The sequence below is a fragment of the Suricata suricatta genome, chromosome 4, assembly GCF_006229205.1.
Source record: "Suricata suricatta isolate VVHF042 chromosome 4, meerkat_22Aug2017_6uvM2_HiC, whole genome shotgun sequence".
In the NCBI taxonomy this organism is placed as follows: domain Eukaryota; kingdom Metazoa; phylum Chordata; class Mammalia; order Carnivora; family Herpestidae; genus Suricata; species Suricata suricatta.
In genome coordinates this window covers 125,301,144-125,372,646 of record NC_043703.1, presented here as the reverse complement: position 1 = coordinate 125,372,646, position 71,503 = coordinate 125,301,144, and the positions used below count along the sequence as shown (strand labels likewise).

General features: G+C 43.0%; 1 protein-coding gene and 1 long non-coding RNA gene across 2 annotated transcripts in view; both read left to right on the top strand.

Annotated features, from left to right (window-relative positions):
• Positions 1-1,483, top strand: part of LOC115289061 — a 17,644-nt gene extending 16,161 nt beyond the window's left edge. Inside the window, exon 3 of the long non-coding RNA XR_003907356.1 lies at positions 901-1,483. This is a non-coding gene — a long non-coding RNA (uncharacterized LOC115289061). The remainder of the gene's footprint in view (positions 1-900) is intronic.
• A 10,759-nt stretch (positions 1,484-12,242) lies between these two features.
• Positions 12,243-44,062, top strand: SUCLG1 (succinate-CoA ligase alpha subunit). The gene is made up of 9 exons (XM_029937697.1): positions 12,243-12,377; positions 19,861-19,964; positions 25,958-26,074; positions 29,131-29,343; positions 29,482-29,539; positions 35,075-35,158; positions 36,956-37,107; positions 42,118-42,306; positions 43,813-44,062. The coding sequence occupies exons 1-9, from the start codon at positions 12,281-12,283 to the stop codon at positions 43,837-43,839; spliced, it is 1,041 nt and encodes a 346-aa protein (XP_029793557.1). The 5' UTR covers positions 12,243-12,280; the 3' UTR covers positions 43,840-44,062.
• The last annotated feature ends 27,441 nt before the right edge of the window (positions 44,063-71,503 follow it).

Sequence of the window (71,503 nt, the reverse complement as noted above, 5' to 3'; positions counted from 1 at the left end):
ACACAGGCGGTCCTGAATAAATATTTGTTGGATGAGTGATCGATTGGTTCTAACCATTAAATTCCTTCTCAACCACTAAGTCCAGATTTTGTAGAACAGGTTTCCTCTGGTATTTGTTCTTTGTCTGTTCAATGTTTTGTTCTTATATTGCATTTGTAGTGAAAGAAAACTCCTCCTTCCTTGCATGGGAAAGGCAAACAGCCATGCAAACCTGGAAGATGGCCAAGTCTGCGTGGGCAATAAAGGAGGCAAGCCAGTTAGCTATTAACCAGCAGACAAGATAATTTAGCTACTTATCAAGCGCTAGGTACCTCCCTTTAGAAGCCCTTTCCATACTTTTTCCAGCTCAAAGTGGTAAGGCAGATAAAGGCCTTGGTCAATCACAGTGTGCACTTCCCCCCCCTCCCTCCTTCGGTGACAGCAGGTTAGAGTAAACAGCAGGAAACTTGAGGTGTGAGAAGTGACAGGCAGTCTGCAGGCTGAGGGCTGAGTATAGCTGGACAGGGGTAGCCTCAGGATTTGATGATGGCGGTTCCGGGGGAGACTACAATGGCTTCTTACATTTTCCTTAAATTTCAAATTTATCTTGGTTCCATTTAAGGCTTATTTCCCACTGATGACCTCTCAAGGCATCAGAGTCCTTACATTTTATAATTAAAGCAAAGGCACAATTCACAGAATTGTGAAAATATTAGGATATGTTTGAGAGGTTAAGTAGTGTAAAGATGTGTGTAGGATAAGCTAATGTCTGTGATGGGAAATGAGGCAGAAAAGCAAGTTTGGGGTGAAATCACAGACCTCAGGGATAAGTGCTAGCAGTTAAGATAAAATATTTTCTACTTTATCTTGCCAAGCTGATATTGTATAAAATCACAGATTTCACTTCTTTTTTTTTTTTAGCACATGGTATCTCACAAACATTTATCCTATGGTGATTGAAGACTTTTGAACACAGGGACATATCTGTCTATGACCAGGAAGTAACCTCTCATCAGACAGTGCATCTGTCAGACCCTTGATCTTGGGACTTCTCAGCCTCCAGAACCGTGAGAAATAAATTTCTCTTGTTTATAAGCTACCCACTCTATGGTATTCTTCTATAGTATTCTGAACAAAGACAGCACTCCACCCTAGCCAAACACCATGGAAGAAAACATGGCCCATCCCCACCCCTGTCAACAAAGGCCAAGTGGGTGACCTACACTTCCATCCTTTCTCAAGGTGGCTCCTCCCCCACAAGAAGACCTGGTGGCAGGCTGGCACTTCTATCCCTACTCAGTAATAATAAAGCTCCTCCTCCCCCAAAAGGGTATTGGTGAAAGCCCTGTGGGATGCTAGACTTCCATCCCCCCCAGCAGTAATGAGGCACACTCCCCCCTCTTCTGGGTGGTGTCAGAATTGGCCAAGTGGAAAGCCAGAACTTTCACCACCATTCAGTGGTAACAGTGCATCCTCCACCTCCTGAACTATCATTGCATTTCCTGTAAACCTAGAATTCTTTCAAAATAAAAGTTTTTTAAAAAACTAAAAAATTTGCTGCCCTCTTTCTCGTTCTCTTGTGATCATGCTAGATGACTGTATGTGGTTGGGGGGAGGGACAGCCGGGGCAGGGGCATAGGCAGCAAAGAGAGAGAGATTGACCAACCCAACATGACTGAGCCAATTTCTAATTGTTTCCCAATTGGTAAATACTTTGAAACACTGTCTCTCTTTGCAACATTCTGCTGTTCTCAGTACCTGCTGACACTGCTGACTTGAGTAAGCAACAGGCATAGAAGTATAGTCAAGGCTTCAGGTATGAACTCCTAAACACTACTGTCAAAAGCAGAGAGGTGCCAAATGCCAGAGGCTTCATGAGGATCATTGGGGGAGCTTTTTAAAAACACAAATTCCTGAGATGCCTCATTTATGAGGTTCTGATAGCTTAGACAGTCCTGAAGAAGCATCCCTGAGTGATGCCCCAGAAATTCCTATTGGCTCCAGCTGTTGCTTTGACCCAGAGGGGATGGAGCCAAGGTGAAGAGATGTGGGTGCTAATCCTTGATCTGTTCCATTCTAAGTACATGACCTAGGGCGTGTCTTTTCTCCTTACTCTTGTCCCTATATTGCTTTTGTGACAGAGAGGTTTTGCTTCCCCAGCTCGAACTTTCAGAATAAAATGGAATGCGAGAAGAGCCACCTGTTGCCCTCACTGCTTTTTTGCCACGTCCCTCTTGCCTGACACCTGCGTTTTTAACTGCTTCCTCCCACGGGCCCTGAATCCTGTTTGCAGGGGACAGTTAGAAAGGGAGGCATGGAAGGTCTCCCAGGCCCTGCACTGAAGCCGTTCACTTGGAGCACTGTGATCCCCTCTGACAATGAGATCAAATTGACTGCACAGCTCTGAGTGCCCATTCAGAGCCGCGTCTGCCAGAACCTGAGGAGAGGCATTCAAGTCTGCCCCAAGGAGCTGCCTCCAGACAGTAGTTGTTGGAAAAAACAGAGCTGTGAATATGGGGTTGCTGCCTATCATGAGTGAGGTCAACTGGGCTGGATGAATCCCCCAGGTGGGCTTAAGGTTTCCGGAAGACAACCTGCTGCCAGCTTCCTCAGGGAGCAACGGACTATTCTCTCCCTATCTTTTTATTTTATTACTTTTTAAAGATTTTATTTTTAATTAATCTCTACACCCAACGTGGGGCTTGAACTCACAACCCTGAGATCAGGCATCACATGCTCTACCGACTGAGCCATCCAGGTGCCCCTCTTTGTCTATCTTTTTAAAAATGAGTTTATTGTATTTAATACCTTAATACTTAAGGTGCCTGTCGATATGGTTTCATTTCACTTTCAGGAAGATCTATCTAAAACTTTTGGTCATCTGTTTTACTCACAGACATTACTTAAATGTCAGCCTTTTTTTTTTTTTTTTGGTCAATACCACCATAAAAGTAACTAATTGGATCTGAGGGAAGGTGAACTAACACTTACCAAGGGGCTTTTATGTGTCAGGAAGTGTGCAATGTACTTTTTGTATGTATTGTTTCTTCTATTCTTTATGATAACCCTGGGAAGTAGGTGTTGTGATCCATATCATATATATAAATATTATAAATGTATGGTTTGTGGAAGCCATACAAGGGGGGGTACTCTCCAGAGATTAAATTTGTGAAAGTATATGTAGGTGTATGTGGGGGGAGGGCGTTCTCTTTTTCACCAAGAGAAACTGCCACCTATGTTGTGGCAGAGGCAAGAAATCACCTGGGAAACTTTGAAAACAGCTCCTCTTAGATGGGTAGGGTGGACTGACCTGGGATCACAGGATGTGGCCTCTCTTAGAGGCAGGTGTAAAGGAGGGGCAACTGTTTGGGAAGTGTGGGTTGCAGGAAGCAGAGGATGGTGGATCTGCAAGGTGGTAGATACCTGGGCTAGACTGGAACCAGAAGTTCAGGGTCACTGTGGCGCTGCTCAGCAGGAGAAGGGGGGCTTAGCAGTCCGTGCTGCCTAAGAACATGGACTTCCACAGCCTGGACTGCTGTCAGAGTAACAGGGCCATCTGGATCATTTCCTGCTCCCGTAAGACTGTCAGAAACATTCAGAGGAACAGAATGGGAGGTAGACCTGAATGTCTGCTCTCCTTGCTGTTTCTTGCCTATGGGGAATAAAGCAGAGCATATATATATAAAGAGTTGCTCCTTGAGCTTCATTACATAAAAGTGAGGAACTGAGATCCAGAGAGAGTCGGTGATTTTTCCAAGGTGATACTGCTGGGGGTGCTGGGGTAGAGATCTGAGCTCTGGACTGTCTGATGGCGAAGCCCATGTATATTGTGTTCTATATGTTTGTGAGCTGTGTCCCCTTTACCGGACTGGGTGGGTGGATGTGTAGAGGATATTTTCACTTGTTTTTCAATTTAAATCTTGTTTCCTTCCTATTTACCATTTCATCTTGCCTGTATTTGGGCTAAGTTGATAGAGAATCATTTTAAAGGAAAGATACCATGTTAGCTATTAAGCACTCGAAAGTCTTAGCATAAAATTAAGGAGCAGAGGGGTGCCTGGGTGGCTCAGTCGGTTGAGTGTCCAACTTTGGCTCAGGTCAGTATCTCACAGTTTGTGGGTTCAAGCTTATAGCTCAGAGGCTTATAGCTCAGAGCCTGGAGCCTGCTTCAGATTCTGTGTGTGTGTGTGTGTGTGTCTCTCTCTCTGCCCCTCCCCATGCCACACTCTGTTTCTCTCTTTCTCAAAAATAAATAAACATTAAAAATTTTCATGGAGTAGAAATAAGCAGAGTTACTGGGGTTGTGTATGACTTTAGGGTCTTAATCCATGATAGCAGGACCTAGATTCCAGGGTATGGAGTCACTTGTGTGCCTTTGCCTCTGCCTGGAGCACCTGCTGCCTGCTGCCACCTGCCCCACTGTCACCTGTACTGGCGAGCGCCCATGAGTCTTTGCAAGCAATTAGTCCCAATGTGCTTGCTCGAGGAGCCAAGACAGAAGCATTCTCTTAGTGAAGGATTTGGGTGGAGTTGTGAGGATGTAAGACACAACAAACCTATGAGATAAGTACGATTATCCTTACTTACAGGAGAGGAGAGTGAGGCACAGCGATTTCCAAGTGGCATACAGAACTGGGAAATATCCAACAGGGCAATGAGACCATACACTTTGGGGTTGAGTTTCCTGCTGAATAGAAACTATTTACATCTCCACCAGACAAAAATCTACAAGTTAAGAGTTTGGGTCCTGATCACATCATTTCATTTATAAAAAAACAAAACTATTGATTATTTCTGTTTTTGGATATAAAAATAATGTGTTAACCTTGGAGAACATTTGGAAGATACAGAAAAGAATCAACCCAAGGTAGAAATTATCTGCAAAATTTATACTGAACAAGTATACTATTTTTTTTTATTAACTGTGAAACCAAGTTAAATAAAGGTTCATCTTTCTAGAGAATGACATAACAGTTTGGAAGGCATGTTAGACAACAGATTGAAAGGTGTCCATCCTTTTGAGTCCATGCAGATCTTTTCAACTTCTGTCAGGTGATATCAGACTTCAAAGCCCAACCCTCTCCACTTACTGCACAAATACATGAAGCTCCAGTGAAAAAGGTAGCTTTCAGGTCCTCAGGCAATGAAAATGCTGAACACAGACAAGTGATAGGAGGCGAAGCTAGAACCGCCATAACTTGGTAGCTGTTGGATTTGTCTTTTGGTGGAGTGCTTTGTCTTCCAGGACCATGGGTCCCTCTCTTCCACCTTGGAGTCCTTTCTCAGGGTACAACCAGCTTCCCAAGACCCCTCTCCTTTCTCTTCCATAGGCCCCAGGGCTTTTCTATTTAGTACTAATTCCTGGGACTCTTCTTGGCCCCTCTACTAGACTGTAGGGTGGGAAACAATGTCACATGTTTTCAGTTACATTCCAGAGTCTCAGGGGACCTTGTTCTCTCTGAGTATCTTAGATTTTCATCTGCTACAAAAAATTTAAAAATACACACAAAACTTCTAGAAGATGTATCTGATGAAGGAGGAAAAGAAGGGTCAGAGGTGGGTGGATAAACATCTTTCCTGACGATAATTCCAGAAATTCGCAGCATGAATCATGAATTTGTGTGAAGATATAGACAATCTCTGTTAAAATGTACAAGAAACATGTAATTTGAGAGGGACTATCAAACTAGGCTAAAGTCCTAGTGTATTTAATCCCTGAGAAACAGGGCAAAGTCTACAGAAGTTCTTAGAGGTGGTGAGAGAGTGGCCAGACCCAGCACTGGGCTGCATGAAAGCACTGGCTCTCCAGGGAAAAGGAACGGAGTCAGCATTCACAAGAAGGGGAAAAGAGAGACACCCAAACCAAGCTGTCTTCTTTATGGTTTTGCTGAGGACTGACTCTTGCTTTCTTATCAGACTTTCTCCCAGAAAGGGGCTTCCGGTGGGTACTGTGATGTACCACCCAGATGCCCCTTCAATGAAGAACATGCCTCCCTCCTACTGGGAGTGCTGTTGGTTGAGTCTTTAGCTATCTCTCAGCTCCCCCAACCCTTTCAGGAATTTCCTGAATGCAAACAGGTGCCCTAACCATGATCCTACTCATACTTTGGTGACGATCCATGTGGGGTTACAGAAGTCTGAGCATTTTGCCCGATTTGGGGCGATTCTGAAGGGCATTGGCCAAGACCGTCAGTCATTAGACTTGCACCACAGCTGGACCTCCCCTTCCTTCCAGCTTTGCTCTCTTCCCTTCCCTTCTGTAGGAATTTGTCCCCAGGATACTCTTGCACAGGGTATTTAGGGCACCAAATCTGCACAGGGACCAAATATGGGGAAAAGAAATTAGATTTGGAAACCACTTCCTCTACAGGGGAGGTCAAAGCTCTTGATGTTCTTGTGAGGATCCAATGCAGATGAAGACTCCCCCTCGCAGGTGCTGAGTGGATAGATAATTCAAAGAACTGTAATAAGCTTTCAGGAGGGTCCTGCAAGTGCATTTCAGAAAGTCCTTTGTCCTCAAGACAGCTAAGCTGGCAGTGCCCATCCCTCTAAGGAGAGAGGAAAAAAGCCTGCCTCTGCTCAAATCAGCCAGTGGTGTTAGCTGGCTCTTTCTTAGAATTGTGCTGTGATTCCACCTCTCTCTGAAGGTGCACTTGAGATGAAAATAATCCCGTCTTTCTGACTCATTTCTTGTAGCTTTCCAAAAGCTGAAGCTGTGTCTGAGGCCAAGTGTTTCTGATTTGTGTTGTGCCATCTTCCATTAAGTAAGGTGAAGGATAGAAGCCCCTATTCTCTACATTCGTTTACGAAGGAATGAGTCGTGCCTATAGTGGAGCCTGAGGGCTTAGGCTGGCTCATCAGTCCCAGAGGCCCCAGCCTTTCTTGGCTCCAATATGTTTCTCTTCAAGTGTGCTTGTATCACTGAAGAGGAAGCCGATTTTCTCCCTTTGGAAGGCAGCTGGCACTTTTGTTTTGTTTTTCCTCCCCCATAAAGAAGATGGCAGAACTAGGCTAAGACGCAATGGACTGAATGTTTGTGTTCCTCCCACGCCCAATTTCTATGTTGAGAGCTACTCCCCAATGTGACGGTATGAGGTGGTGGGGCCTTTGGGAGGTGATCCGGGCATGAGGGTGGAACCCCATGGGGTCAGTGTGCTTATATAAGGGAGCTCAGAGCACTGTTTTGCCCTCTTTCTGCCATGTGAGGCTATAAAAGGGCCAGCCCAGAGGAGGACCCTCATCAGAAACGACCATGCCAGCACCCTGATCTTGGATGTTCAACCTCCAGAGCTGTAAGAACTAAACCTCTGTTGTTTATAAGCTACCCTGTCTGTGGTATTTTGTTATAGCACCATGAGCTAAGGCACTCGAGAAGGTTCTTTTTGTTCCATTTCCACATGGCAGTCAGACTGCCTACGCGAATACACACAAAGCTTCGGGGCATCCCAATTGCAGCAGGAAGGTAATCTGTAATATTAACTGATGCTTTCCCTTCCAGTAGCTCCTTCTTTGACTCTCTTCTCCTTAATAGTTCTACCCCTTCCCCTTCCCAATTTCTTTCTGGCATTCTCAATCCATTGTCCCCAGGGAAGGAATGTGTACCTCAAAGCCCCTTAGATTTGGGCCAAAACTGTGAGTTAATATTTCCAAGACCAGAAAAGGATCCCAGGCTAGGAAGAGTATGGAGCCGGGAGAGTTTAGGCATTGATTCCCTCCAGCCCCCATGCTTGAAGGTGGAGGGAGGTGAGTAGTCAAAGGAATCACCAAAAAGGTTTAGGGGATACACGAAGCAGGGTGTATTAGTGTGTTCAGGTTGCCATAAAGAAATACTACAGACTGGGTGGTTTAATCAATAGAAATTTATCTCTCACAGTTCAGGGGACTGAAAGTCCAAGATCAAGGTACTGGCCAATTTGGCTCCTGGTGAGAATTCTCCTGCTAGCTTGCAGATGGCTGCTTTCTCACTGTGTCCTCATATGGTGGAAAGAGAGAGCTGTCTTGTATTTCTTTTTTAATGTTTTCTTTTAATGTTTATTTACTTTTGGGAGAGAGACAGAGACAATGCGAGTGGGGAAGAGCAGAGAGAGGGAAACACTTAAGCGGGCTCCAGGCTCTGAGGCTGACACGGAGATCAAACCCATGAACTGTGAGATTATGACCTGAGCCAAAGTCGGATGCTCCACTGACTGAGCCACCCAGGCATCCCTCTTGCATTTCTTTTTTAAAAACACTAATACTTTTTGTGCTTACCCTTAATTTACCGAATGTAACCCTAATTACTTCTTTCCTCCAAATACAGCTACAGTGGGGAGCAGGGGGAGTAGGACTTCAACATATGAACTTGGAGGGTGGGGAGATAACTCGGCCCATAGCCCAGGAACTTGTTGCTCTCAAGAAAGAGAGAGACAGAAAGACAGAGAGAGACAAAGACAGATGAGAGAGAAATCAAGCAGAATGGTTACAAGATCCTGCTAAACAGTGCATCTACGCAAGCAGGGATGGTCACTATGGTCCAACACAGCAGTGGTTCTCACGCGCCTGAGAACTGCCCAGAGGTGGCTGGTAGAGCCAGACCAAGAGGACCATTGCAAGCAGGAAGAAGGGCTGATACAGCACTAGCAGAGAATGAGATGGGAGGATGCGCACGAGGGGCCACCTACACGGACAGAGGACCAAATGCTTCTTCTACCTCATCCAACTCACCCCAACATTCTACCAGAAATTTAGACAAAACTCTGGTGAGAGAAGATGAATCCAAAAACCTGGCAGAATGGGGGCTCATATTAAAATCAAGGTAAAATACAAAACTAGAACTCCTCTTATATATATTCTTTTTTAAAAAAAACAACCATATTTCCTTTATCAGGTAGAGAATCCACCAGAGTCTTGGTCAGATTCTCTTTTCTGGTCTGATTGGATTATACAGATCAGTGACAGCAGCTGATTTATTTCCTTAAAAACAGTGCAAATGAGAGACTTTGTTCCAATAGTTTGAACCTCATTACTTAGCTCAGACCTGTCAAGATTCTTGGTTGCAAGATTCTTGGTTTTTCAGAATAAGTTAAGCAGAAAATGTGGCCCTGGGGCTGCCAGCATGGACTATTGACACCTTGATTGCTGGTCTCCGGACTCCCCCACCAGCCCTGTTCTGGCCCTTTTCTTCCCACATTAGTGGCATATAGAAGGGTGATGTTGGGGGTGGGAGAATGGATATACATGTCTGCTTGTATGTGTGCAAAGTAGATCTGGAAGGCTACACAGAAAGTGGATAATACTGATTTCACCTGGGGGAAGTGGGTGGTGGGGAAATAAAAAAATTTCTCACTTTATAACTTTTTTGTAACTTTTAGATTTTTATTCATCAGGAAAATAGCCTATTTAAAAATTTAATAATTCTAAGTCCCATTCAATCCAATTCAAATGTAATTTTTATATCTAACTCCAAGCTCCTTACCCCCTCCAGTGTCTGGTGTGATCTACGGCTCCACAACCTGCAGCTGGGAAGGAGTCAAGGTCTGTTTTCTCCTCCTTCTTTTACTCCTTCTCCTCTTCCCTTGCACTTGGTTCCTGCAGGGGTGGGGTGAGGTTTGATTAAATCTCTTAAATGGGGTGATCTGAGGTTCTGTCTGGTCTTTATGCTCTGGGTGTGTGGGTTTTTCAGTAGCTCTTTTCCTCCCACCCTGCCTGGGGAACAACATCTGCACAGTTTCCTGATGAGTTACAGGCTCTTTGGCTGACCTCCTGTAAACCCCTCCCCTACACTGTCTTCCTCCTGCCCCTGGGGTGGGGGGAATCTTCCATGGTCTCTTATGCTATGATTCCTTCCCCTAGCAGGAGTTCCTTAGGGGGAAGCTCAGCTTTCCTTCCTGGCATCAATTTCACCCATGGGATTATTACACATCTTGCCATACCAAACAATGCCCTGCGTCCAAATGAGGGTTGTTCCAGTCAGCCTCCTGCCTGGAGTTTACCAGACAGGAAGGAGATACTAGGCTGTATGTTTAGGTCTGACATCCAAAGTCAAGTTTTCCTGAATGCTCTTTGACCAGATCTACTTTGGCAGACTGAGATAGGCTCATGAATTTCTGCAGTTCTGCAAGGATTTAGCTAAGATTTAATGCCAGTCCATTTTTGTAAGGAGCGCTTTGCCATTCATTCATTCAATGAATACCAGTCTTTTGCTCATTTGAGCTGCTAGAGTGTGAATGGGAGGATCCCAAAAGAATTTTGAGCTTTTCTTATTACAGTCTGGAGGGAGGTATCTCCTAGGCTTTCCTCCTTAGAATGTGGAGTTACTTATGGCCTGTTGCCCTCATCTTTGGGGCGTTAGCCAAAGTTTGGAGGCAAACAGCAACGTCCTATTTCACATCTGATGGAACTTCAAAACATCATCCTGCCATGTGAAGAAGTTGTTCTGATCTTCAGTGATAATAACTACCATTTACTGAATGTTGACAAGGTACAAAGAACTTTACATATCCATGCATTAACTGCTTGCAACACTATTATGAGACAGGGATTTTCATACCCATCTCAGTGAGAAAAACCAGAGGTCACACAACCAACAACAGTATGGGAATTTGAATCCAGATCTGTCTGATTCCAAAATCAATCTGCATATAAAAATAGGTAGTTAGTGTCTACTGCAACTGTCTCCCATCAGTAAGCTATAGAATTGGGGCAGAGTTATAGTTATTTTGAGTGATTGAAATACACTCAAACTTTGTGTGTGGATTCAATAAATAAATGTATGTGCTATTTCTTATCTGTCAATTCGATTCAAGAACTAATGCTCAACAAATAATGAGTTCTCTTTTTGCGCTAGCCATTGTTCTCAGTGCTTGAGGATACATCAGTGTACAGAACAAGCTAACATTCCTATGTTGTGGAAATAAAAATTCATTACAGTCATACCAGAATCTTTTTTTTTTTTTTTGCCATCATGTATGTTACCAGTTAAATAAAACTAAAAACATAACTATTGTGATGTGAATGTTCAGGAAGAACTTTGCTCTTGAATATGAACCTTCATACTGGACGTATTTGGAAACCACTGTTTATTTTATCTCATTGGGTGGGAGGAGAGGGGTAGACGATGAGAGAGAATCTTAAGCAGGCTCTCCACTCAGTGCAGAGCCAGAATGGGGCTTGATTCCATGACTCTGGGATCATGACCTAAGCCAAAATCAAGAGTCCTTGGCTCAACCTAATGAGCCACCCAGGCACTCCACCACTAATACTATTTAAATACATGATTGAAAGAACACAATACATTAGATAAGGGAGGAATTTATGAGTACACATGTCCAACCCAGGACTGAAAATATCTGGATCATAGAGGAAATATGGGGAAATCTCTGTTGGGTAATCCTACTCATACATCACATAGCTCAGTGTAAATTATAATTACTGTTTCATTAAATTACGATCATAACTCTATTAATGAGAATGATGAGGAACCTCAGGAACATGGCTGAAAGCAGGGAGATGGATTACTTTGTTTACTCTTGACTCTGAGACTGAGTTTCCTTCTAAAGCACTTACAGGAGTGACCGGTTTGTTTAAAACGGAGCAGTCACATTTGATCTATAACATCAGTGTTCCAGGATCCCTAGGGAAGAGTCACTCATTCAACTTAGTGCTAGTCAAAGGCTGTATGATATTATTAGACCAAAAGATCCATATTCCAAGAAATTAAGTGTCAGTAAGGTAGTTTTTGGTCTTTCTCGTCACTTTCTTACCTTCACTGGATAATAGCATGAATTCACGTCGTTACCATCGATTGGAATTCTTCCAAGTCCTCACAAGGGTATGTGGTGAGGAATAATATTGGCCTCTCCATATGAAGCCGAGCTAAATGAAGGTGCAGATTGGTTTAATGACACGGAAAGCTCTGCACTGCCCTTCGCACCTCATTCCTCTAGCCACCCCATCTCCTAAGTGTGAGTACCCCTTTCCTGCTCGCTTCCTCTCCCACACGCCTCCACGTAGACCACAAACAAGTGGAGGCCACTGAACTACATTTCCCACAATGCTATGCGCCGACCGGCCTCCCGTGAGGTTTCTTCTAGGTTGCCGTTGTAATTAATGTTGAATTAAAGCCACATTTTCCAGGAACAGCCGAGTTATTGTCCTCTTTTCCGTTGAGAAACCTCTCTTCCCCTCCACCTACTGTATCCACTGTTTGGCGAAGAAGCCTTTGCGGCGAGAAATTAATTTAGGCGACTGCTATGGCCACCCATTTCCTCTTCGAGCCTCGGCCCCTGCCAGGTCCCCGGGGGCCTAGGAGTGTCATTGGTGGATGACCGCAGCTCTTGCCGCTGCCGCTGTCACTGCGACCATGGCCTCTGGCAGCAGCTGCCTGGCAGCCGCCCGCCTCCTGTCGCGCTCCTTCCTCCGTGAGTCCAGCCGAGACTGTCTCCTCCAGGCCTCCGAGAGTTCCTGGCCTCGCTGGGCCCACATCTCGGTCCAGGCCGTGGCTGGGCCCTCCGGGGCCGGACCTCAGCGGGGGCCTGGGAGCCGCGAGAGTACGGCCCCAAGTCAGGGACCTCCTGGGGCGGAAGGAACTTTGCTGGATTTGGGGGGGGTGGGGGAGGTGACTTGAGCTGCTGGCCTAAGTAGGGTGCCCGAGCGGGGATTCGGGTCTGGGAGCTCTACAGCCCTGTGGGCTTGCTCTAGCGCCCGCGATGATGAATGGCCGGATGGGGGCGGCATCTAGACTGCCCCTATTTAGGTGTTAGAGGTGAAGTGGTCCAGGATGAACTCAACTGGGAGAGTGAGTGTCTAGATTGAGAGGTAGGGGGAGGAATGTCTCCGTAGCAAATCGGGGAGAGGGAGTAAGGCTGTCCCTTGTTTTCTTTCTGTAGATTGTATAGACTTAACAGAAAGCTGGATTCTGCACCCCAGAGTCAGCAGAGCCCAGAAGACTCCTAGAAGTTTAGGTTTGGCTAATACCTTGACGAACTATTTGCAGTGACTTCACCAGGCGGAGTGGACTCCTCAGTTCCTGAATATTTAATATCCAAGGTTGCTAGTGTTTGAGTAATGCTGACTTGAAAATTCTTGCTGTGTTCAAAGTCTCTGTGTTAGATTGGCTGTATAGGAAGAGACTTTGGAATCAGCTGTATCACATTTGAAGTCTGGTTAGTCCCTTACAGTCTGTGTAATAACCCTGGGCACTTTTCGGAATCTGCTTCTCAATTTCTGTTTCCAATCCCATGAAAATAATGTTTTAATGAATCTGAGACATCATCACTTGTAAGGCGCAGCATTATTTTGTCTACTATTAACAGTAGAAAATGATTACTAATTAAAATTGTGTCATGCCATTAGTTGTCAGATTCATCCAGATTTAAGAGATGTTAAAAAGTAAAAAAAACAACAAAAAAACAAACGTGCAAACAAGAAGTGATGAAGTAAAGGATAATATGGATTCACTGTGCAGAATTATTGAACAGTTTATATAAGGTACCTGGGATGTAATACAGACTCAACTATAGTTAGTTTTCTTCCTTTCTTACACTTTATTCCTAATTCTACTCGTACTGAGTATTGGACAAGACTTAATTCATTTCTTGAGAAGATTACATTCCAAAAGTATAGGAGGATGACTATGCACTTAATAGCTACACTTCGTGGACCACATCTGGTTGGACAAACATCTGGCTAGATAACTTTGGCAAGTAGGAAAGAGTTGGGTTTATTTGGGAAAGTTTTCTGGAGATTCTTAGTGTATAATTTATTTTTTTTAAATTAAAAAAATTTTTTTATTTATTCTTGAGAGACAGAGAGAAAGAGAGCATGAATGGGGGAGGAGCAGAGAGAAAGAGAGACACAGAATCTGAAGCAGGCTCCAGGCTCTGAGCTGGCAGCACAGAGCCTGATGGGGGGCCCGAACCCACAGACTGTGAGATCATGACCTGAGCTGAAGTCAGACGCTTAACTGACTGAGCCACCCCGCTGCCCCTAGTGTATAATTTAAAGGACAGTTGAATGTATTGTAGGCAGAAGGGAAAAAGAGATTAATTATAGCCATGCCATTCTCACTTGGGGTCCTGCTCCTCTCTCAGTTCCTGAAAAATACTAGCCTCAGGTAGGTCTGCTGTCTTAGTACGAGAAGTCTTAAGGGAAGTGTCTAAAGAGTCAGGATCTTTAATCCACCCTTACCAATATTTAGTAACTCTTTTCTCACAGAACTGGGAGTTCTTCTTTCCTACACAAGTCCTTAAAAAATCATCTAGTATGGTTTTTTATTGCTCAGATGGTCATTAATCCTAGTCATGTGATTAATCTGTTATTAAGAATCTGAGAGTCTGAGATCCAAACCAAGTTATCACTCCTATATTAGAGGGGTTACAGAGTATATTGTTTAATGCAGAAAACCCCCTAAATCCTCCAGATCTTCTCATGCCACATTTTAAAACCCATTTCCACTTTCACCAGAAAAACGGCAGCTACAACAGTTCTACTTGCAAACTTTTTTTAGGGTGGTCACACATTATTTAGGCTCTGAGGTTAGTAATAGAACTAGAGATGCTAGAGAATTTTGTTTCCTCTGTCCTCTTAAGTTTGAGTAGCAGCTGAAGGGTACATTTGTCTTAAAGGTCACAAGTGTTGCAATATTGATTTGCCTTAGGGGGAAAAAAACCCTCAAACACTTGTAGGTGTCTTCCAGAGCCCTGTTGGAATGTTTAGAAATTTTTGAGTCAAAGGAGAAACAAAACAAAACAAAAAAAACCTAAATAACAAAATAAAAACAAACCAGTTTTATAGTTTATGAAAAAAGGGAAAGAATCCAGTTGAAGTGGGGAAAGAAAATAAAAAGAATAATAAGATTTCTTTGATGAGCAAATTTAGTGATTTTGTAAGCACATTTGAAATTGAGTTAGTACCCTCTTTCAAGAAATACAAAGCTCTGCAAGGTCATTATAAACATAAGCCAGGGATTCCTGTAGGTTGGGTCTTATAGAATAAATAGAAAACAGGAGGCAGTATTTTTAGCCCCTGACTTATGGCATTTTAATGCCAGAAAGTGAACCTTAAAATCCAACTGGTGTCATGCCTTTATTTGTCAAATGAAGACATAAACCCAGAAAGTTTCCTGGCCAATATCAGAATGGATATTAGAATTCGGGTCTTCTGATTCTGGTAGTATTCTTTTTACTAATACATGCTTTGTGAGTCCCTTTTTCTAAAGCTGTGGTCTTTATTCCTTTTTCTTTTTCTTTTTTCCTTTTTTTTTTTTTTTGAGAGAGAGAGAAAGAGAAAGAAAGAGAGCTCAAGCCAGAGAGGGTCAGAGAGAATTGTAAGCAGGCTCCATGCCCAGTGCCGGAGCGTGATGCAGGGCTCGATCCCATGACCCCTGGGATCATGACTTGAGCTGAAATCAAGTTTCAAATTCTCAACCAACTGAACCACCCAGACGCTCCTCTTTTTCTTTTTAATTTTCATTCTTTTTTCATTTTTGGCAGCCTTGTTGTTTTGTTGAGGTGACTACCCTGCTCAAAGATGCCACCTGCTGTTTTCATGTGTTTGCCAAGTTGTGTAGGCTGATTTTGGAATCAGGCAAACATTCAGAAATGTCGTTAGGGAAAAGGGGACCCTCAACAGAGATGTTTCTGCTACTAGTATCTGTTGCCATTGCATCAAAAACCAAATCTCTATTTGAGAAATAGAAAATGGTCTTGATCTAAATGTACCAGCATAGTCATGAGAAAGCAATGTGATTTTCTGAGCTCAGACTCATTTTTCCACAGAAACATAATTGCAGATGTTCAAAATAACTTATGTAAGTATAGGAGAACAGTCTCATTTTACCAAAGGACAGGTATGTTGTTACTATAGACCCCCCTTTTCGTTTACATTATAATATTTCTAAAATTGAGATGTGTCTTATAACTGAGCATATCTACAATAAATTGGCAGTAGTTTTTCTTATTAGTCTTTAATAGTACCTCAAGTGGTATTTTAGACTTGATAAAATATGGCACTTTTGGCCACCTAAGCTTCATTTCTAAGTAAATAGTAAATGAATATGTAATTCCGCATTTGAGTAGTGGATTGTTTGGAGTTTGGGAGTAAGTGGTGACTGAGTTTCTCTGCTCTGAGGTTCTATAAGTAGGGACCACGATAATATATATATATATATTACATATATGTAATATGCCATTAGAAAATATCTAGTTATTAAATTTATAAGTGCATGCATGAATAAATGAGTAACAAGGACACAGTTTGCAAGGTGAGTTGGAAGAGTAGTTCATGAACAGAGTCTCAGATTACTGGTTGGGAGCATGGGAGTGATCAAAAAAGGCTACGGTTTGAGTCCCATCTGGGCAGGCACTCTCTGGCCATAACTTCCTCATGCATCCCAGAGTCATTTCATAAATGATATGATTGCTCTCTTTGGAGAAGAGGACTCTGCATGTGGCTAACGGATACAAATTTATCAACCTGTATGAATGCACATCCCTCTCATTACTCAGCCCCTTTCCTCCATAGCCTTTGTTACAGCTGCAACTTATGTAGTTTTCTGTTTCTTTGTTTAATGTTTAGCTGTCTTACAGTGTAGGACTCTTCATGTGGGTAGGACCTGAGCCCGTCTTGTTGGCTTCTGAATCTCTAGTACCTGGCAGATAGCTTGGCATAAAGAACACCTCAGAGCAGTGTGGTTTTCTCATTCTGCATCAATTATCATTATTATATAGATCGCAAATAGTGAAATAGCACTTGCTCTACTGTATGCATCGTTCTACGTGCACTTTACATTATGAACTCATTTAATTCTCATATTGCCTATGAGACATATAACATTACTATCCCCATTTTTCCACAGTGAGGCTCCACCTTCAAAAATGTTTCACATGGTAAAAAGTTACAAGTATATGTATACATACTACATAGTATATGTAGACATGGATTAGCATATTTACAGATAAACATATAGGATATGCATGAGGACATATATGAAACTTTTCCCATTGGACTTATCTTAAAATATCAATTATATGTTTCTCCTTTTTGGGAAATGACTTACCTTTGTGTTCATGTAGGATGTCAACCCAATCTGGGAAGCATACCAGCCACTTTGCTACCCAGTTTACAGGCATCATCTCATAACGACACCACAGAATCCTTGTGGGCAGCTGTTATTCCATTTACAGATGGGAAGACTGAGGTTAAGGGAGAACAAAAGATCAGTGGCAAGTCAATGGCTGGTGAGCAGCAGAGCATAAACTCAAGTCCAGGCCTTTCTGATTGCTCAGAGCCCTTCTCAGACACACCTGAAGATTTGTGCTGTAAACCACTTTGCTTTCTTCAGAAGTAGAATAGACTATTTTTCATTAGTTTAGGTGTTTGATTGATGGTTTGGGTGCAGAGGAAATCAAATAGGGAAAGAATATGCCAAGAGCCGGTCTGACAGACATTTACTAGCTGTTTAGAACAGCTGGTAGTTTGCTCTCTGCCAGCCCAAATGAAAGAGAGCGGTAGGTTTGTGGGAGGGAAGGTGAAGAGGTGCAGGGGTGGGGATGAGGGGAGGCAGCTTTCTTGGGGAGCCTCCAATCTGTGATTCTGGGCCATGGATGTTATAAAGTAGGAAAGAATGAGGAAAAGAATGATAGAAGTAACTTGGTGAGTTTTGCTTGGAATATAAGCATATTTTGCATTATTTCCATCCCGAAGCTGTAGAGGAGGCAGAAATGAAGGTGAGGAGAATTATAAAGTATAGTCGGCATCTGTACTTAGGTCCTCCTCACAGCCACGGTATCTGGGGGAGTGTGCTGGGGTAAATGGCCAGGGATAGGGCAGGGTTGTCTGGCTTGCTGGGGTGCCTCAGGTTTTCCTCTGGGTTTCAGAAACCATTTTGATTGCTGGCACCTCTCATTCAGTTGACCTACATGTCCTAGAACAGTATTTCAGAAAGAGAGGCCTATAGTGCCCAGTGGTTCCTTGTCTAGAACCTCCTGTGACATGTTAATCTTTACTGTACAGGTGCAGGTGTCTGTTTGGATGATCCAGGGCCGAGGTCTTCATGGGCTAGGACTAGGGCAGACGTGAAGAGGGTTCTTAGTTGCTGAGAGATACAGCCATGGCCGGGAACCAAACAACCCTCTTTACTTTCTTTAGGGGGTTAGAGGTCAAGTAGCAGGGATGCTAGGCATGAACTGATGGTAGTCTAGGACTCATTTTGGAGGTAGCCCCAGTGAGGAATTCATCCCTTAACCCTATTCTCTGACTCCCCAACCCACAAACTCTCCCCCACCCCCCAATATACGCAGACTGCGTTGGGACAGGAGAGTTTACCTCAGATGTCCAAGGCCTATTCCTACCACAGTACTTTTCACACTGTACTTCTGGCCCGCTGTATGTCAGTTCAGGTGGTTTGTGAGTCCCTTGAGGGCTGAGACCCTTCTTCAACATGTTATCCTTGATACTTGGCATTGTGTCTTGGCATAGGTGCTCCCCAGTGTTGACTGAATAAATGAATGATGACAACTCCAGGAACTGGGATATGTGCTTGATTATTCTAGTATCCTCATTTCAGTACTGGTCACACCTTGTCCGGCCCCCTCCTGCCCCCTCATTCAGCATACTGTAGTTCAAGAATGCAGCTGTTACCCAGCTGATCCATGTGCACATAGAACACTCCTTTCCCAGCTGGGAAGGGTGGATCTTGGCCTGTCTCTTCCCTAGAGGTACAAGGGACTCCAAAATTCAAAGCTGTTAGAAACTGAGGTGTACACAGGAGTTAAGACAGCTCAAGAGATGCCCAAAGGGCGAAATGCAGATCAGTTACAGATCTTAAGGTCTGAGGATTTAGGAGGGCAAGAGGCAGTGATTCAAGACAGAAAACTTGGAGTAGACCCTGGACAAATATGTAATTAGATGTTCTTTTCTAGAGGTAGCTTCTGTGGGTTCATTCAGTGGTAGGGGGACAGCCTGACACTTTGAAAGGGCCAGGGATGGGCCATAGAGACAGCCAAGTTGGGGCTGTAATGAAGGTTTAAAAGTAGTCAGAGAGTAGTGCACAATTTTAATTCATCAGAGCTTTACTTTCTACTGACTTTTGAAATATGGGAGCTGGTGTTAGAAAAATGAAGAGATTTATCAGTTTTCATTATAGTAGATGGCTGAAAATAGTTTTTTGTATGTTCTTCTCCCATTGGCATATTTATTTCATTTTCCCTATTTCTACTGTATGTAAGGTCTGATGTCTTACATAAGAAGATACCAAATTAAGTAACATTGGATTATATATTAGACAAGTTTTATCTCTGACTTAAGATTTAACGTTAACATTTAATGTTATTTTGGGGAATGACTTGCAGAGTAGTTCTTATAAGCTCTCCTAACAATGTGTGCCTCTCCACTCACCTATTATTTACAGATGTTGGGCTTAAACGGATCGGGTAAGAGGCCTGCCTTAGTCAGAAGAGCATTTGACTCTTGATCTTGGGGTTATGAGTTCGAGCCTCACATTGGGTGTAGAGATTACTAAAACAATAGGTAAACTTAATAAAAAAGTTTGAATAAAATGGGCAAAGCATATGGCTCTTTAGGAAACATTATTAGTACAAGTGATACCTGGTGCCTGGATTTAATTTGAGCCGTTTGTCTTTGGAGAATGAAAATTCTAAACTTTTCTCTATACAGTTAGAAAAGGCTACAAGATTGTGGTTCTCAGTAAAGAGGGGATCCTGGAGAATAGAACAGTGTCCTTTTTTGCTTCTCTATTTCTATAGCCTTTGTGTGTCTCTTAAAGTTTTCATGATCACAAGGTAGCCCGTGTATTAGAGGATTTTTTTGTGTGGTCACTAAGTTCAGTTTATGGTCCAAAAGTTTGGAGAAATTACAATCTGTCATAATTTCTTTACTTTTCAGTGCAACAGAATGGAATTCGGCATTGTTCCTATATAGCTTCCCGGAAACACCTCTATGTTGATAAAAATACGAAGGTTATTTGCCAGGGTTTCACCGGTAAGCAGGTACGTGTCAAAAGATGTTTTATAAAGATGCACACTACAGGTACAAAAGCATTTTAAACTATTTTCTATGTTTTTAATATCACAAAAGTTATAATATATGATTGTTACAGAAAACTATATAGTACAGCAATGGAGTTATATCTTGGTGGTGATCAGAGGAGGGGGGATTGGGTGCTAGAGTCAGCCTATAAGATGACAACTGTTTAAACTTACCTTGACAGTCCCTCCCCAGGAGCACATGGTATTAGAAATCACATACTGTTAACACCACTGGTTTTCCCCCAGCACTGGAAGATTCCTGCTTCTTTAACTGAATACTAGGTAAAGTAGGCGGCTTTTGTTTAGGCCTTTCGCAAAAAAGGCGCACAGTTAAACACATCCCCCCCCTCCCCCCCAGTGTGGGGAAATGCCCCTGGGAACTGAGTAGGTGAAAGAATCAGCACACTGACTTTTCTCATCTTGGACCCTCTGGGCAAATGGTCTTCCCAGGGACTAGCAGGCCAAATTGCCTGACTTGTTCTAATTTGTTCTCATTCGTTTATATTCATTGTCTCTCCTTACCCTTGCTTACGTCCTGGAATTTGTAAAAGTTTTAAATATATGTGCCATGTGATTCCATAATAAGATGCTACGTAAGAATCTCCTTTCCTGCCTTCCTATCGTTCCAGGCTATAATATATATCCTACATTTACATGTCTATAAAGTAGCTTCACAAAAGAAAAATTGAGTGTCAAGGTTCTGTGTATTTAAAATTGTAACAGCTATTGCTAAATTACCCTTTAAAACATTTATACAAATTTATAGTTCCACCATAAGAAACGCAGATTTGTGTGAAATAAAGGAATACTACCAAATCAATTAGAAGATAGCTATGAGTTTTAACCCATAGTATCCCTTTTCATTATTAAAAGAAGATATGGCAAGATAAAAGCAGTTAATGACTGAGGCACCTGGGTGGCTCTGTCGGTTAAGTGTCCAACTTCGGCTCAGGCCATGACCTTACCACTTGTGGGTTCGAGCCCCACGTCGGGCTGTGTGCTGACAGCTCGGAGCCTGGAGTCTGTTTTGGATCCTGTGCCTCCCTCTCTCTCTGCCCCTTCCCCACCCCTGCTCTGTCTTTCTCTCTCAAAAATGAGTAAATGTTAAAAAAAATTTTTTTTAAAAAGCAGTTAGTGACTTTTTGTGTGTGATTTAAAAGTTAATGATTTTTCTGTAAAAAGAATTGTCATGTCCATTCTGTGGTATTTCAATAATCTAGGGCAGGAGTCTGCAAATTTATTCTGGAAAGCACCATATTGTAAACGTTAGACTTAGTGGGCCATGCAGTCTCTGTCACAACTACTCAATGACGTTGTAATGGTGAAAGCAGCTATAGATAATATGTCAGCGAATGGGCAATATATGCCCAGCAATATGCCAGTGAGACAGTTTGTAAAACCAGTGGCAGGCCGAACCTTCAGCCCATAGTTCTCCAACCCTTGATCTATAGGATAATACCTAAATATCCAAATTTCTGTAACTTTTGTTTTTAAAGTACTTACAAATTGCTTTAAAATTCCATAGGTTTTGGTGTTTTTAAAAAATGAATTGGTTAGAAGTTTGTTTCATATAAAATGTCCTTTTTGTTTTTACTTTTTTTCTGAAATTACTGGACACATGTTATTTTCCTGAAATAACTGGATCTTCTTCCTTTACTATCTTAAAAAAAGTCTACACCAAAAAACCCCCAAAAAACAGAAAACAAAAACAAAAAGGAACACCCAAAACCTTTAAATTTTTTACTAGATAAAATTGGTTTACTTATTCTGATAACCATATGTTTTATGAGTACCACTTCCATGTGTATGTATTTTTTCTTTTAAGTATTTATTTCTTTATTTATTATTATTATTTTTTAATGTTTTATTTATTTTTGATACAGAGAGAGACAGAGCATGAGAGGGGGAGGGGCAGAGAGAGAAGGAGACACAGAACTGGAAGCAGGCTCCAGGCTCTGAGCTAGCTGTCAGCACAGAGCCCGATGCAGGGCTCGAACCCACAACTGTGAGATCTGACCTGAGCCGAAGCCGGAGGCTTAACCGACTGAGCCACCCAGGCGCCCCAAGTATTTTTTAATGTATATTTACTTTTGAGAGAGAGAGAGACAGACTGTGAGTGAGAGAGGGAGATGCAGAATCTGAGGCAGGCTCCAGGCTCTGAGCTGTCAGCATAGAGCCTGACACAGGGCTTGAACCCATGGACTGAGAGATCATGACCTGAGCCGAAGTCGGACGTGTAACCGACTGAGCCACCCAGGTGCCCCATGTATATGTATTCTAAAAAAAGCTGATGCTCTTCTAAGATTTGAAGTACATTTTATGACTCCTCTGCCAATTAAAATCATTTTCAGTTCCTTTTTGTTTATATATGAATTATGTTAGCATATAATCAAATAATTTATTAATCCAAGTACCCTGTATTAATTTATTATATATGATATTTTTGTTTGCAAAACTTCATGTGATCCTATGAGATCTTATCCTATGACTTTTTGTTAAAAGAATCATTATCCATGGTATGAGCAATATTTGGAACTGTCTCTACTTCCTGAGTTAAGTGATGGTTTGCCTAAGTATTGAAAGCCAAGATGGTATCGATGTCTTTCAGTAATCTGCAATTACATTGTTTCTCATTTACTTTTTTTTTTTGAGTAATTGGCAACCTTACTTGTCTCAGATTTGTGAGTTAAGGTTCTATTATAGAGATGACAATGAGGTCTGAAAATTTGAGTTTATCTTCATAGGAAATGTGTCTCATTAGTTCCTTTATTCAGTGTACACATAGACCCACATATGAATGAGGAATATTTGTATTTCAGAGTGGATTTCAACAATGCAAATTTCCAGTAGGTGGAATTTCTGGTACTGGCTTTGAGCTCCTAAAACTATTTCTGTTCTTAACTGGATGGTGATAATGGGGAAACTAAGGAAAATAAGCCTATTAACACCTTTTAGCCCTACTTAGGACTAAAAAATTAGCGCATTTGAACTTGTTTAACAGAGGAGTGGTCTAGGGCAGTGCTTCTTAAGCTCTTTGGAGAGGGAGACCAATTTGGGTGTTTGTTTGCCTTTAGTTTTCAATCTAATGTAAACCAATAGTTTTATGCAAAAGAAAAGAAAAGTTGCAACAATATATCACTATAAAAGTTTGCAAACATTGTCACTTTTATTTTTGTTTTTTGACTAATTTTTTTCTTCTTGTTTTTTCATTTTTCTTCCCTTTGTTTTTTGTAATTTTTTATTTTTCTTTTTGTGTTTATCTCACTGCAGACCAGCAAGAGTCTACAAACTACACTTTGAATAGCACTGTTTAAAGAGAGAGCATTGGCTTGTGGTTCGTTTCAAAAGTCCATCACTGACTGTAGACAAGTTAGTCAACATGCTTGGTGCTAAGTTACCTATTTTGAAAAATGAAGAAGTTGAGTCAGGAAGTTTTGGAAGTCCCTTTTCACGTTCCAATTATTATGCTTGTAATAGAATTTGAGTAGTTGGGTCAGCATTTTTAGATCCCTATAGAATGACCACATAGACCCATTCAACTTCAACAACTGCTTCTTGAGTGCCTACTGTATGTCATGTGTTGTTTTAGGTGCCATCTCTCAGTAAACAAAGTACCCAGAAATCACTGAAATTTTAGTGGTGGGAGGGAGAGAGACATGTCAACAAACCAATGAGTAAATTATGTGGTACATTAGAAAGTATAAATGCTTTCTGGAAAAAATAAACCAGAGGTAGAAGTGTGTGTATGTGTGTGGGGTTGTGGTGGTGTTCAGCATGGGGAAGGGGGGATTTTATATCAGGTGGTCAGGGGAAGCCTGACCTGAGTCAATCTAAGGGCGATGTGAGAGCAAACCAAGTGGATAGGAAAGGAAGTGCCTTCAAGGCACAGGGGACAGCAAGGCCGTGAGGCAGGAATGTGCCAGAAGGCCAGTGTGGCTGGAGCCAAATGACCAGTGGGAGAAGAGTAAATGAGGCCAGGCAGTTGAGGAGTTCGGATGTGAAGAGGCAGGTTGAGTATTGACTTATGGGCCAATATAAGGAGTTTGTCTTTGACTGTGAATGACATGGAAAACCACTGGAGAGTTTTGATCAGAGGAGTGTTATGACCTTATGTTTTAATGGGATTATTCTGGCTGCTGTGTTGAGAATAGATGAAAGGGAGCCAGGAGCCATATTCTATCAAGAGTTGATGGTGACTTAGACCATGGTGGTAGCAGTAGAAGGGATGTGACACTGTCAGTTATATTTTGAAGTTAGGGCAGTAATGTATCTGATGTGAGATAGAAGAGAAAAGAATCAAGGATGACTTCAGTGTTTTTTATCTGGCATCTGTGAGGAGTGGAACTGTCATTCACCCAGATGGGGCGGAGTGGGAGGGGAGTGTGGCGGGGAGGGTCAGGAATTTGGTTTTGAGTGCATCCGATGCCTGCCAGTTCTCCAAGTGGAGATGTCAGATGGGCAGTTGACAGTTTGAGTTTGGAGCTCAAAGCAAAGATCTGGGTTGGGTATGGGTGTGTGTGTGTTTGTGTGTGTGTGTGTGTGTGTGTATCTGTGTGTGTTTGGGAGGGGTCGCCATTATAAGGGGTGAAATCATCAAGGGCCACATTTAGATGAAAAAGAGAAGTCTAAGGACAGAAGGAAAGAGAAGAGGACCACCAGGGGAGGTAGAGCCCTAGAAGCCTCGTGAAAAATAGTCTTTCAATCTGTGGAGACATTTTTAGTTATCACAACAGCTGAGTGGAATGGAGAGGAGGGTGTGGTACTAGAGTCTTCTGAGTAGAGGCCAAGGATGCTGCTAAACATTGTGCAAAGCACAGGACAACTTCCCATAACAACGAATCCACATGACCAAAATGTTTGTAGTGCCGAGGTTGAAGAGGGAGAGTGAATGCATAGGGAACTACGGGATGTTGGCTGGGCAGCATTAAGACCCTGCCTAAGGGGGCACCTGGGTGGCTTAGTCCGTTAAGTGTCCAACTTCAGCTCAGGTCATGATCTCACAACTTGTGAGTTTCAGCTCCGCGTCAGGCTATGTGCTGACAGCTCAGAACCTGGAGCCTGTTTCAGATTCCGTGTCCTCTCTCTCTGCCCCTTCCCAGCTCTCTCTGTCTCTGTCTCTGTCTGTCCCTGTCTCTGTTTCTCTCCAAAATAAATAAACATTAAAAAAAAAAAAACTCTCCTAAGGTTAGTGATCAGTATTTTAAAGGGAGACCAGTTAGCCTGGTTCTGTTTTTTCTCCAGCTACCGGTTGGCTGCACATGTGTGATCTTAGAGTAGGTAGGGAACTGGATTTAACCACGATTGTGGTTTTGTCAGATGTGTAACTTGAAGTAAGAGAGAGCCAAGGTTGCTGTCTGTTTATGATGATTGACCATGGATTTTAAACTGCATAAATGAGGGATGGGAGGGCGTCAAGAGTTGGGGAACGTGAAAAGGAGGTGTTAAGTAAACACTCAGGTGTTTCTGACCATCAGCCAAATTGGAAAATTGAATAAAGAAAGATCCTCTTAAAAAAAACAAAAAACTGGGTGCCTGGGTGGCTCAGTCAGTTAAGCATCTGACTTTGGCTCAGGTCATGATCTCACGGTTTGTGAGTTTGAGCCCCGCATCTGGCTCTGTGCTGACAGCTCAGAACCAGGAGCCTGCTTCCGATTCTGGGTCTCCCTCTTTCAGGCCCACCCCAACTTGCACTCTGTCTCTCAAAAATGGATAAACATTAAGAAAAAAATGAAGAAAAAAACAAAACCAAACACCTGATTTGGCTTTGCAGAGGCCTGGATTGTTTCGGGGTTCAAAGCTAGGTATAGCAAGTCGTTGAGAACGCTGCCTGTATGTTATTATCACATTCTGGGAAATCGTTAACCTATTTATTTTTCTTTTCCAAGTTGTTAAGATTGCCTTGCGGCTTCCCAGCCGGTCTTTTCTCATGCGTCTTGTGCTTCTTTTCCCCACAGGGCACCTTTCACAGCCAGCAGGCACTGGAATATGGCACCCAAATAGTTGGGGGAACCAGTCCAGGGAAAGGAGGCAAGACACATCTGGGCTTACCCGTCTTTAACACTGTGAAGGAGGTAATTAATGGTAGAGTTTGCTAGTAAAGAAAAACAGGAGAAGAGCAAGAACACTTTGGTTAGAGATCTTAATTGTGTGTTTCAGGAGAGTCACTTGCTGTTTTAAAATACAGTAACGTGGAAACCAGTAGGTTCACTTTAGTCACAGACTTGGAGTGTCTTCCCCACAACCAGTGTCATTTTCTTTATAGGCATTCGTTTGAGCTGCTAAGGGAACAGGTGCTGTAGGGCTGGCTTCTGTTTGCCTTATTATCCTCTCCTCACTCTTTCTTCTTCCAGGATGTCAGCAGTGCACATGTCAGCCTCCGCCCCAACACTTACTGAGACAGGGCTCCTTGCCAGGCACCATGCTCCGTGCTTTATGTACATTGCTTCATTCAAGCCTCAGCACCATCCTGGGAGGGGATGCACCTGCTGGTGCAGGTGCTGTCACCGTCCCCCTTCTGAAGACAAGGATACGTGCAGAGAGGTTAAGGGTCCTGCCCATAATTCATAGCTGAGAAGTGGCAGACTTAGCACGGCTCAGGTTAAGCAGTACGGTATTCCCATGTGAAAACACTGCGCTGTAAAGTCAGACTGACAAATCACCGAGCCCTAGTCTCTCCCCCAAATTCCTGCTTTCTTAATAATTTTTAAAGTATGTTGAGCTAAACTTTAATTCTGTGTTGCAAAATTAATATTTAATTATTGTCAAAATTAAGATGATATAAAAGTTATATGTAAGGTTAAATTTTATAGTGTTTTCTATGTCTCAGATTTTGCCTTTTTAGGAGAGCTCATTTCAGGTCCGTGTATATTCTTTCATTTTTCTTTCTACACTTGCATGAATATATAGAAAAGTAATAGTATTATCAAAGACACTATGGTATAAATTCTTACCTATTTAATATAAAAAATCTAGGAAATAAACTTAGTACTCGGCACTGATGTACTGATGATAAAAGATGTATCCTTCCCCATATTCTTCAAAATAGTTTTAAGGCATGTTTTCAGGTATCACATTTTTTAAAAGTACAAATTTATACTTAATCTCTTTAGAATAATGACTTCAAATTGAATTTGTATTCGTAATCATAAAATGTAGGGAAAAAACAGACAATTCAAATTTGAAATTTTTTATTTTACTTTAAACTTGAAAATAGGTTGTACAATATGTGTATATGTGTGCTTAAGTGTACTTTAAAGTATAAGAAACAAAGTTAATGTCATGTTCTATAGAAGAATTTTAAAGTCTTTTTGCTTTAAATTCTCTTATGGCTGACTTCATGACCTCTAAATAGAGAGAAGAGCTGTTTTCATAATTCCTCTAAGTAGATTTGACTTTTTTATGAGCCTTTTTATGCTTTCTTTTAAAGGAAGTTTTTGTTGCTAAGCAACTCATTTATTATTCATCGTGATACAAATAGATATGACATTTGTAATATTTTGTAAGTTCTTTGACAGATACTGTATTTTTCACCTGTTTGGCACTTACAAAAAGCTTTCTGAATGAGTAGGGTGGATACCTTTCATCCAGTATCGCTTATTAGCACAGACTCTGTTGTCACAGCCCAGCTTCTGGAGGTATTTGGGGCCTTTAGAGAGGTAGAAAACTATAGGGTATACTTTCCCAAAAATATGTACATGCCTGTGATCTGTCTTCTTTTTGTTCCAACCTAGTTTTTATTTTTTTGTACCCTCTTCTCTGTTATCACCTTGAACTGAATTTTTAAAAAAATTATGTTTAACTCCTGGCATCATTTGTTCATCATCTGTCAGCATCCTTTGACTTTGTTCTTCTGCCAGTGTCAAGGCACTTTTTATAAGGGCTGCTGTAGAGAAAGCGCCTCAGTGTCTGGGGATGTGGGGAGTCCTTCAGGGATGATTCTGAAAGACACTGCCTTTTACTTCTGGCCCTTCTCGCTATACCTCTGTGTTCTCTAGCTTAGTATTCCTATCCGTTGTAAATCCCATGACACAGCCTTCCCAAAGGTTTTGCTTTATATCTCGATTAAGTTACATTTTAACATTTTTAGGGAGGCAGCTGCTGTAACTGAAAAGAACAGACACTTTGGAATCGGAGTTACTTAGATCTGTATCTTGGCTCTGTCACTCACTTCCTAGTTATGTGACCTTGTGTAAGTTATTTACTGTCTCGTGGCCACAGCATCTTAATTTGTAGATGGGAATACTAAGCATGCAGGGTTGTGGTGAGGCCTTAACAAGACCTGTCTTGAGCCCCCTTGCAGGGCCTCTCACAGAAGAGGTGCTGCTGCTCTTGGAGAATCAAAGGTCACTGACAATCTCTGTCTTCAAGGAGCTTCCATTACAGTGGGAGAGATATGGCCATACCTAGAGTTGGGTAGAAGGAGACAGGTGTATTGGTATATGTGGAGAGCAGAGAGAACCATGGTCAAACTGATGGTCTTTAAGTAGTCTGCATTGTGAGGGGTGATGTAGAGGAGACCCGAATGTTTATTTGACCCACATTCTCATTTTATGGCCATTTATGCATATTTGTATTTTAGTTTATTTTAATTAACGTACATTTAGAGTAAAAATTGTGAGTGTAAAGAAAAAACACCACATCATTTTCAACGTCTTTCAGTAACATTTATTAAGTATGATATGTTTCCAACAGGTGTTTGAGAGCTGAGTTCTGAAGCTCCGCAGCTTTCTGGTCCTTTTGCTGCTGGGGACGTATAGGGTCTTTGGTACTGAATGGGTGATACAGTGTCTTGTAGAGTAACAAAAATAAACATGGCCACAGGAAGGAGGGGGCACAGACACAAATAAGGCGTGCCTTCAAGTTTACTGACATGCCATCACCTGAGAGAATGGGTCATCCCAGAACCTTTCAATTCAGAGTAGCATTCTAACAGGGCAGAGGGAGGCCCTGCTTAGTGCTGCTCTTTTCTGATAGCACAGTGATCTTGTTAGTGGGAAGAACGAAGACATCCAGTGTCTCCTGGTGGTATCCTTTCCCTATCTCAAGACATTAAAATCATGGTATTGAATTAATTTTACAATGTTTACAACTTACCCCATAATAAAGTGCTTCATGGTTCATGTTTCAGGCCAAAGAACAGACGGGAGCAACAGCTTCTGTCATTTATGTCCCTCCTCCTTTTGCTGCTGCTGCCATCAGTGAAGCTGTTGAAGCAGAAATGCCCTTGGTCGTGTGCATTACTGAAGGTATCCCACAGCAGGACATGGTGCGGGTCAAGCACAGACTGCTGCGCCAGGGAAAGACCAGGCTGATTGGGCCTAACTGTCCTGGAGTCATCAATGTAAGTGTAATGAAAATAAGCCTGGATTTAAGCTTTCACAAGGCCGACTGGCTTTGAGTCAGTCCAAGTGAGTTTGTGTGTATGACTCATTCGTTATAGGTTTTCACTTTTCTGAAACTGTGAATTCCTTTCCTTTAGCCTGGAGAATGCAAAATTGGCATCATGCCTGGCCATATTCACAAGAAAGGAAGAGTTGGTGAGTATGTTTCTTATAGATTTAAGAAAAAAAATTCTTTGCCCTAAGCTCAGAATTCACAAAGAGAATTTGTGCCTGTGTAAATCAAATTCATTTTAATGAATTTAACTGTCGTGGAATTTACCAGGGAATTTTTTAGTGAATCAGTTCTCCATCCTGAGTTGAATGAATTTAAGAGTCAATAATAATTCTGCAGAATCAATGAAGATAGTTTTTGGAGATTTTAGAGATTGTTTTCCTGCACAGCCCATTATGGATTCTTTCATGTGCTTATATTTATCACGAGTTCATTTCATTTTACTGCTAAGTAGTAGTAGTTTGTTGGTTGTCCTGTTGATGCGCATTTGGGCTGTTTCTAGGTTGAATCATGACAACTAAGGATAACGTGATATTTCTGTGTAGGTCTTTCTGTGGACACATTTTCATTTCTCCTGGGTAAAATACTTAAGAATGGAATCGCTAAGTCACAGGTTTGAAGTATGTTCCTCTTTTTAAGAAATTGTCAAACAGTTCTGCAAAGTGGCAGATTTTACATTTCCACCATCAATGTATGACAGATGGTTCCAGTTGCTCCCCATCGTCACCAACACTTAATATTATCAGTCATTAATTTAAGCCATTCTGCCAGGAGTGAAATGGTGTCTTGTGGTTTTAATTTGAGTTTCCCTGATAGCTAATGATGTAGTTATCTTCTCATGTGCTTATTAGCTATTTATATATCTTCTTATGTGAAGTATCTATTCAAGTTTTTGGCACATTTCCTATTGGGTTGTTTTTTTATTGATTATGGCGGTGGGTTCTGTAAATACTCTGGATTATAAGTCCTTTGTTGGTTATATGTGCTTTGAATATTTTTGTGTTAGTCTCTCTGTATCCTGTCCTCAAATTACTTTGCCTTCTAGGATATCACAAACTTTCTCAAGATGCTCTGTGAACATTCTACTGCTACTTGTTTAGTTCCTCAAGGACATAACCAAATTAACATTTCATTTTTTTTTTAACATTTATTTATTTTTGAGAGACAGAGAGACAGATCATGAGCAGGGGAGGGGCAGAGAGAGAGGGACACACAGAATCAGAAGCAGGCTCCAGGCTCTGAGCTGTCAGCATAGAGCCCGAAGAGGGGCTTGAACCCACGACCTGTGAGAACTGTGAGATCAAGACCTGAGCCAAAGTCAGACGTCCCCCAAATTAACATTTCAAAGTTAGCCCATTATACTTGCTTTTAGACTCTTCACACCTGGGGCACCTGGATGACTCAGTCTGTTAAGCTTCCAACTTTGGCTCAGGTCATGATCTCATAGTTCCAACCCCACATCGGGCTGTCTGCTGTCCGTACAGAGCTGGCTTTGGATCCTCTGTACCTGTCTGTCTCTCTGCCCCTCCCCTGCTCACACATTTTCTCACTCAAAAGTAAACAAACATTAAAAAACAGACTCTTCACACCTAATTCTCACTAAGCTTTCTTAGTGCACCATAATAGATGGTTGCAGTATCTTCTCTATCTATAAACCATGACTATTAATACTGAGTAAGAATAATCAGTATAGTAGGTGAATGTCAGTTAAGTAGTGTACAGGACTGGGTTAAAGGTCATGAGTTTTCTGTTACAAAATCCCTTGGAGCTGTTAGTCCTGCTGCCAGCAAAGTAGTTACCAAATTCTTGTATTAGGGAGGTTCTAGGGCTAGTGGGGGCCTGACGCTCTTGTAAATAGTTGAGCTCTCTGTGGGACGCCTGGGTGGTTCAGTCAGTTAACCATCCGACTTTGGCTCAGGACATGAACTCCTGGTTCGTGAGTTTAAGCCTCATGTCGGGCTCTGTGCTGACAGCTTGGAGCCTGGAGCCTGATTTGCATTCTGTGTCTCCCTCTCTCTCTACCCCTCCCCTGCTCATGTCTCTCTCTCTCCAAAACAAACATTAAAAAAATTGTTTTAAATGTAGCTGAGCACTCCATATACTCTTGAGTCTGCTGTGAACAGCTACTGCTGTAGACTTGAAGTGAGCACATAAGAAGGCCTGTCCTGTGCCAAATTGCCTTTCTCATCCCTACCCTACTTTCTAAGATACCAGTAAACCTAAAAAACAACCACATGTCACATAGTTGACCCCTCCATCCTTTAAAATTTTTTTATTTTATTCTGTTATTTTTTTGTAATGTTTATTTTATTTTTGACGCAGAGACAGAGCATGAATGGGGGAGGGGCAGAGAGAGGAACACACAGAATCTGAAGCAGGCTCCAGGCTCTGAGCTGTCAGCACAGAGCCCAACAGGGCTCAAACTCATGAACCATGAGACCACAACCCAAGGTCAAGTTCAATGCCCAACTGACTGAGCCACCCAGTTGCCCCCCAAAATTTTTAATTAAACTTTATACATTTATGTAATTGTAAATTCATGTGTAGTACCATAGGTTCCTGAGGATCTGTCCACTTTTTCCCCTGGTCTCTTTTTGTTCTGTCATTCAAATTGGGTAATTGTTTTTCATTTCACAGATTATTTCTTCTCTCCCCTCCTTCATGCCATTGAACTCATCTGCTGAGCTTTTGGCTTTGGTTGTTTTATTTTTCACTTCTAAAAATTACATTTGGGTTCTTTTTATATGTTCTGTTTTTTGTTTTTGCTAAGACTTCATTTTTTTTTTTTTGATAAGGCTTTCTATTTTCTCATTTGTTTCAAGCATGTTCATAATTGTTTGTGTAAAGCATTTTTAGCATGTCTTCTTTAAAATTCTTGTTAGATAATTCTTCATCTTGATGTTAACATCTGTTGATTGTCTCTTTTCATTCAGTTTGAGATCTCCCTGGTTCTTGGTATTCTGAATGATTTTTGATTGAAACGCAGATAATTTGTATAGTATGTTCTGAGACTCTGGGTCTTATTTGAACCTTCTGTTCTAGCTGATGTTATTTACACTGCTTTGGCAGGGATTGTCGGAGGAGGTGCCCTATTACTAGCAGGTGGATGTAGAAGTCCGAGTTCCCTACTTGCTTCCATTGATCCTGGAGTGGGTGGGCTCTTCCTTACTGGGGATGACAGTTCTGCTCCCCTACTTGGTCCCTACTGACATTCAGTGGGGGTGGCCTTGTTATTGCTAGGCGATGGTGAGAGCCCTGACTCTCGATGATGCCTTTTCTGATACCATCCCACCAAGGAGATGGAGCAGTGCCTCAGTACTGCTGGACGAGGACAGACTGCAGGCTCCCCACATGGTCCCCGCCGACGTGGTGGGGGTGGGGCTCATTATCCGCTGGCACACATGAAATTCCTGACTGCCTACTTGACCTTCTCTTTCACCAACCTGGCTGGTATGTTGGGGTGCCTCATTGCAGCCTCCTAAATGTGGAAGTCTAGCATCCTTTTTTTCGCCCTTTGCTCATATGAGTGAGGGTGGAGGTACGGTTTTTTTCTGTAGTGTTTGGTTGGTATGGAGTAGTTGTTGCCTCAAAGTTTTCTGTTTTGCTAGGCTGTCCTTGGTTCTTTTGCTAGGGAAAGTAGGCTTTGGGGGAAGATTTTTTTCCTATAACCTTATGTGTTTCTGGAATGCTGTCTGCTTCGGCTCCATTTTTAGGATACATGAGGCAAAGGAAATCCCAGGAAGCTCACCAATGTATCATTTCTTGAGTCTCGCAAAGTTCCTAGTCACCTTGCCTTTTTCATCCCTTAGAGATTTCTTGTATTTGTTTTCCATGTAATGCCTAGGGATTTTACTCAACAGGAAGAATAGAGGAAAGTACTTCCACTCAGAAGCAGAAGTATCCTTGTGATACTTCTTGTGTGACTTTCATTACCTTCTGCATATGCATTTTGCATTTATGTAATTTACATATCATTTCTATAATCAGTTGAAAGCCCCTTAGAAGAATGATAACATCCTGGTGTTACTATGAGTATATAGTGATGATAATGCAGAACTTTGCTTAAGAATGTAAATATGCTGGGGCACCTGGGTGGCTCAGGTCATGATCTCACAGTTCGTGGGTTTGAGCCCTGTGTCAAGCTCTCTGCTGTCAGCTCAGAGCCTGGAGCCTGCTTCCCTCTCTCTGCGCCTCCCTTACTCATGCTCTGTTTCTCTCTGTCTCAATAATAAATAAACATTTAAAAAATTAAAAAAAAGAATGTAAATATGCTGTACTACAGTTGAGGTAGCTTATGGAGTTGTTTTTATGTCAGTCTGACAAGAGTTCTGCTTGCCCTGATAGATCATATTGTTAGAAGAGTCTCTGAGTTCTTAAGAAGTGGTCCAAGGCAGAAGTTTAAAGAAAGCAGATCATGGACATACTGGAAGTATTCCCCACCCCACAGTCCGTTCTCTGATTTTAGCCCATACAAAGTTTTGAGTTTTATTTAAAAAAATTTTATATAATATATGCTGACAACTAAAGTTATTCAGTTATTCTCAACCTGTTATAGGTAGGGATTCACCTACTATATATAGATTGTGGCAGGAAAGAAATTACTTGCCCTGTAGCTCGGCCATTCGTGGTGAACTGTAGTAGAGGACATCGAGGTCCTCCCGCCCCCATCCCCACTCCTACACACCTTGTCCACCTGTGAACCGAGGTGCTTTCACCAGACGCCCCGTGTGTGAAGGGAATTAGGTAAGATGGGCTTGAACTCAGAGGGATCTTGGCCTTATTCCCCAGTTATCTTTGTATTGATTTTAGAGGTGCCTGGGTGGCTCAGTCAGTTAAGTGTCCAGCTTCAGCTCAGGTCACAATCTCACCATGAGTTCGAGCCCCATGTCAGGCTCTGTGCTGACAGTTCAGAGCCTGGAGCCTGCTTTGGATTCTGTGTCTCCCTCTCTCTCTGCCTCTCCCTTGCTCACACTCTGTCTCTCTCAAAAAGAAATAAATGTTAAAAAAATTTTATATTGGGGCCCCTGGGTGGTTCAGTCAGGTAAGCATCTGACTTCAGCTCAGGTCATGATCTTGCAGTTTGAGAGTTCGAGCCCTGTGTCGGGCTCTGCTGACAGCTCGGAACCTGGAGCCCATTTTAGATTCTGTGTCTCCCTCTCTCTCTGCCCCTCCCCTGCTCATGCTCTATCTCTCTCTTTCAAAAATAAATAAACATTTAAAAAAGTTTTAAAAATTATATTGATTTTAAAGTCTTTATATTACTTGAAAATTAGTAAAAAGGTAATTGTGGAAAGATATATAGCATTCCTAAATATGACTAATGCTGGTTTATAGGCTGAATGTTTTGGTGATTTAATAGTGTGGGTATCTATGAGTCTAACCTGTTCCTATTGATACGACCTCTTTTGTACAGATTCTTAGAGCAGATAATGTAGGGCTTTCCTGCACTGCTGTATAGACATGAAATAACTAACATAACAGTGTATTCTCTCTCCTTTGTCTGAGTTCTAAAACTTAACCTGCTTTAATTTAAACCTTTTCTTCTCATTTCATCATTTGAAGGTATTGTTAGTTTGGATGGCAAATTGCAGAATGGATTTTTTTATATACTTGTATTTGTAATATTGTAATCTGTCACATGAACCTAATCTAATGTTTTTAAATTCTCTTCTTCTAAGGTATTGTATCCAGATCTGGGACCCTGACTTACGAAGCAGTTCACCAAACAACACAAGTTGGACTGGGACAGTCTTTGTGCGTTGGTGAGAGATTTTTGATAAAATCATTTTATTGTAACGCAGTGTCTTCATTGACAGAGTGGAGTAATAATTATTGTTTTGATTTTTTGTAAGAGGTTTTGATAACTTTCGATAAAAAGATGTTATAATCTTTAATTTGCTCAAGTGTGACACGCCCGCATGCGTTTTCAAGATTCATGGTCCAAGGTGTGACTGTCCTGTTGAGGAACAAGCACTGTGGGGCGTGTAGCTCCCGAAGAGGCCTGGTGCCTGAAAACACCACTCACTTGGCTTGCCCTGAACAAATGTTCCTCATATTAGGACTTTTGTGACTGCAGTGATCATTTGGTACCACTGTAAGCTATTATTCATGCTTCACAGATAGGGAATTCTTTGCTCTTTGTTGTCTTATTCTTAAGGCAACCTTTTTAGACACCTCTGAGCTGAGAAGCTGCACTATTAGAGCTTTCTCGGTGAGAAGATCTATGTTGAGGATGACTGAGCTCCCAGAACCTCTTCTTGTCACATGGTACCGCCTACCACTTTTAAAGGTAACAAGGCTTTACATTTTAAAATAATTTCTTCAAATTTTTAGAATACCTTTTAAAAGCCTTTCAAGGGGTGCCCGGGTGGCTCAGGTGGTTAAGCGTTCGACTCTTGATTTCAGCTCAGGTTCGGATCATGAGACCAAGCCCTGCGTAGGGCTCTGTGCTGACGGTGCAGGAGCCTGCTTGGGATTCTCTCCCTCCTTCTCTGCCCCTCCTCCTCGTCCTCCCCAAATAAATCAAACTTAAAAAAATACCTTCTTATAATAAATTATAAAATATAGTCCTGGAGTATTTTTATTAGGATTGAGAGCCATAAAATCAATATTGGAAACCGTAGTTGAGCTTCTCTATGTATGAAGCACCATCTTAGCCACAAAGTGACTTGGTATGATGGAGAATCAGAAAAGGTTTGAAACAGAGTTCCAAAAGTCATATTCTCCAGCATCTGTTTTTAGTTTGTAAAATGCTAATAATAATAATAATAATAATAATAATGCCCATTTCACAGAGAGGTTAGAAGAATTAGAAAATGGCAGGTCTAACAGGTGCTGAGGCACAGTACTTGACACACAGTTGGCACTCAATAAATGCTACTTCTTCAGAGGTGCATTGAAAAGTAGGAAATCAGTCCTGCCTTCAGTAAGTTTATAATGTAAAAATTTTGTAAAGCGGCAGCCAGTGTGTTGGGAACATTTACTTTACTCCTCTCCAAGTCGTTGTCCTTAAATGCTTGTACTGTAGTCATCACTCACCCTGGACCTAAGGGAAGAGGAGTCAGTGCCCACTCAGTTCTATCCCTCACTGGGACTTGTGTCTTCAAACTCGTGTGCAGTTTCTCTGCAGTGTGCCTCATCTAACAGTTACTTTGTGCAAAGGCATTTATAAAAGGTTTAATCAGAGAAGAGACCTTCTTGTGTCTTGTGTAGTTTGCAACACAAACATACATTTTCTTAAAATGCTTATTTTAGAAGAGTTATTTGGGAATCATTTTTTGGGAGGACAGAAGCTTGATGATGGAGCTAAAACAAAAAGGAGGTAGTCCTAGTGAGTATCAGAAGTCAGCCACCATTTAGCATTCATGTGATATTAGAAACAAATGTAGCACGTTGTGATTTTTTTTAAATGTTAAATGCAAGAGTGATGATACATTTTAAAACACATTGGCAGAGGGGTAAGCAAAATAAGAAATGAGTTGAAACAACATTTCTTGGCCTAATTTTTGTGGTTCATCCTTAAATTTTCAGCTGGTGTTGATATTCTTCAACTTTTTCAGGCATTGGAGGTGATCCTTTTAATGGCACCGATTTTATTGACTGCCTTGAAATCTTTCTGAGTGATCCAGCCACAGAAGGCATCATACTGATCGGTGAAATTGGCGGTAATGCAGAAGAAAATGCTGCAGAATTTTTGAAACAACATAATTCAGTAAGCTTGGGTTTGGGTTTGGAAAAATTTAGCTCTCTGCACATAGTAGGAACCTTCTGAGCCAGGCGCTGCTGTGCTGCTCTTGAGTCGCACTTTTCTGACTTTGCTTTTGCAGAGACTGCTAATGGCCTCCATGCATCCTTCATCATCTCTGTCCTCTTGGTTTTTCTCCTGGTTCTTCGCGTCTTAATTTTCTGCTGGATTTACTCTCTGTGTCTGTTGCTTACGTGTGACTGACTAGGGTATATATGCACCATACATCATGCAGTTTCCAAGGCAGCAGCCTCAAAAGCATCTTCCACTTCTCTCTCATCACTTGTTTCCACTCAGTTACTACCAGGATCCGTCCTTAGTAGTATGTTGAGATTCAGAGCATCGTCTGTTATGGCTCCTCTGCTCTGGCTCGAGCTGCCATCGTATCTCACGTGCACCCAGTCCGTAGTTTCTTCCTGATAATCTCTACCCCTGTTCCTCAGCCAGCACCCTCTCCCCTTCTCTCCCAGGCCATCCTGCTCACAGCCACCCAAATTATCTGCCCTTCTGAAACACAGACACTGGTGCCTCAGCCCCCTGGTGATATTAAATCAGTACAGCTTCCCATTCCACATAGGATCGTGTGGACTTAGCATGGTGTCCAGTCCCGACAACCCCCTGACCCGCTTCTCCAAGTCCATGTCCCATCTGACATGCCAGCTCTCTTCATTCCCACTTGCCTTTGCTCATTCCCTCTGCAAGGCGGGCTTGATGTCCTCTGTGTCAGGGACAACGGGGACTGGTACGTTGGTGCCCAGCCCAGTCCCCTGGCACATGAGGCACCAATAAGTGGTGGATAAGGAACGAATGAAGTAGGTTGTTAGGAGTTTGGGGTAAAATGTTACTAGAGTGTCCTGAATTCAGCTAACTTGGAAAGCTTGAAATTTAAGGAAAAAGTGACTTCTCTTTAGGTAAGAGTTAGGTTAATATGACATTATACTATGTCCAAGTGAACTTTAAAATTTATTTAGCCCAACTCTGAATCCTTTGAATAGCTTAGAATTTAGTGTGAAAAGCTAAGCATGTACATTATATTTCATTTCATGTATGCTTTCCTATTCCTGGCTAGTCCTTATGGGACTACTTTTTATTAGGGACCTACTGTGTTCAAGACTTGGGGTTGAACAGATGACCTAAAACACTGAGCACAGTACCTGGCACAGAGTGAGCACTCAGTAATGTTACCTGCTGTCACCATTACTGTTTTCATTATTATCATTACAATGACAGTACTCCTCGGTAAAAGTAGTGTTGTTTAATCTTGACCCTTTGAGTAAGATGTTTTTTTCCTTTTATCAGTTAGGAAACTGACACAAGGAGGTTAATCACTTGCCAGTGGTAGGTGTCTAACAAATGAACTAAGGGTGGAATTCACCCCCCAGGTCTGCCTGACATGACCATATTACCATGGAGGGATCAGGAGTCGGACCGCAGGGACTGAGGGCAAGGGTCAGCAGCCCCGGGCTTCTGCTCAGACTATACTGACATCATCCTTTAACATTTCTCATCATTTTTGTATCCTATTTTCAGACTACACTTCCTCATAGTCTTTTTAATTGCATTTTTCTCTTTAAAAATTTCAAGTGACTTTTCTTTGTTCATAGGATCGAGTATAAACTTGTCTGATAGTCTAGATTCATCAAAATCTTATTTCTTTCTAGTGCAGTATTCTCGCTCTGAGTATGGGGACAGAGGGGTCAAGTAGACATTAGTGCCACTCAGACACCTGGGTGGCTCAGTCTGTTAACCATCTGACTTTAGCTCAGGCCATGGTCTCATGGTCTGTTAGTTCAAGCCCTGCATCGGGCTCTGTGCTGACAGCTCAGAGCCTGGAGCCTGCTTCAGATTCTGTGTCTCCTCCTCTTTCTGCCCCTCCCCTGCTCACGCTCTGTCTCCCTTTGTCTCTGCAAAATGAGTAAACCTTAAAATTTTTTTTTAATTAGGGCCACTCAAATATGAGATGCTCATGTAACTGCTGAGCCCACAAGTGAATGAATAACTGACCTGTAGACTCGTTTATTTTTAATTCTGTTCTAGAGTTGGTGATGGGCATACAGAGCCAAGTGAGAAAATCATTCGTGCGTTCAGGGAGTTCATAGTTTGGAAGGGAACACATGGGAAGTCAGCCACAGCCACTGCACTTAGTGTAATAGTGGAGACTGACAAAGGCACAGTAGGGTCCCTGAACAGAAGAGGGTCAACCATGAGGGCATTTGTGGAGACTGGGGGAGGAGGAGTTGGAAAGGCTCATGGGAGAAGAGGAGGCTTGAGCCAAGTCTCAGAAGTTAAGTAGAAATTTGCCAGGTGTCCGGGGCGCCTAGGTGGCTCAGTTGGTGGGCGTCCAACTTCAGCTCGGGTCATGATCCCACGGTTGGTGGGTTCGAGCCCCATGTCGGGCTCTGTGCTGCAGCTCAGAGCCTGGAGCCTGCTTCGGATTCTGTGTCTCCCTCTTTCTCTGACCCTCCCCCCACCTCAAAAAAAGAAAGAAAGAAAGAAATTTGCCAGGTGTCCAAGGAAGGTGGAGGCATTCTCTGCGCAGGAACAGAAGCTGGGCAGCTTGGAATTACCGGGAGGTAAAGAGCAGGGGGAGCGGTGGGAGGTGAGGCCGGAGTAAGCAGTGTCAGACCACGCGGGACCTGGCGCTCTGGCCCCGCAGCATGAGAAGCAGCTGTTCCAGTAATTGTCACCGCCACATACTCACAGTTAACAAACAAAACAGAACTGATTTCATTTAGGAATGTCCTTGATGAAGCAGTGGAAGTTATTAATTTTGTTAAATCCTGACCCATGAGTCAGTAGTTTGTGATGAAGTGGGAGGTAAAGCACCTTCCTAATAGCGTTGTGAACTGTACTCACTTTTTCTTCATGGAACACCAGTTTTACATTCAAGAATGCCTGGTGGGCACACTGGTTATGCAGACTTGGGTATTTGGCAGACTTTTTCTCAAAAATGAACAAAGTGATGGGGCGCCTGGGTGGCTCAGTCGGTTAAGCATCTGACTTCGGCTCAGGTCGTGATCTCACGGTTCATGGGTTTGAGCCCCGTGTCAGGCTCTGTGCTGACAGCTAGCTCAGAGCCTGGAGCCTGCTTCCGGTTCTGTGTCTCCCTCTCTCTCTGTCTCTCCCCTGTCACGCTGTCTCTCTCTCTCAAAAAATAGAGAAAATATTAAAAAATTTTATTAAAAAAATGAACAAGTGAACCTGCCATACCAAGGAAAACAACTTGTAATTTTGTTGACAGTGATAAGTTTGAGCTTTCAAGTGAATATTCATAATTTGGAAAAGTTGTTTCTGCTACTGTGAACGTGATGACTTCTACTAAAGACTTTTCTAATGAGATTGATAATGATAAGTACAGTGGTTTGTTGATAGTAAAGGATGAAGTCGATCAGCATCTGGAAAGCGTACATAACTCAGTGAACCTGTACTTTTCATCTGACCGATGAATGTTACAAAGTCATTATAGGTAAAAGATCGGTTTAAAGTACAAGACAGATCAATAGGATTTTAAAGTAACAAAGGACAGAAAGTTCATTGCTATAGTTTCAGATTCCAACATTGCAACTAACCTTTAAGAAATTATCACTTAAAGAGGTTTGTGTAGTATCAAAGAAGAATATCCACAATTATCTGACAGGCTATTAAAATTCTTCCCCTTTTCCAACTATGTATGTATGTGAGCCAGAATTTCTTTTACTTCTGACAAAATAACATATTGTAATAAACTGAATGTGAAAGCAGATATCAGAATCCATTTGCCTTTTACTAAATCTGACGTTCAGGAATTGCAAAAATGTAAAATAATGCCACCCTTCTTAGGAGAATGTTTTTAAAGATAGTTTTTAAGTTTTTATTTTTAAATGATATTTATATACTTCCATAGTTTTAATTTCAAATACAGGAAATATCAGATGTAATTTACATAAACAGCAGTTCTTTGGGATTTTCCATTTTTGTGAATGTGAGGGGTTCTAAGACAAAATGATTTGTGACCTCCTGGCCTAGGGGAAGGTGGTAGTGCCCGACTGAAGGCACTTAGACTCCACTGCATCCAAGTTCCACTTTTTACAGGCCCGTCTGGATACGTTATTGCCTCTGGACTCCTATTATGAACAGGATATTTTTATTCACTGTAAAATTTAACTGTATGTTAAAAAATTTTTTTTTGGTGTCTCTTAACTAATTGATAGTTTTTTCTTTAACTGTATTATAAGTCTACAGAATTCTTATGTGGATTTTTATTTTTAACCTCAGAATCTATTACGGTGCTCTTCATGTACATAAAGGTTGTGTAGTAGAATAGATTTTTATTAAATAAAACTAGTCCTGATCTTCCTTAGACTTTGTAGAATTTCAGAGAAGAACAGGCCCTTAGCTATCATTCTGGCTTAGCTATTTCATTCCGTAGATGAGGAATCAGAGGCTTAGAGAGCTGATGCGCCTTGTCCACAGTCAACCAGCTTTAGTTAACAGGAAATTGAGTCTGGTGACTTCTAGCCCTACATCTTTTCCAATCTACCTTCCCACCTCACCTCCTTTTATCTAGCAAACTTACTATGGGTAAACTAATAATTAAGACAGAAAATCAGGTTGAAATGAAATAACCTGATTGAGTGTCTTAATTCATTATTTTCACAAACTACATAACTTCTATATTTTCGAGTGTGCTTCTGTTTTTCAAAGGAAAGAATCATATATTATTTGTAAAATGGCTTGTGGACAACAAAGTTGAAGTGTAATATCTAAACAGACAAAAAACGTACTCAGAACTGCCTCCCTGAGATTGTATGAAAAGTCGCGTCATCTCAGAGGAGAATGCAGGGGTTGTGATTACAGCTTCATGTTTGTGTTGCTTTTCGTAGTGAGGATGAGTGGCCAGCCCAACCCGAGCCATTTGCCGTTTACTTTCAGACTCGGGAATTTGAGTCCGGTTTTGGTCAACGTCTTCATTACAGTGTTCAAACTATCACTTTCCAGGGTCCCAAGGCCAAGCCTGTGGTGTCCTTCATTGCTGGTTTGACCGCCCCTCCTGGCAGGAGAATGGGTCATGCGGGGGCCATTATTGCCGGAGGAAAAGGTGGAGCCAAAGAGAAGATCTCTGCCCTCCAGAGTGCGGGCGTTGTGGTCAGCATGTCTCCTGCGCAGCTGGGCACCACCATCTACAAGGTGAGCTCTGACGGCGGCCTGAGCGCTCTGAAGTTACAGGCCTACTAGGGTGCGGCCACACTGGGTGCCCGGAAACTGTGGCGCTTTCAGTCACTAACCGCTCCGTTAAGGTCCCAGTGTCCTAATTAAGCATGGCCAGGAAAAACATTCAGATTTTTAAAAACTTAAGTTCTTTAAACATCGGAGTTTGTTCTTTTGTGAGGGGCAAAATATGACATGCAACAAAGTATGTCAGAGTCCATAAGTCCATGAATTCCATTTGGAGGCAGTACAGGGCATTGCCTTGCATTTCCTTTTTTTCATTGAGGGCCTTCGGGATATAGCTACCCTGATCTCATAAGTTTCCGTTTCTAGGGAGAGGGGTGGAAGGCTGAGTGACAAGAAATGAAAACTGGATGAAGAGAGAGTTGGGAGCAGGGAAGGGGGATCAGTAGAAGAGGGTCGGTTTCCAGTCTGGAGCCTCCGGCCCTGGCTGTGTTGGGATGCCGTTGTTTGCAGGTTGGAGGAGCGACCTCTGAACCATATGCTTTGCTTTTCCATTTTAAATAGAGCCTCGTGGTTTAAAATGTTCTAAATGATATGGTACCTTCCATAATCTCTTTGCAACGAGTTTTGGCCTCTTTAAGTGATCATTTAAGGCTCTCTTTCTCTTTATTTTTGCGATGGTTATAGTCTGGACAAAAGTAAAGCCGAAGCCAAACATTTTAAACATGTTGAGAAGAGGCATAAATTGTATTCCCAGGAGGGAACCATCATTTGGCTCAGCGTTTACTGCCCGTGTCTTAGGGGTAATGAAATGGACTCCCTGTTTTATTGAGTCTTTGTGTGATCCTGGTTCTGGGTGGTTAGTGAGTGTGTGAAGATGAAGATGAAGATGAAGTTTGTTTAAAAGAGGGGGAAAAGCAAATCCTCACGTTCACTTTGGAGGCTTGCATTACCATTGTGCTCCAGTAGGTGACAGCAGGCAACTACACTTTGGTTGTGTTCTAATTATTACAGTCTAGAGGAATGTGATTTTCAGTATTGTTTCCTTTTCAGATATTTCTGAGGTGCACTTGACATTCTGTTCAAACCTTAACTGAATATGCATTTAGTCTCTTTCTCAGAGAGACTGAGCAAATCTGTTTCCATTGCCTTATTAAAAAGGCCAACATGGTTCATGTATGGCATTAAAGGTTTGCATAAATAGTTGAGTTTGTCAATTCTTAATAATAATACTGCAGTAGAAAAATAAGTACAGTTCAAAGCTGCTCAGCCTCTGTGTTTGGGAGACATAAAATTGAGGCTCTGCATCTAGTTCAGTGAAATTCAAGCTGACACTGCCTAATTTGAAAGCTGTTACATTGTGTTCAAGCACCCTCATCCTGCTACATTTCGCTTCTGTAATTTTTGGTTGTTCAAAGGATCCTAAAGATAAGAGGTTTCAGAATCACTTTGACCATGACTGTGATTTGAATCTTAAATCTTTTTATCCCCTCTCTCGTCTGTGTCTCTCTGTTTCTGAAGGAGTTTGAAAAGAGGAAGATGCTATGAAAGAAAACACAAGAAGTTCCCTAAACCTATGGAGTGAATCATTATGGAAATGTGAACCAGTGGCTGTTCGCTTCTGTTGTCCCCTGATTGTCAACCTGTGCGCCTGTCACTGGTCTGTCAGTACCTCGGGAAGCCAGAGCAAGGACATTCTGAAAATGTCCTAGATTGAGATGTTTTATTGCATCATGTGTCAGACAGCCAATAAATGCACCATTTTATTTGAGTGTGGTTTTGGAGCTTCTTATTGTTCCGATGAGGGGCTGGGGAGAGTGAGAGAAGGGGAGGTGTTTGGCGGGGTGTTGTGTGGGTTTTAATGGGGTCTGTGGAGAACACCGTAACAAACTTTTGAGAGAATGAGGCTAGAAACATTTTGGTGTGGCATTTGTCTAATTATTTTAGACCCAGCATGACTTGAGTTCTCTTCTGAATCCTAGTTTGCTTATGTGTATAGATAGCAGTACTATCTTGCAGGACAGTTTTGAGGACTAGGGCATGTAGCAAGGCAACTTAACTGTTGTCCGCACCATCATCATCATCATCACCACCATCATCATCGTCGTCATCATCAGGATTCCAGGCGGAAGCCATCTTTGTTTCATTGAGCAGTGGAAGGTCTTCACTAATGCTGTGTTTTCCCCAGGGTTCTGCAGAGGGCTCTCCCTTCCCCACCCAGAGCCTGCTCCCCTTTGCTTGCAATTTAAGACCTCTGCTGCAAGGAGCCAGGACAGTGGGTAGCCATCCTATACTTCTGTTCAAGGGGAGCTTGTTAACAAGGAGCAATTCCGGTGGATGTTTTCAAGTTGTGTAACTGCCCTGAAGGGAAACGAGAGCCTCAAAAATAATATTAGGGAGAAGCCCCTGAAGAAAGACTGTGGGGAGGCCGGCCTGGGGAGGGGTTATGAGTTGGTACCAGCCCTGCAGCAGGCCCAGCAACCGGGCAAAGGCAGGGAGAGGGGACGCACTCACCTGGAGGAGGGGAAGGAACTGGGTCTTTGGGGGCAGTGAGCCTGGATGGGCTGGAGGAGATTTTGGGGGGTCGGGGAGGCAGGTGCTTCTGGAGCTCCCCACAAACTGCTGAGGTCACAAAGAGTAGGATTTTTTTTATCTCAATACTCGAGGCTCATACTTTCAAGAGTGAAGAGGTGAACACAAAATGAGCAGCAGGCAAAAGTTTATTACAGCTTAAGATTAGAAAGTAAGGACAGTATGAAAATTCTCTGCACAGAGGAGGCGTTCGAAATTGAGTGGCCACCACTCTAGGCAAGGGTCCTTGTTTTATAAGGTTCTGGTTGGCACCCATTTCCCTTCCCCCGTTCCTTCTCAGGTTCTACCCTCATTGGCTGGACAACTGTACATGCTGGGTTGTCCATTCCTGATTGGCTCAATTCCACTGTGTGAGGAGTCAGACTGTGGTCATGCTGTCCCTCATATAACATGAGTTTTGTGGTTTACTTATTCAGTTTGGTATCTTGTCAAATTCCTAGGGGGAACCTCAGGGGGAGTAGGTGGTGTCTGTTATATTGTTAAGAGGAACCTTATGCCTGAAGGGGTTTGCTGTGGTCAAATCCTCCCAGTGTTGTTCCAAAATATGTGTCCCCACCCCCCCCCCAGGGACCTCAGGTCCTAACCCTTCCCCCTCTGCTGGTTTTATCCTATTTTTCTCTATCATAGATGCAGGAGAGCGGTCGGCGGTTCATTTCATTAATGCCACTGAGCAATGATGGTTTCTTGGGCCAGAATGGTGGCAGGAGAGGCAAAGGAGTGTGTATGTTCAGGTTGGAGAGATCTGTAAGGAGTGAGCCGGACTGTAGCTGGTAAACCACTGGACCTGGGGGTAAGGCTGAGAGGTGAGATCGCCCGTCAGTTTCCAGCTTGAGCAGGAGATGGCTGAGGCCCTCTCTTGATAGAAAAGGAGGAAACTCAAGATGGAGTTTGAACTTGAGGTTTCTTCCAGGTGACGATGCCAAGTAAGCCGCGGCAAATGCAAGTCGGGGCACCCTGGTATGTCTTTGTGCACGAGTCACAGAAGCTACAGGCATGATTAGAGCATCCAGGGAGAGAGAAGAAAAGGCCTGGGCTGTCCCGTCTCTGAGCGTGGTTGTGCCATCTGGAGGTCAGTCCAAGATGGAGCTCAGACCTACCAGCTACACCAAGAATGGGGCAGCGTGCCTTCTAGAGGCCATGGCCATGACCTGAAGGTCCTTTTTGATGCTAAACCCTTCTGTTCAGAGTTCAGAGTGGCATCTCTATGATCATCCTATGAGAACAGTCCTTCATTCCCCACAGCTTTGTGAGAATTTACCTTTGGAAACTGTGGATGGCAAATGCCACTTATGACATAGAAAGGGGCACCGAGGAGGGCCATATTATCTCGAGCTGTACTTTTAAGAGCAACAGAAGCATTTTCTGTGGAGCTGTAAGGATTTACCAGGCTTTGCTTCATTTTTCAAAATGGCATTCATCTTAAGTGTTACATATTTAAATTGCAAGGCCTAGGCTGGGAAGTAGGGAGGTGAGGGAGCAGGGCCTTATGGAGAACTTGGAAAATGGTGGGAAATCAGTAGTGATATAACAGAAAGCAGCTGGGACTTCTTTTTTTGTTTTGTTTTGTTTTTTTCCAAGAGAAAGCAGAGACGTAAATGGACGATAAGGTTAACTGGAAACCATGACTGTTGATGACCCCAGATCCCTCACTGAATCCAATGAATGCTATGGAGTCTGCCTAGAAATATGTACCCTCACACCCCCTGGGCACCATGTTAGATCCCTAGATTTACACACTTCCTGAGGCATTTGTATTTCAATAGTAAGCTCTAGGAAAGGGAACTTTGCATGGAAATGACCGAGTTCATTGTGCCCCTTCCTCCTTGAAGCCATTCTATCCTATTCAGCAGCTCATACCGGCTGGCTAGAAAGAAGAGCACTGACAAGCCCCTGGGCAGCCCTTCTGCTGGTTCCTGGCCTGGCTGATTCATTTGGTCCTGTCTTCTTTGGGTTCTGACCTTCTGGCCCTGCATTTCCTGCCTTGGTTCCTGGGTTTGTTCCTGGACTGAGCATTAGAACTTGTTCTCTCATGTATTTGGACTTTGGTTCCCCTCAATGGATTTTGGCTTGGATATCTCTCTGACTTTTAGCCCTCTGCACCCTGGCTTGTCCCTGGTAGGTGGCTGGCAGATGGCACACTCCAAAGTGAAGCACCCAGGATCCAAAGAGTGAGAGGCCATTACCACCTTTATGCCTGAACAAGCAAGAGAGGAAGCTGTTTTCCCAAGGTAAGACCAGGAGCTGTGTGAGACGTCCTGGCAGGTGCTGTGGCCCTGAGGGGAGAGTCACACTGCCCAAGTCAAGACCTGACATGGTAGAGGTGAGGGGAACTGATCACACTGATCTCCGGTCAGTACGAGGACTGGGTGGACCCACCTGGAAGGCAGAGGTGGGCAAGCCCAGATGATGCCATGCATAGTACAGCCTCTGGAGGTGCACAGAGCAGGGCTCAACAGGGCAGAGAAGGGAGGAAAGAGGATCCAGAGGGGCACATGGAAAAATCACCATTTCACCCATCCTGACTTCACACTTGGACACACACCTGGCCAGGGCAGCACCAAGCCCTTTGGGGAAGAAACTGGGGTGGAACCAGATACCAGGTACTGTGGCAGACCCGCATGGGCACATTTGGGGCACCACCTGACATCCCCAGGGAAATCTTTAGTGGAATTTTACAGTTTACTCTATACTAAATAGTATTCCCCAACGGGGGCGGGGCGGGGGAGGGGATGGATAGTTAATTGTGTGCTCTCTGAGCTGTTGAAAGATAAAAGGACATTAGGTGTCGTTGGTGTCCCATGAGACAAGGGAGGCTGGCTTTAGGATGTCGGAGGAAGTGAGGCTGTGGTTGCAGAAGAGCATCTTGGGGCCCAGGAGGTAAAGGGCCTGGAGCCCAGGAGGGGAGAGGTCAGGAAGCCGGGCCAATGCAGTGTTTTCAGAGAGCCCAGGACTCATGCTCTGTAGTCTCCCAGACTCTGGAGCACCTGAGCAGTTGTGAATTTCTTGGTACCAGGCTGCTCTCTGGCCAGGCTTTCAAATCTGCTGTCTGAAGTCACCTGGCAAGGGGCATTTGACCCAGAGAACAGCAGGGAGGCCAGGACTTGTGCCTGAGGCTCAGAGACAAGTGGCACTGGCCAGGGAAGAATTCTCTGTACGTGGGTTGCAGGCAGTTTGTCTTTGTCCCTTGTCTCCTGGATGACACCGAGCTGCCATAACAGAAAAGATCTGAAAACCACTGACCTAGCCTCATTTTGTAGGTGGGAGAGCTCATTCATGGAGGTTAGGCCTAACATCACAACCAAGTGGGTGGCAAGACTGAAACTTGAAATTTGAAACTGGTGATCCTCCTGACTCCCGGCCTGGCCTGTGCCTCACCAGAGGGCATGAGGAGGCCATCAGAGCCGGCCAGCACAAAGCAGGTAGACGGATGGGAGGTGCTTAGAATAGACAGCATTTTCAGGAAACTTGAACATACAGGAAGTTATTCAAGTAGTGTGAATATGACTGGGGCCCACCTTCCTTGAGTTTTATATATTCTTTTTTTCCCCCTCCAAAGTCCATTTTTACTTATTGTGAGAGAGAGAGAGAGAGAGAGAGCGAGCGAGCGAGCAAGCGAGCATGGGAGGGGCAGAGAGAGGGAGACAGAGGCTCGAACTCACCAACCGAGAGATCATGACAGGCCAAAGTCAGGAGTCAGGAGCTTAACCAACTGAGCCACCCAAGTGCCCCTTGAGTTTTATACTTTCTACAAGTGGGTTAGGCTCACCGTAGCAGGGGTCAGAGCTGGACAGTGGCCTATGGCCATCAGATGGAGTAAAGCTGGAGGACTAGGCAGGAGTGAGACCCTTGTTTTTGGCTTCAGCGTCACAGAGCTAGACTCTTCTCACTAACGAGCCAACCGCGGACGATTGGGAGGTGTGACTCAAAGTGGAGTTGGCAGCTTTAGGATAAGCCGTGAAAAAGAACAGCAATTCCTCATCAAGAATTCCATCAAAGTTCTGTGGGATGGGGTGTCTGGTGTCAGCTCTTTCAGTTCTGGAATCAAGATTAGAAATGGCTCAAGATCAAAAGCTTGGTAAGGTATGCTGTAATCCAAGGGAACGTTGAGCTGGGAAGTGAAGGTCAGCGCTGATGGCTTTTATTCAAATAAAGTTCTATCTTTTAATACCTTTTTTGCTCATTAGTATTCTGATACGGGAAGGAAGCATTCTCAGGGGCTGAATTAATGATGTCTCGATATGCAAGAGCTTTAATTTTGACACTGAGGGTAGGGAGGCCTCCACCCTGTGATCTGGTTGGTCTTTGGTGATTCCTAGCAGCTGGAGAAGGAATAAGCAGTGATCCAGTGAGGAGTGTGAGAGATGCAGGGGACAGGTTTCTCGTGACGGGGTGGGAATGAGGAGATAATGAACCACACAGAGAATCACAGGGGAGAAAGAGTCACCTACAGACACCATCCAAGACTGAACAGGGCAGAGCCAGCTCATGGTAGGGTTGGTCAGCTCAGAACTTTCCTGCGGTCCTTCCCTGAGCCCAGAAGGGTCAGAAATATCAGCTGGCAAGTGTGGCAAATGGTGAGGAGGAAATGGGAGGAAAGAAGCCACCTGCGCCCTGTCGCTGGCACCTGACTTCCTGCTCACTGGGCTGAGGTGGGGAGTCGGGGTGAGGATGGTGGCCGGGAAGGTGGAGAGAAGCCCGACCTCTGGATGGATATTGCTGGTTATTACTTGAAATTGGAAATACGGAATTCTGAAGCAATTTGTGATTTAAATTAGTATTAAGATTTTGAATCTTTTAAGTGGAAACAAAAAGTCATCAGGGGTGGGGCACCTGGGTGGCGCCCTCAGTTGAGCAACCAACATCCGGCTCAGGTCATAAACTCATGGTTCATGAGTTCAAGCCCCTCATCAGGTTCTCCGCTGTCAGCTCAGAGCCAGCTTTGGACCCTCTATCTCCCTTCCCCCTCTACTCTCTCTGTCTTTCAAAAAAAAAAAATTGTAAAAAAGTCATAGGAGTAAGAAAAATAAATAGCCCTCTGTTGGTTCTTAGGACTGCCACAACAGGTTACCACAAACCAGGCGATAAAACACGAGGAATTTATTGTCTCACGGTTCTGGATGCCAGAGTCCAAAATCAAGATGTCAGCAGGTCTGCACTTCCTCTAGAGGCTCTGGGGGGCACTCGCCAGCTTCTGGCAGCCGTTGGTATTCTTCGGGGTTCCTTGGCTTGTAGCTGCCTCACTCCAGTCTCTGCCTCCATCTGTATGTTACCTTCTCTTCTCTGTCTCCTCTCCCGGCGTCTCTCCTATAAAGACACTTCTCATTGGATTTAGGGCTCCCCTGGTAATCCAAGATGATCTCTTCATCTCAAAAGCCTTCTCTTAATTGCATAAAGCAAAGATCTTTTTTCTAAATAAAGTAGTATTCACAGATTCCTGGAATTAGGATGCAGGTATCTTCTGGGGGCAGTGGGCACCATGCAGTCCACAAGACCTCCCAAAGCCGTGTGTGTGTGTGCATCCGTGAGTCCTGCTCCCTCCTCCGCATGGTGGGACTTGGGAACACACAGAATGTGGTGCCAGATGCTGAGGTCTGAATTCATACTTTATGAAAGCTCCAGGGAGACCCTCCAGGGACGGGATCAGGCATATCTTTTTCCGTGTAGCAGGAGGGAGACAAAATTCAGGGCTTATTGGGGTCCTTGTGGGAGAACGCCAGAGTTGGTTTGTTTCTTTTTCTTCTTAGAAAACTCTCAATGTGGGGCGCCTGGGTGGCTCAGTCAGTTAAGCATCTGACTTTGGCTCAGGTCATGAGCTCACGGTTCATGAGTTCAAGCCCCATGCACTGCTCTGTGCTGACAGCCTGGAGCCTGCTTTGGATTCTGTGTCTCCCTCTCTCTCTCTGACTCTCCCCTGCTCACACTGTCTCTCTCTCTCTCTCTCTCTCTCAAATAAATAAACATTTAAAACATTAAAAAAAAAGAAAACTCTTAACAGAATGTAGACAAGATCGTCAGCTGCAAGTGAGGGGTGGAGGAGATTTGTTGGGGCCGTGATGATCAAGGAGAGCGTGTGAACCTCAGGAGGACGGTCTAGGCCACCAGTTCAGGTCTCCATCACATCACACTTCAACTAAGTTCTCATAATCGTTCCCCGACTCAAATCTCTATTCTCTCTTTATCTTCACACCTGCTTCTCTGTTCTTTCTTCACAACCTTCAATGAACCCTTATTGTTAAGACAGTGGAGTTGGAAGTCCATAGCCTAGTAAGACTCACGATGACCTGTGCCCTAATGGTCTTCCTGTCCCTTGGTCTGTTTGAGTGATTGCTCCTCAGATAAGCCAGGGGGAGGCAATTCTTTTTCCCATAATGAACCACACAGCGAATATTTTAGGCTTTGTCCACACCAGTCTCTGTTGTGACCCCCCAACTCTGCTGCTGTAGTTGAGAAAGTCAGAGATGATACTGCACGAAGGAGCACCAGTCACTTTGTTTGTTGACTCTGAAATTTGAACTTCATAGAAATTTCATGTGTCACAAAATATTTCTTTGATTGTTTTTCGGCCATCAAAAAACATAAAACCCTTCCTAAGCTCGCAGGCCTTACGAAAACATGGCAGTTTGAACTTGGCCCGTGAATCATGGTTCAGTTCTCTGAACACTGACAAAACCCATGTATGTTCTTTCTTTCACTCTGACTGCCCTTCCTGCTCCAAATCCATCTTCTTACAAGTCCTTTACTTTAACCTAAATGCTTTCCCCTCCTTTTCCTTCAGTGTTCTTCAATCTCCCGCTTGTCCCAAAGGTCTTAGGTACCATGCATGGAATTTGACTTTCTGTAGCCTGAGTTGTCTGTGCTCCTCACGATGCTCGGCTGAGTCTCTTCTTTGTCTTTTCTCTGTCTTATGCCTCCCAAGCAGACTGTATATTTCTGGAGGGAGGGCAGATCTTGCATTTTATGTCTCCATGTGTCTCATAGAGTCGTGCCCTACACCTACTTGGTGTTCAATAAATATTCAGGAAAAAATGGTACTTTTTAGACCCTACTCTGAAGGGCTCCGAGGGATTGTTTTATGCGCAAAGTTCAGAAATAAAAAGCCAAACCCCAGCAAAATTGCTTCCTTTTGCATTCTTCATTTTGATGATGTCTCTGAGGTGTGGTTTCCTAGATTCTTTATGCCCCTAATATACTCCAAATTACCTTATATTTCTGTTGTATCTAATAGGAGGTGACACATAAGGGTACGGGGCCCCCGGTCACCTAGAGTCATATAGCAAAACCTGTCAGAGCAATCTCAAAAACAGACCACACTAGACATTTTATTAGAGGCTTTTACCTTATACACCATAAAGTCAATTCACACTGGAAAGAAGCAACAGGAATTTGGGGTGCATTGAGTATAATTCAGCCAATTAGAACAATGATTCGGAATGCTCTGTCTGAAACTGCGGTGTGTCGTTCAGACACAAGCACTATCTGGAGGTCATTGACCAGATATTGTTTGGGAATACTGCTACACTCTGGGAAGAGAGGATGGTGGGAAACAGCAGACTCTGAAGCTTCCAAATTCTGTGTCTCGGGTATAAACTCTGACCCACATTCAAAGTCAATCTTTTGAAATTGACCCCCACCTTCCCCTTCAGGGACATTCAAAGTCAACCTTTTGAAACTTCAACCTGAACTCAAAATAGCCTCCACACTATTATTTGCAAAGTAGACAGTAACACTTGCTGGGGAGGTGTCTCCCTCTGAAAGCATTTTTTTTTTTTTAACAAGGGCTGACCTAATATTTCCTCCCTTTCTTCCAAGTTCTTTATTTCCTCAGTTACTTCAGAGCAGCCTGTGGGAATCCAGCCTTCACCACCATAGCCAAATCCTGCTCTCAGACTTCCTCTGGTGGAAAAGAAAGATACCACACTCCTGAAACTCACATGCAGACATTCTGCCCCTTCTTTCCTCAGCAGGCTCTATCTCTACCTACAAAATCAAACTAACTGGTTGCTAGGTACACCTACAATGCCCTCTACAGAGGGGCAGTTCTTTTTTTTTTTTTAGAGAGAGAGAGGGAGACAGAATCTGAAGACAGGCTCCAGGCTCTAAGCTAGCTGTCAGCACAGAGCCCAACGCTGGGCTCAAACCCACGAACCGTGAGATCATGACCTGAGCTGAAGCCAGACGCTTAACCAACTGAGCCACCCAGGCGCCCCCAGAGGGGCAGTTCTATGTTGAACCTGCAAAGACGCACAAGCAACAGAATACTGGCGACGACTCCCACCTATCACTCTCGTGAGGCAGACTCTCTAGAAGCTTCTTGGAGATGGTCCAGTCTTTAAAGGACTTTATACTTTCTGGGAGGTCATTCACTGTGAGGGGGTCATTAGCCGAGACTTACAAAGGAGACCTAAAACCTTGTCTTACTTGAAAATTGCTAAGGCAGATGCAAAATGTTATTCTGTAAGACCAAGTATATTTATCTGATTCACAGCTGTATCCCTAGAGCCCAGGGATAAATAGTACTTGGTACAAAGCGGATGTGAAATACATGTGTCTCCTCGGGTCAGGCTCATAGCCTAGTAAGTGCTCTATAGTTTTCAACAAAAAGTGATACACTTTAGATGTAACCTAACAAATACGTATATATATTTGTTAGATGACCGAATGATTCCTAACTGCCCACGCTACTGCTTTCTTGGAGATGCTGGCTGAATGGGAATGAGTGTGGTTAGAAGGGAGGTAAGTTTTAATTAGGGGGCTCCAGGAGAGGCTCTCCCAGCTCCAGGCAGTGGGAGGCAAGGATCGAATGAAGATTGTGGGCAGACTTCCCACGGAGCCAACCAAACGCAGGCCTCGAGCCTCCTTCCCCTGCCCGTCCAAGCTCTGCAAGGGGCCCTGGCAACTTTCTGTTCCCCACCTCGTATTCTTTTCCTTTTCATAAGCTTCAGGCCCCACAAACCTCAGACCCGTCCTGGGAGTTTCTCCTTAGAGTCCCTCTTTGACTCCCAAGAGACCTGTTTTGATCAACATGTATTTCAAGCCTCAGTTTAAAAGACCCCACTGGTGAGAGTCCTTTCCAGGCTGTTCTAGCTTCTACTCTCCAGCCCCATCCCTACCTCACTCCCAGCAGCCACACTCACCTTCCTTTGGTTCGTGTAAGTCACCAACCTCTTTCCCACCTGTAAGACATGTCACATCTCATTCTTTCTGTGCCCCTCGGCACACACATAAACACACACACACACACACACACACACACACACACACACAAAATCAGCCTGACAAGGTCCTTCCCAGCCATTCTGCAACTCTGTCTTCTCAGACCCCTCAGCCTACATTTTAACCCCTCCATGCCCTTGTTCATTCTCTTTCAGAGTAGCACCTGCTGGTTTCCACCTTTGAAATCATCACACATGCTCAGCTCACAGTGACATGTATGCCTCTCTGACACCTATCTCCCTGCCGACTCTAAGGCCGCAAGTAGAGATGACTCGTTTTGTTCACCCACATTTGTCATCTCAGACTCTGCCTGGCACGTAGTGAGTGCACATTGAATATTTAATGAATAAATGAACAGATGCTTCCATGGCGCTGAGTGAAAATCGCGTTGCTTTATGGCTTTGTTTGTATTTGTTTATTTCATTTGTCTTTATATTATTATTTCTTTCACTGCTCATTCCTGTTCTTAGAGGACCGTGTGTTTTTATTCTTTGTGTCAGGCACATAGATAAGTGCTTCAAAGCATAATAACGATCAGGGGGAAAACCCTCTTAGGCTTTTCTTGGTGCTAGTGAATACGTGCAGTGAGTGTTCCTGCTGACTGCTTGCTCTGAGGCACCTGGAGCTGCGTTGCTCTGCCTGGTTTGTGTTCTGCTGGCGTAGCTGAGCTGGGGAGAGGATCTCTGAGCCCAGGGTGCGCCTGCTTTCTCCTTCCCTGTCCTTCTTGGTGATAGGCTTTTGAAGTAGGAGGCAAGAAATCACGTTCCTTCTGTCGGCAGCTCTAAAGAGCATCTGAAACCCTGGGTCGGCGATCCTCAAATTGTTGAGAGAGATTTGGCAGAGCACCGATGCCTGGACCCCACACTAGAGCGGTCAGAGCAGGGTCTTTGTAATAGGTCCACCACAGAGATGTTTTAAAAGCTTCCACGTGAGCGATAAATAAATACTGCATGGTACCTCTTAGTTGTGCAAACTAAGAGCAAAGCCATCCTCAGAGAAGCAGAGTAGAACGGTGCTTGCCAGCGCTGGGAGGTGCAGCAGCTGGGGAGATACTGGTCGAGGGGAACTAACTTTTAGTTACAAGTTAAGTGAGTTCTGGGATATAATGTGCAGCCTGGTGACTGTGGTTAATAACACGGTATTGTGTGCTACAAATCTGCTACAAGAGTAGATTTCAAGCACAAAGGTAACTATGTGAGGCGATGGATGTGTGAATTAACTTGATTGTGGTAATGATTCCATAATGTATACATGAATCAAACCATTACATTATATACTTTACAAATATCCAATTTTGCTTGTCAATGTAACCTCTGTAAAGTTTGGGGAGAAAAAAAAACCTCCAGGTGATTCTTTTGTGCAGCCAGGGCTGCAAACCACTGGCCTGGAGGAGTAACATGGCTGTGGCGTTTGCTGAAGAGAGAGGTTCACAGAGTCTTGACTGTAGCAGTGCCATGCATGCACTTGGAACAAGTCTACAGGTTTTTGTGTGTGTGTGTGTGTGTGTGACAAACAAGCAGAGAAGCTTTGCTCCAAGGCTATAATCCACTTCGTCTCTCACAGATGTATGGAAGGAATAATCTCAAAGAGTCTGTGTGGCCTGGAAACCTTAAGAGAATAGGTCATTGTGACCTGAAGATGCTGATTTGGTTCCCTGTACTTTTTCTGTTATTGGTGGGGCAGCAGGATATATGAGGCCTGTAGTAGGGCCACGAGGATTTGAAACTTGATTATTTGAGGTATCAGTGTATTCAAGAAAGAAATATCATGTTCCCAGGTGATGATATTCTTGGTATGGGAATCACATTTGGAGAACTGTTGGTTTATTATCCTGGGATCATTCTGTCTTTGGTGTCCTAATGGCAGATCACTTTGAGGCAACTGAGGGGAGATAAGCAGCAATCCACTCTGCCTTTCTTCATCCTCTCCATCAACTCAAGAGTTGCTTCTTAGAACCAGTCTTCCCTGGTTATTTAATTCAAGCCTAGGAGCAAGTGTTGAGTGCTTGATGTATACTTTGGCCTATCACTTTATTTCAGTAGATTTAAAAAAGTATTTCCCATCCAATATCTCATATAATTCTCTAGAAAACAAGATGCTCCATTCCCCTGCTTCTTCTGTTTACTCATGCCATTTACTCATGACATTTCTTCTCCTGTAGACCTTCAACTCCATCTATCTATCTATCTATCTATCTATCTATCTATCTATCTATCTATCTACCTATCTATCATCTATCATCTATTTATTTACTTGGTTTGTTTTGGTGCTGAGCCTGGTCTTCACTCAACATTTAATCTTTAATTCAAGAACTTATCATTACTTGACTAGAGACTGTGACTCTGAGTTCCAGTTCTCAAAGGAGGGAGTATTTGATTTGCTACCTACACCTGTGGGTGAGATACTCTGGGGTCAGCTTCCGTCTCTCTCCTACCTCACACCATCAAATGGGAAACTGAGGTGTGTGCATGGGTGGGGGCCTATTCACCAGGGTCATTGTACAAGAACAGGGGTCAATAAAGTTTTCTTTTTTTTTTTTTTAAAGCATGTTTTACTCATTTATACTACTCCTAGTGCTTTTTTATGTTTATTTTTTTTAAATTTTTTTAATTTTCGAGAGACAGAGAGACATAGCATGAGCAAGGGAGGGTCAGAGAAAGAGGGAGACACAGAATGTGAAGAAGGCTCCAGGCTCTGAGCTGTCAGCACAGAGCCTGATGTGGGGCTTGAACCCACGACCTGTGAGATCATGATCTGAGCCAAAGCCAAACGCTCAACTAACTGAGCCACTCAGGCACCCCTCAATAAAGTTTTCTTAAAAGGGCCAGATAGTAAATAGTTTAGGCTCTGCAGGTTTGATAGTCTGTGTTGCAACTACTCACCTTTACTATTAGAGCACCCAGGTAGCCACAGACAGCATAAAAGTAAATGGGTGTGGCTATGTTCCGATACAACTATATTCACATAAATAAGATTGGACTGTGTTTGACCCTTGGACCATAGTTTTCTGACCCCTGTATCTGAGCACTCAAATGCTTTTGACTACTTAACTACAAGTAACTTAATCATAAATTTTCTCTCTCTTAATTGTGTCACTTGCAAAGGCTTAAAGTCTCAAGACAGAGATACCATTGTCTGCTTTATATTCCTCATAACACTAACATGGCAAGTGAGGCACACTGTGTCTCAGCAGTTGTTTTGTAGTGGATGTAAAGACTGTTTGGGCGAGCTATTTGGACTTGCTAGAATTGGCATAATGTAAATCCAGCCAGTCTGCTTCATAAAGTTGGCCAAATCTTCTAATCAGAACACATGCCTTAATGCCTTAATTTTCTTTATAGAAGCCAAATGTGATACATATTGGCTATTAATTTATTGGCTATAAAAATTCCTCCTGATTGTCTTGATCCCACAGATGCTAGGATTCTTTGTGAAGATTTCATTCATTCTTAAATCCTGGCCAGGAATGGGGCAGAGTAGGGATCTGCTGAGGCAAGGTTCTTACTCCAGCTGAACATTTAAACATTAATTTAATTAATCTGATACATTTTTTAATGTTTATTTTTGAGAGAGAGAGAGAGAGAGAGAGAGCGAGCAAGCACAATTGGGGGAAGGGCAGAGAGAGAGAGGGAGACACAATCCAAAGCAGGCTCCAGGCTCCCAGTTATCAACACAGAACCCGATGTGGGGCTTGAACTCATGAACCATGAGATCATGACCTGAGCTGAAGTCCGATGCTTAACTAACTGAGCCACCCAGGCGCCCTTCACTTGGTCAACTTTTAAAAATGCCAATTGTGGGGCACCTGGTGGCTCAGTCGATTAAGTGTCTGACTTTGACTCAGGTTATGATCTCACAGTTTTTGAATTCCAGCCCCAGTTTGGGCTCTCTGCTGTCTGCGAGGAGCCTGTTTTAGATCCTCTGTCTCCCTCTCTCTCCTCTGCCCCTTCCCGGCTCATTCTCTCTCTCTCTCTCTCTCTCTCTCTCTCTCTCTCTCTCTCTCTCTCTCTCTCTCTCCTCCTCCTCCTCTTCCTCCTCCTCCCTCTCTCTGTCACTCTCTCAAGGTAAATAAATAAACATTAAAAAAAATTAAAATGCCAATCGCCAGGCTGAAGGTTCTTTGAGGATGACCCCCAGGGATCAGGTCTTAGTGCATGATAGGGGCTGGAAAGCTAAATACTGTATTTCCTACAGTTCCTTCCATGGGGGTTCTACAAATGACCCAGCGTCCTCCAAGCAGACACAGCCTTGCAAGATTTGACTGGAAAAGTGGCCATCACGAGGGAACTGTAGTTGTGTAGGCCTGTAGCATTTTCCTGCGGCCGCTGTAGCAGAGCCCCTGTTGTCTGGTTTCAGCTCTGTGGGTATTGAGAAGCATGGCATTTCAGTTTGCTAGGGAGGATCACAGCAGAGGGGTAGTGATCCTCCTGCCAGTAGGTGGCTTCCTGAAGCAGCAGTTCCCTGGTGAGCAAGTTCTGCTTTGTTCTGAGGGTCATTCCTGGAAGCTCAGTTCAATTGTTTCAGGGTTTCTTTGTAAAAACTAGTGAAGAATAGGGCAGACACTAGTGAGTTACTTCTGCCTTACAAAAGAATCTCCTATCTCTTACTGCTGCCCCGTTGATACAACCCAAGTTAGCTACTGAGTCTGGTGGTTGGGCCTAGGGGTGCTTAATTACAACGCGGGTTGAGCTGTTAGCCTCATCAGATTGCATGTGAAAGTTGGAACGATTGTGGGAAGAAATAGGAACTTAAAATTGGAAATGGCCACCGTTGGGAGGATTTGGATGAGTCAGAGAACCCAGAGCCCCCAAATCCTATTGAGTTTCCTTTGCACCCGAAGCCTCTATTTCCAGACTTCCTCATATCTTGGGCTCTGCAAATGTCCTAGCTTCTGCCTAGCAGACATAGATAGCCCGATGGGACTGGGAAGGCAGGGTGGACAGAGGGAGGCAGATGTCTCCTTTCTGGTGGTGCTAATCATGGCAGAGGCAGTGTGATCCTGGAGGCCGCAGATACGGTGGCAGCTTCCTGATTCCTCAGCTTTCTTTCTAGAATGGCAGAGGCTGCCTCAGAGGGTGGTTCTGAAAGTTGCTCCTAAAATCTCAGCCTTGAGCCTGCTCTCCAGGTATTTCTGCAGCCACCTAATCACACATAATAAATTCCTTTCTAGTTAAAGTAGCCAGAATGAATTCTGTCCTCCATAATGAAACCCAGATACAGAGGGGTAATACATTAATTCATCATCAGTTTTTCTAGCCCCTCCAGGCACAAGTTTTTTGGACAACTCATTCCATTTTGAACAAACTCCAATTATCAAAAAAATTTTTATAGTTGTCTGGAATCTGTCTATTTGTAACTTGATCCCATTGATTTAGTTTCTTGTTAGCACATTGGTTGGGTTTCCTGTGAGTCGCTTGGACAAGAAAAGCCTTGTCCAAGCTAAAAACTCAAATTCTTCTACCTGTTTTCTCTGTAATATGATTCTGAGATTCCTCCACACTGCCTATAGCTAGCTGAGGAGGAGAGGAGAGGAAAGGAGAGGAGGGGGAGGGGAGAGGAGAGGAGGGGAGAGTAGTAGGGTTAGTGAGCCCTGATGGGGACCAGTAACACTGTCTGAGTGTGGTGAAATGTGCTGGTACAAATCTTTATGTAGAAAATAAAAAGCAAAAAAGGGGTGGAGGAAGTATACGTGATTAAAACCTTCTTATACAGGAAGAGTCCCAGGGCCGGCTCCTGGTTATTTGTCAGCTTCACCAGAACATTTCATTTTCACAGTAATTTATCCTTCATCTATTAGTTCATCTTCCTGTTGGTAAATTAAGGGCTCTCGGTTCATCCACTTGATAGCATGAATTTTGTTATTTTACCCAAGGGGGAGTTACCCATATTGAAAAAGAGGTGAAAGGGGAATAGAAATTAGAAACAAATCCAAAGTAACGGGGGATTAAATAACATCCCCTGTTATTTTATTTCTCAAACTAGTTACCACTGTCAAAGAATAGTTGTTCATATGTTTACTGTCTGTGATCTTTTGCTAGAATGCAAACTCTAAGAAGGCAAAGAATTTGAATGTTTTGATCCTTGCTGTATCCTTGGAGTTTGGTCCAGAACATTAAACAGAGTAGATTCCTTTTCTCTCTCTCTCTCTGTTTCTTTCCTTCTCTGTCTCTCTGTCTCTGTCTATATATCTATACTCTCTATATCTATACTCATTTAATGCATAAGTGTTTGCAGACACAATGATTGGAAGAAAAGGGGAGGCGGGGGAGCAGAAGGGAGTCTGTGTTAGCATAACAAGTTATCACAAACTTAGTCACTTAATACACATTTATTCTCTCAGTTCACATGGGTCAGGAATCTGGGAGGCACTGCTTGACTGAGTCCCCTGCTCAGGGTCTCACCACACTGCAGTCAAAGTGTTGATTGGGCTCCATTCTCATCTGGAGGCTCATCTGAGACAAGATATACTTCAGAGCTTACCAGGTTGATGGTAGACTTCATTTCCTTGCAGTATAACTGAGGATCCTGGTTTCTTACTGGTTACTGGTTGGAGGCTGCTCTCGGCTTTTAGAGGCTGCCCTTCCATACGCAATTCACAGCATGGCTGTTTACTTCTTCAGGCCAACAGAGAAAGTCTCTCTTCACTCTGCCGGGGGTCTTATATCATGTAATACCATCATGAGGTTGATATCACCTTTGTCATATTCTATTGGTTAGAAACAAATCACAGTCCCTCCCCTCACTCAAGGGGAGGGATTTATACAAAGGTCACTCCTATGGGATCACTCTAGGGTGTGCTCATCAGAGCAGCCCAGGGAAAATTAGAAATGGTCAAGGACAGAGAGTTTTGGCTTTTGTTTCTCAAACATTTCTTTTTAGGAGATTCACCCTCTAGTTTGCAATCAGAATATCATGCAGCTCACAGGCTCAGTTTAGAAAACTCCTGATCTTCCAGGGGCTGGAATTTTTGGTTTGGTCAGTGATTCACACTACGTGAGTTCCTCTGGATTTTAATTTCTCTCTGATGAAGAAGAAATTGCAGGGAAGATTTACACTGGATCTGGTTCCTTGGCTATTTAAGAAGTGGAAGTGTCCCTGTGAACAAGATGGGTAGAATTCCAAGCTGAGAATCTAGAGCACCCAATATAGACAAGTCTACCAATGATTTCAGAGGTGTATGGTTATAGGACTGGACTTTTCCCACAGAGTGGCTTCATTTAGTAACCAATGGGTCTGGAGGGGGCAGACAAGTTGCTTAATGCAGCTCTGCAAAAAGACATCCCTAAATCCTGTGAAATATCTCCTTGCCACCTGTCTCTCTTCCAAGTAGCTGAGTAACCAAAATGTTAGTCCTTGCCCTGGTCAAATGGAAGAGGGGCTTTCCTGTAAAGCCTGTGGGTATAGAGCTGAAGATGGAGTATATATATTTGAAAATCACAAGAAAAAAGAATAGATTGACTCTCCTTGCTTTTGAAGAGGCTGCGAAGTCCTAACATATTTAATTGAAGCAAAGATATCATCCATTGTAACGCACAACATTGTTTTATATGCCTCTGAGGAAGAAAGCAAAGCACTAGCAATTAAACAGCAAGCCAAGTAAGAGACATCACTGTTTCAGAGGTATTCGTGTGCACAAAGAAGGCGTGTCTTAGAATGGATGAGTATGGTTGACTTCCCAAGAGCAAACATCTGGAATTGATATTGCCTTCAGAAAGCCCTGATTCTCAGAAGAACTGGGAGCTAGAAGACCCGGGAATGTGACACTGCCTAGTCTGCTGTCACTAAGAAAAGAAAACATTAAAGTTGGAAATGTCCTTGAAGTCATGGAACCCAGCCTCCTTTCTAGGGCATGAGAAGCTGTGCCTCTGTTTCTAACAGATGGTTTTCCAGTTTCTGTGGAAATATTTTGAGCACTGTGGAACTCACTACCTCACAGAGCATCTGGTTGCATTTTGGGGTATAATTTATCAGGTAATGGGGTTGCACTTTAAACCTAACCATGCTTACCTTGATTCAGCTATGTGGGAGAATATCTGGATGATTTTAGGGTGGGCATCGCCTGTGAAATGAGAAAATGGAGATCTTGTAGGGAAAGCTCATGCTGAAGTGGGAGTTGGGCTGAGAAGGTACAACACGACAGTGCCGCAGTTTATTTATTCTTTCTTTCCTTCAGTGAGAGTACCTACCACGTGCTGAGGTCTAAATCGGTGACAGACACAAGTTCCCAGTCTCCATTTCTCTCAGGCTGTAGCTCTTCTAACTCTAGTATGAACAGTACAGAGGAACTCTGGTCATACATGTTTGTCTTGAATACCTGCATGTGGTCCAATCAACCACCACCCAGGGCTGCTGTGGTGTAGCAGACAGGCCACTGGCCTTTCCCTTTTATAGGAGCCTAGACACAGTGGATGGTTTGGGTGCCACCGGGCACAGCGTTGGTGGGTGTCAGCTGGAGATGAGGATGTACCTTGGCACGTTGCTTTGCTTAGACCTCAAAGAGCCAGCTCGAGGGTGATCGTAGAGGAGGGAGAAAATGAAAGCACATGGAATCATAGGGGCTGCATACATCACACAAAAAGGGGAACCTTGATGGAGTGCCTGAAATAGGGGGCACTGCATCTTGAGATTTCTGTCATAGAAAATTGAGGGACAGAGCCAGCTATATATTACTAGCCAGTACTGAGTAAGCTTGCTCTGACCACAAGCAAAGAAATCTGTAGAGAAACAGGGATTGCATCTTTACCAGTTGTGCTCATTATAACTTACACCAGAATAGTGGATCTGAATCGTCATTAATACAATATTAACATCTTACTAAAACTTTTATACCTATAAAGTGCTAATGCATTTTATTTACTTATATTTGATCGTGCAAAATCTCACTTTTCTCTGCTATAGTTAATGAGCCCACTGTTCAAACTCTTCAGAGAATTGTTCACGGATGCCTGTATCTGAATTCCGTTTTAAGAAATACAAGTAAACTCTCAAAAGTCTGTTCTGATGACTTGCTGATGGTTATGGAAGAGCTAAATGCAAAGAAAATTATTTTCTTTTGAATATAAAAAGGTACATTTGATTTTTATCCTGGGCTAAGTCAGAGATGTGAATAGGATGAGAACAATATCCAAGTTGATTGCAGTGCCGGCCGTTGTGACAGCTTTTCTACGTTGGGCTCTTGCAGGTTGATTTATAGATATTGATTATTGGCATCCCAGAATTTTAGCGGTCTTAAAACATTTGACTCTTCTCATTTCCAATTGTTTTTCTCTTCCTTCATCATTCTCTGTCTTGGTAATGTAACATTTCACTTTGGAGGAGTCTTCTGTTTTGCTTTTTGTGCATTGTTATATTAATATTTCTTCTCTGGGTTCTTGGAGTTTTCTTCCACAGCTGAAGCTCTCTTAAAAATTTAAAAATGTATATCCTTTCTTAAGTGAATGAAAGCTCAAAAACGCATAGATAACTTTGTACAAAAGAATGAAAACATAGAAAGCCATAATTCTTATAAATAGTTTAATTTTGGCTTTAATTTATGGTATTTCAGAGGTTCAAAAGATGTACATGGTAATATGATGAATACCAGGATACATGATTCCCAGGTTAAGAAGTATAACATGAATGGGGCATCTGGGTGGCTCAGTCAGTTAAGTGCTGACTTTGGCTTGGGTCATAATCTCATGGTTCATGAGCTGAGCCCCATGTCGGGGCTCTGTGCTGACAGCTCAGAGCCTGGAGCCTGCTTTGGATTCTGTGTCTCCTTCTCTCTCTGCCTCTCCCCTGCTCACGCTCTGTCTCTCTGTCTGTCAAAAAATGAATAAATGTTAAAAAAAATTAAAAAAAGAATTATAACATAATCAACACAATTGAAACCCTTGTGCACTTTCCTCAAATGCATTCTTCATGCCCCTCTCCCACAGAAGGATTATCCTGAATTTATTATTCCTATACATCTCTTTTACATATTAACATATAATTAAATATTTAGCTTGCTTTGAATAATATACATTGTTCTGCATATTCAAAACATTTACATAAGTGGTATTTTTGCATGAGTTAGTTTTTGCAACTTTTTTCATTCAAAATATGTATTCATGATTTTTGTCCATGTTGATTTCTGTAACTACAGTTCCTTTTAACAGGAGTATGTTACCCCCAAGTCCCTGGATTTATTATCATTCCCCCAATGATGGGCATTTCGTTTATTTCTGATATTTTTGTCTTTTTATATGTTATTACTCAAATGCAATAAGGTTGCTTAAACACATTTCTTCATGCTCATGAGAGGGCGTCTCTCTAAGAACTCTGGGCTGAATTGTGGCTGCCCAAGTTCAGTGTTGAAGTCCTGACGCCCAGCATCTCAGAACCTGGCTACTCTAGACAGGGCTTTCAAAGAAAAGAGTAACTTACAAGGAGACTGTTAGGGTGGAAAGTAATCCAATTTGACTGACACCCTTATAAGAAGAGGGACCTAGGACCCACAGAAAACACTGGGATACAAATCAAATGTGCCTTTTATATTAAAAGATAATAATTTTCTTTCTGTTGTCGACACCACCTAGTCTGGGTGGTATTTATTTTGGCAGCGAGAGCAGACTAATACACCCTCTTAGTGTGAAACTGCTGGTTGAAGGGGTGTTGGCAGATTCAGCTTCTTGAGGTGATGCCACACCGCTCCCCAAAATAACCGACACAAATTAAATTCCTACCATTGGACCTCTTCTGGCAGCACAGACTCACCAACCCCAGAGTGGTGTTGACAGATATCTTATTATGATTTTAATTTGTACTTGATTTTTAGTGAAATTGAACATTTTTTCTTAGGTTTATTAGCCATTTATACTTTCTGGTCTGTATATTTTTGCCTTTTTTTATTCGATTGACTAAAAAAAATTGATCAGTACACTTTTATTAATACCATTAGTTTAGATCTGAATAATTTTTGCTGATTTTTTGTTTGCTTTATGTTTCAGTTACTGAGAGAAGTTTTTTGATACTTCAACAAAGTGGATTTGTTGGGTTTTCCCTCGCATTTAAATTTTGCTTTACAAATTTTGAGGCTCTTATCAAAGACACACAATTTTGGAATGGTTATATCTTTTCGGTGAGTTAAATCTCTAATGACTGACTTTTTTCTTTAAATCTCTCACAATGTTATTTGCTCTGTTTGGTCGGATATTAATATTGCTATATCCCCTTTCTTTGGTTTTGATTTCCTACTGTAATTTTTCTATTTCTGTGCTCTCCATTTTTCTGAGCACTGGTGCTTTTAGGCATTTCTTTGTAAACATTTAGGTGGATTTTTTTTATCCATTCTGAAAATTTTTGTTTTAACTTCAGAATTTAGTCCAGTTATATTTATCATAATTATTGGTATATTTAGATTCATTTTGTGAGTCTTAATTTTTTCTTTTTTTGTCACATTTTTCCCTTCTCTCTGTTTCCTTTTGGGTTAAGTTTTTTCCTTATTCAATTATTTTTTCCTTTACTTGTAGTGGAGTTTCTTCCCTCAGTGGTTTTATCCTCCCTCTCCTTCATGAGGTATGTTTAAAGAGGCCTCAAGTGCCTAGTCTGTATTTGTAATTAACTCCAAAATCTGCCTCTTCCCCCCTCCCCCTCTTTCTGGGTTCAGGCCCTCATCATCATGTGGGTCAATTATGCGACGTTCTACCCTTTTCAGCCCCACGCTCTACTGCCTCCTAGAGTACTCTGCAAGAGGACCTCTGCTTACAACTCTTCAACAGCTTCCATTTTGTTTTGGATCAAAGTCTAATTTCTTCCCCATGGCAGGCGAAGGTTCTCATACTCACCAGTAACCGCTTCTCCTGCAACTCCCTCAAAAGGCCACCTGCTCTGGCCGCATGACCTGGAATCCAGCCTGCTCATGAGGCATCGGTTCCTCTGCCAATGTCAGTCCTCAGTGGGATGCTGTGTCTTCTCTAGCGACAAACTTGTACCCTTACCTTTCATGCGCCAGCTCAGGGTCACCTTCAGGATCACCTACTCTGTGATGCTTTTAAGGACTTTTGAGTCTAGGAAGATTAGCTGCATCTTCTTCCCTGTTTTAACAGCACCCGGTGCATGTCTCTGTTACTTATTATGGTTCTGATCACATCTGTTTGGTAAATGCATGTTTATTTATTTTTTAACATTGTTATTTATTCTTGAGAGACAGAGAGACACAGAGCATGAGCAGGGAGGGGCAGAGAGAGGGGGAGACACAGAATCCAAAGCAGGGTCCCAACCTCTGAGCTGTCAGCACAGAGCCTGACACGGGGCTTGAACTCACAAACTGTAAGATCATGACCTGAGCCGAAGTCGGACGCTTAACTGACTGAGCCACCCAGGTGCTCCAATGCATGTTTAAATGTCTTTCTTTTCTAGACTGTGAACTTCTCAATGGCAAGAAGCATGCCTTTATTTCTATTGCCAGGGTCCAGCACAGTACTGGCCTGATTTTTGTTTGTTGAATAAATAAATACAACAATAATATAATGTTGCTATAAAGAAGAAGAATGTACTTTATAAATCACAAATAACATCACTATCACTTCTGATATTTGTATGCTTTTTTTTTTCTGTTTTGATGAGAGTGATCTGCCTTCCTGGCTGCATTGTGAGTTTATATGGGCAGAGGCTGTTTTGTAGATGGTTGGTGATACTTTGGTCCTTAGCACAGTGTTGAGTATATACCAAAAATGTTGTTTGGTGAGATGCTAAATGTAGCATCCCTTCTGATCATTTATATTTTACTTTTTCTTTTTCATTTGTATTTCATTTGTATTAGTACTAATAACTAATAAGTACTAGTTACTTGAATAAGGTGACATATGGGGACACGTGTAAAAAGGTTTAAATGTCAAGGGACAGGTCCACCCCCCCTTCATTGGAGCCAATGGCACATGGCTTCCAGATGCTATAGTCAGTCTCTGCCTTTCTCTAGTAACCCAGGTTCCTAGAGGGGTTTTGACAATCTTGGGGGGGGGGTCTTGACACTTCCTCTGGTTTATTCACTAATTTTAATCTTTTTTTTTTCCTTCTCAGAAACAGAAAAGCTAAGAAAACCATGTATCTGCACTCTTAATCTGTACATAATCTTCTGAGTATACTTTGGTTTTCCTTTTCCTTTTCAGGAAAGATTGCCTATCTTCTTAGTGATCTAAAAATGACTTAAGATGAAGTCCTTTAATAGCCCAAAGTTTATTAGATTATTGTCTCTAAGCAGTTAAAAATAGTGCTTCAGAGGAGTGCCTGGGTGGCTCAGTTGGCTGAGTGTCCTACTTCGGCTCAGGTTATGATCTCAGGGTTCATGAGTTCGAGCCCTGCCTCAGGCTCTTGGCTGATAGTTCAGAGCCTGGAGTGTGCTTTGGATTCTGTGTCTTCCTCTCTCTCTGCCCCTCTCCCACTTGTTCTCTCTCTCTCTCAAAAATTAATTTAAAAAAGTGCTTTAGGCTGCGGGTTGTCAAAGTGTGGCCCCCCGAGCATCAGCATCAGCATCAGCATCACCCAGAAACTTGTGAGAGACAAATATTCTAAGTCCCCACTCAGACCTCCTGATCCAGAAACTCTAGGGGTGCACAATCTGTGTTTTGACAAGCTCCCCAGGGGATTCTGATACATGCCAAAGTTTGAGAACCCCTGCTTTAAATCTTCAGCTAAGGGTCTAAAAGGAATAAATTCCTCCCTCCCCAATTTCTTCCCCTCATGATTATTTTAAGGACTTAAAAGACTTTAAAAACAGCAAGTACCTGGTTTTAAGCTGTCATACAACAGTGTTAGAGCAAGACAGGATTCAGTCACATAGTAGCCAGAAAGGCAGAGTAGAACAGGTATTAGGAAAAGAATTCAGGCCAGAAGTTGGTTCTGTGTGCACATCCTACCCCCACCATTCACTCCTTGTGTGACCTTGAACATGTTACTCAGCCTCTCTGTGGTTCTGATCTCTCGTCTGTAGATCTCTTGTCTGTAACATTGGCAGTACCTACCATACAGGAAGGGTTGTTGCTAGAAATTAAAGGTTCATATTGATAGTATCTGGCACACAATGAGCACTCTGTAAATGATTGTTAAACACAACAAATGAACTTGAAGCCAAAGGTTTCATAATCTAGGATAGTCCCCTATGAGAGGACTATCATGAACAGGTGGGGGAAGCAAGTCACACTCCCTGTGGAGTGGCCTTTGCTACTGCCTTTGATGGCCACTGCCTATGTATCAGGCGATTGCTGTTCTCCCAGATGCTGAGAGGCAGAACTGGGCCACCAATGACTACAGAGGACAGGAAATCTGTATATACTTAAGTAGGATTAACACTCATGCTGCTCTGAATCCTGGAGAGGGAGGCAATAAGAAATGTAGTTATCCTTCATCTGGATGGGGGAGGTGTCTGAGATTCCTGGGCCATAATATGGCCAACTCTTAGATTTTATTAATTTAATTTATTTAAAAATTTTTAATATTTTTTATTTATTTTTGAGAGAGAGGGAGAGACAGCATGAGCGGGGGAGGGTCAGAGAGAGAGGGAGATACAGAATCTGAAGATAGGCTCCAGGCTCTGAGCCATCAACACAGAGCCTGACACGGGGCTCGAACCCACAAACTGTGAGATCAGGCCCTGAGCAGAAGTCAGACGCTCAACTGACTGAGCCACCCATGTGCCCGGATTTAATTTTAATTTTTTAAATGTTTGTTTTTTTTGGAGAGAGACAGAAGGCAATCAGAGTAGGGCAGAGAGAGGGGGAGACACAGAATCCAAAGCAGGGTCCAACCTCTGGGCTGTCAGCACAGAGCCTGACACGGGGCTTGAACTCACAAACTGCAAGATCATGACCTGAGCTGAAGTTGAACACTTAACTGACTGAGCCACCCAGGCGCCCCAGATTTTAGAACTTTCCCATGTATTGCTCTCCAAAAAAATCCAGGCAAAATGAACTAGGCACCGACATGCATGTCTGTTGGTTGTTGGTATATGCTCGATCGCTTGGCAGGTTTGATGTATTTTAACCCAGCTCTCAGCTTTCCGTAATCTTGCTTCATCAATCCTTCTCTGCTCAGGCATGTCTGCCTTCATTTGGCAGACATGGCAGGTTTTTCATTTCCCCCATGTAAATGACTTGTTTATTACAGTAGGGGTCCCTGGTCTTTGGAAACAGCTTATAGATATCCTCGCATAGAGCTCAGAAAGGGCTTCATGAATAATAACGCCCAAGTAAACCTGAGATGAGCTTGGACGTTGCCTCTTTGAAATTCATACATCGTTCTAAGTGCCATCATTTAAATAGAAAATGTAGAAGGCTTCCTGGGAAGGCTGAGTCTGAAATATGCTTTCTTTATAAAACTTATCATTTCAGCACAAAACAAACAAACAGTGGAAAGCAAAGGTGGGAGTATGTAATTCCTGGTATGTGTTTTACTTGAGCATAAAATTTGTTTTTCTGATTGTACTGGGACTTTTCACCACCCCTGGTTTTAACTTTTTAATTTGCATTTCTCTTTCTACTAAATGTTTCTCAGGTTCCTTTGAATTTCTGGTAAAAGGCACAAAACCAAAGATGAGAAGACAGCCATCCAAGGTAAGTTAACTCTCAATTCCATTTGTCTTGAGAGACAAAAGAGAATTGTTGATGCATTTGTAGCATGGGCTTCAGCTTCTGTCTAGACCACAGGTCCTCAAACTTGGCTGTACATCGGAGTCACCTGGAGTCTGTTAAAAATACCAATGCCCAGGACCCATCCAAGCTGTTCTGGTCAGGTATGTCCTGGACACTGATTTTTTGAAGATGCTCAGGTGATTTTAACATGCAGGAGAGTTCGAGAACCACAGAGTGACTACATGGATTTGGAGATGGGCAGCCATTCATGGAGAAAATCATATGACCCAACCAAAGTGTATTTAGAGGTGGACTGAGTGGCCTCTGAGGAGAAAACCCATTCTGAGGGAGGAAGGAGCCAGGATTACCCAGGTTCGATTCTGCTTCAGGATATCTTCACTTCCCTCTGCCCCCTGCCTACTGTTATGGCTGCGAATCTCAGACCTAAGAAGAGGACTGAGCAAAAATGGAAAGTGCTTTTCTAGTACAAGCTCTGCAAAGCCCTGGGATCCAGCAGAAGTGGTAACAGGGCGTGAGACATAATGACACATGGGAGGTGGGCTCCTCTGTCTCGTCAACACATGAAGGAGCAATTCAGGCCTCCCAGAGGCTGCAGGGCAGTGGTGTGAGGGGCCTGGTGAGTCAGAGCGACCTCCTGCAGAGCCCTGTGTGATCTGCAATGGGCTGTGTGGTGTCAGGAGAAGTGGCACAGGGTGGGGGTGGGGATCATCTGGCAGAAATCCTGGGAGAATGGCACATTTGTCAGAGCGCTGAGGTCACATACATTGGCAGGACCAAGGTAAAATTTGCTTGAGCTCCAGGTGTGTATCTACCAGCAGGTGAGGCCTGCGGACTCAGCAGAGTTTATCAGTGTAAGTGAGGATGCAAAGATATAACCGTACTGTTCCACGTAGAAAATCAGAATGCTACCTTTCTGACCATATGGGCTTGGCTCCCCTGAGGAGCCGTTAGATTTTAATAGCATGCCCTTCTTCTGAATTCAGGAAGTAGCTACATAAGAAGGTTTGGACCATTGTTATGGAGTTGTTGTTAAAGAAATCACTCATTAAATCCTTCAATGGTCCTCATAAGGCCCCAGGTGATAAGTTCCTTTTGGAATTCCAGAATGAATCCATCTTGAGGAATGGTAAGCCTCCATTCCTGCGATAATAAGAACTTTGCAAATCATTACATTTCCTGCCCTTCTCTCCTCCTCAGAATCTCAAAACCAAATATGATGTTTACTTGCAATAAATGTAACCTCTGGTGGTAACACTGAGTCCTTCTCATTACAGCAATAAATTGTTCTATGTGAGTCTTTTGTTTTAAACCATACTAAAATATTTTCGTTTATTGTTTTAATGTTTATTTTATTTATTTTGAGAGAGAGGGAGCATGAGTGAGGGAGGAGCAGAGACCTGGAGAGAAAGAATCCCAAGCAGGCTCCATGTTGTCAATGTGAGGCAGGGGGTGGGTGGGGGCAGAGTGGGGTGGGTGGGGTTCAGACTCACCAACCTTGAGATCTTGAGCCAAAACCAAGAGTTGGAGGCTTAATCTACTGAACCACCCAGGATCCCCCACACTAAAATGTTTTTAATAGAAGAGAAGGGAAAATATAAAAATCTTGATTAAATAGTATCTGATTTTTATTTTTTTTAATTTTTTGTTTATTATTTTTTAAAATTTGTTTTTGAGAGACAGAGAGAGACAGCGTGAGCAGGGGAGGGTCAGAGAGAGAGGCAGACACAGAATCTGAAGACAGGCTACACGTTCTGAGCTAGCTGTCAGCACAGAGCCCGACTCGGGGCTCAAACCCACGA

What these genes read in the sequence shown, in the direction of transcription:
- SUCLG1 (XM_029937697.1), top strand. Translation starts at nt 12,281, where the DNA reads ATGACCGCAGCTCTTGCCGCTGCCGCTGTCACTGCGACCATGGCCTCT. An exon ending in TCACAAGAAAGGAAGAGTTG is followed by an intron (nt 29,540 to 35,074) that starts GTGAGTATGTTT and finishes TCTTCTTCTAAG; the next exon opens with GTATTGTATCCAGATCTGGG. An exon ending in TGGGCACCACCATCTACAAG is followed by an intron (nt 42,307 to 43,812) that starts GTGAGCTCTGAC and finishes CTGTTTCTGAAG; the next exon opens with GAGTTTGAAAAGAGGAAGAT.